A 72,089-nucleotide genomic window follows, 5' to 3' on the forward strand; every position below is an offset into this window, starting at 1 on the left:
CCCATTGGGGTAAGTGTACCCAGAGTCGAGATCCAACGGGTCTCGGTCTGTGCTAGGCGTTTTTTCAGGTTTCCTCCTCTGATCCCTCCATGTATCACGTCTATACCAAGAATCTTTAGGGATCTAGGACTTGATTGATGTACGGCTCTAAAATGTCTTGGTAAGGTTTTTAATGTTGAAACATCCGTGACTGTCTTTGATCCACATATGTCCCTCACGTGTTCGCGTGTGCGGACACGTAGCTCCCGCGTGGTCAGCCCAATATAGATCAAGGAACATTCACATGTCGCATAATAAACGACATGGGTCGTGTGGCATGATATATATTCCTTGATCTGAAAGACCTGTGAGCCATCAGCGGAGGAGAAAGTATTCCCCCTCCTAATGTTAATACACGCAACACAGTGACCACATGGGGTGCACCCCCTCCTAGGTGTAGTAACTCCAAAGAAGTTCGAGGGTGGTGGGACATAATGGCTACGTACCAACAGATCACGGAGGTTTCTAGATCTCCTAGATGTCATGGAAGGGACGTCGGGAAGGTAATCCTTAAGCGCTGGTTCAGCCTGTAGAATGGGCCAGTGTTTCAGCAGAATATCACGCATCCTCCCCCATTGTTGATTATAAGTGGAAATGAATCTAATAGTGTTGTCTGTCTTTCTGGGTTTGGATGGGAGCAAAAGCTGTCCCCTGGTGTTTTGAATGGCACGATTGTAGCCATTCTTGATGGCCCTCCCACTGTATCCCCGGTCGCGAAATCTCTCTTTTAAATCATCCGCCTGGCGCCGAAAATTTGCCTCCGTCGAACATATCCGCCTCATCCTGAGGAATTGACCAATAGGTATTGCTTTGATGGTTGAGTAATTATGTGCCGATGATGCATGTAATAATGAATTAACTGAGGTCGACTTTCTGAATACATCAGTCTGGACAGCCCTGTGTTGGTCTAACTCCAGACTGATGTCCAGGAAATCGACCCTACTATGATGAAATGAATAAGTGAGTTTGATATTGTATGGGTTATGATTTAGGTCCTTGATGAAATCCTCGAGCTCGTCGGCTGTGCCCTGCCACAAAAACAAAATATCATCAATATACCTCATCCAGCACAGCACATGGTCGGATGCCCGCACGCCCCCGTCGCCAAAAATTCCCCTCTCCCAGAAACCCAGGAAGAGGTTGGCGTACGAGGGCGCACAGGCCGCCCCCATGGCTGTGCCGCGGGTCTGTAGATAGAAAAAATCTTTAAAAACAAAAAAATTGTGCGTCAGGACAAAGCAGAGGAGCTCGAGGATCAATTCTAATAGATGCGAATCCAAATTGGTCATCCCCAGGAAGAAGCGGACAGCGGCGAGGCCATCATCATGTGAAATACAAGTGTACAAAGATTCGACGTCAGTCGTGACCAAGAGTACTCCAGGATCCACAAATATCCCATCGACCCTATTCAGGACGTCCGTAGTGTCACGGACATATGAGGGAAGAGTTTCCACCAAAGGTTTTAAATAGTGGTCCAAAAATTTACATATTGGGTTACTCAATCCCTCAATGCCGGACACTATGGGACGTCCAGGTGGGTCAAGGGGATCTTTGTGGATCTTGGGCAGGAGGTAAAAAGTCGGTATTTTCGGGGACACAGTGAGAAGGCCATCATAAATTTTTTTATTGATTATGCCCTCATCCAACGCTCGCTGTAGAATAATTGATAGTGCAGCCAAAAATCGGGGAAGCGGATTGAAATCCAATCTTTGGTAAGTTTCCCGATTTTTAAGTTGCCTATACGCCTCTTTCTCGTATTTGCTACAAGGCCAAATAACAATATTACCCCCCTTGTCCGATGGCTTAATTACCACATCAGAGAGTGATTGTAGTTGTTTAATTGCCAAGCGGTGGTTATGGCTCAAATTGTCACCCCGTCTCTGAGTGGTAATTTTTGTGAAGTCTTTAGTCACTACTTTGGTGAAAATATCCACCGCCGCACATAAGGACAAGGGGGGAAATCTTGATGACTTAGGATAGATATCCAATGGGAAGTTACCTTGAGTTTGAACATTCTGTTCCTCCAATAAGTCATTGAGTACTTGAAGGGCCTCCCTCTCAAGAGTGCTATCCAATCCGTCCCCCCCGTGATTTCGATGGTGTAGTTTCTTGAGGATCAGCTTTCTCGCGAAGAGATGCAGGTCCTTCACTGCAGTGAATAGGTTGAAACAATTAGTCGGAACAAAATTTAACCCCCTAGAAAGCACTTCAAGTTGGTATTGTGTTAATTTATGACTAGAGAGGTTAATTACCTCCAGGGCATTCGACTTTTTAGCTGGTTTCCCTTTTGTCTGGTTTTTTAGAGGGGGATTGAGTCGATTCCTACCCCTTGTATTGATGGTATAGGTCTCCGAAGTACCAGCCAAGTTAGCTGTTTCTCCTATAGATTCGATATCAGAAATTCCTGATTGCAGGGAGGTTGAACGGGAGCGGGATGCAGATCCAGACCTGAATGGAGGCCTGGATCTGCCGCCCGCTGACTTCCATCGGTACATCCTATTATTGTTAAAGTCGCCCAGGTCTCTCTGCAACTTTTTAAACTTCAAGTCCCTAACCTCCTTATCCCATTTTTCGACCAGCTGCTTCAACTCATCCTCAAGTGCAGAGAAGGACTCGTGAGGTAATTCGCGAGAAATTGAAGCCTGAAGTTCCTCCATCTCTTGTTCATACTCCTTTAAAGATTGAATGTTAGATTTGATTAGGAGTTTCATGTAGCCACGGGAGCACGTGCCGGACAGCAACTCCCATTCTTTTTTGAATTCCGGATCTTCTACCCCGTAGGAAGGGAAGACCTGGATTCTTAATCCCCTGGGGATGAGATCTTTTTCTAGATATTTCTCTAAAAATGATTTGTTCCACCACATGCGGGTCCTTTTCCTAAGAATACCCTTATATTTAAAAATCCTCTCTTTAATTCCATCATCCACACCCTCTGGAGTGGTATTACTCCCATCTTTAAATGCTCTGTCGAGTTCTAGGAGCCACGTCTGGTCACGTGTCCTAAAGTCCATGATGAACCACGGCCAAACTGTGAAAAACACACAGAAAATCAATATCCACACAAAGAGCCTCATGGTCATAGCTTAGGGTCTCATTGTGGGCAGCACCAGGCAGGGTATAGGATTAACCCTCTAGTGTGGCCCTGAGACAGCACACTCCAGGAGCAATATCAAAAAACAAGAGCACTAGGAGTTTTAGTGCAAAAGTAGAAATTTATTATAAATATCAATAGATAACAACAACTTGTATAAAGGACATAGCGAGCAAGACAGAGGGATTAAATACCTGGATCCCAAAAACCACACTGAAAATAACTTTTATAGAGTCAGGGTATCAGAGCTGAAGCAGGCCAGCCTGCAGGCAATCAGAATGAGTATAAAGTGCTGAATCACAGCGATTCCAATAGTCAGCAAAATTCAACAGATCCTGCAAACCGAGCCTGACTCGCAAAAAGCACTTGTACTGATGCATATACTGTTGCTGGATCAAGAATTGTATATACAATATTCATGGAGTCACAAGAACCATGGTGGAGGACCCATGTATACAAATTAGAACCCATACATCAGCCTTTGTATGTCCATAAAAGGAGGGTGGAGAGGTGCTTACCTAAGTACAGTGATGGTTAGGGGGATCCAGGCCAAGCCAGAGGGGACCTCCGACGGCCGTTTCGCGGCAAACACCGCTTCTTCCGGGAGGAGTAAGTGCAGTGAGAAGGAGACCGCGCCGTCCTTTTGAATATCCGCCACCCGGTCACGTGATATGAGTCACGCGACCGGAAGCCAGGGGAGTCAAGGACGCCAGCGCAGCCGCACAGCGCACTCCCGGACAGCGCACGAATGCGCATGCGCGGGACACGCTGAAGAGAGCGCGGCGTCACGGCTCCCAAGCAAAAGGGGGGACACGGAAGATGCGAAGCGCCAAACAGAACCAGGAAGCACCCGTACGGTACAGTGTGGTCCAATAGGCGTCACATACAAACCGCGACCCCCCTAATGGCGGACTGAGAAAGGCAAAGATGGGACACATCTTAATAAAGATTATGTTTCTCTCAAAATTTATCCTACCCCATTTATTCAATAATACGCCTGTGTGCTTAAAGGGGCATATGATCCTTATAGGTTCCCACAGGGGGCATACATCATCGAGTTCATTTGTCAACAAGCTCAGAGGGGGACGCGTCACCACCAATAAGCGTGACAGTCACTCAAAATGGAAAAATGGCATCTGTGGGAATCATAGTTTGGATCGCAAAAAAGTATCCCATCATTTGCCTCACCAGTTACAAAAGGAAGGCTAATACAAAAATGTAAAAAAGCTTATATTAGTTAGATTAAATACAAAGTGTAATCAACCAATACAATTATTATTACCATCAGGTCAAGAATGTACAAGATAAAAAAATGAAGTGGGGAATATCCACCATATTATTAAACGACATAAATTAGTACCAATAAAGGGAGAGTGGGGGGGGGGGGGAGGGAATTCATATAGTCACATGTGTCTATTTGTAGGAGAATGCCAAATCTATCTATTATGGAGAAAGAGGGGGGGGGGGGTTTGTGGGGAGGAGGGAAAGAGGAAAGGGAGGGCGAAGGGGGGGGGGGGGGCAAAAGGGGGGGAGGGAGGGAGGAGGGAAGGGGAGAGGGACAAGGAGAGGTTGGTCAATAAGGTACATTAATAAATCAGAGTCGCAACGATGGTGGAAAGTTCTCCATCAAAACGAATTCGCAATTCTTGGTCACTGAGTTGAATGATGTCCTGAACACCGCATAGATAGAAAGATGGAATGATGAGAATGAACCTAATAATGAAAAAGACAAAAATGACAATGTGTACAGCAGATAAAATATTTAAAAACAATACGTATATGAGAGAGGATAAAAGGGTCATAATTCATTTCTTAATCCCAGACATCAGACTCCGGACTCCTGATACGTATTCAATTCAAACGTAAGGGAGTTCAAGAGTCAAGGAGAATGAAGCCCAGAAGGGTCATATTTAGGATCCGCATGTGGATTACAGGAACGGGGCGTAGCTAATGGATTCATTTAAACCCATTGGGGTAAGTGTACCCAGAGTCGAGATCCAACGGGTCTCGGTCTGTGCTAGGCGTTTTTTCAGGTTTCCTCCTCTGATCCCTCCATGTATCACGTCTATACCAAGAATCTTTAGGGATCTAGGACTTGATTGATGTACGGCTCTAAAATGTCTTGGTAAGGTTTTTAATGTTGAAACATCCGTGACTGTCTTTGATCCACATATGTCCCTCACGTGTTCGCGTGTGCGGACACGTAGCTCCCGCGTGGTCAGCCCAATATAGATCAAGGAACATTCACATGTCGCATAATAAACGACATGGGTCGTGTGGCATGATATATATTCCTTGATCTGAAAGACCTGTGAGCCATCAGCGGAGGAGAAAGTATTCCCCCTCCTAATGTTAATACACGCAACACAGTGACCACATGGGGTGCACCCCCTCCTAGGTGTAGTAACTCCAAAGAAGTTCGAGGGTGGTGGGACATAATGGCTACGTACCAACAGATCACGGAGGTTTCTAGATCTCCTAGATGTCATGGAAGGGACGTCGGGAAGGTAATCCTTAAGCGCTGGTTCAGCCTGTAGAATGGGCCAGTGTTTCAGCAGAATATCACGCATCCTCCCCCATTGTTGATTATAAGTGGAAATGAATCTAATAGTGTTGTCTGTCTTTCTGGGTTTGGATGGGAGCAAAAGCTGTCCCCTGGTGTTTTGAATGGCACGATTGTAGCCATTCTTGATGGCCCTCCCACTGTATCCCCGGTCGCGAAATCTCTCTTTTAAATCATCCGCCTGGCGCCGAAAATTTGCCTCCGTCGAACATATCCGCCTCATCCTGAGGAATTGACCAATAGGTATTGCTTTGATGGTTGAGTAATTATGTGCCGATGATGCATGTAATAATGAATTAACTGAGGTCGACTTTCTGAATACATCAGTCTGGACAGCCCTGTGTTGGTCTAACTCCAGACTGATGTCCAGGAAATCGACCCTACTATGATGAAATGAATAAGTGAGTTTGATATTGTATGGGTTATGATTTAGGTCCTTGATGAAATCCTCGAGCTCGTCGGCTGTGCCCTGCCACAAAAACAAAATATCATCAATATGGAATAGGTCACAAATAGTATGGGAAAGAACAAGGAATGAGGAAAGAGGAATTATGTAACCAAAAATTACCACACAGAACCAGCCGAGGTAAGATTTATGCAATTGTAAAATTGAAGGAATGTTGTATACACCGGCATGTATATTGCACCAAAAAATTGATGTCTGAATGAAAAGCTCAGCCGTGGAAGACTTGTGGGGGGCACATATCATTAGAAATGCATGTGCACCAAAGTTTAAACATATAAAGTCGGGTCTTATGTGGGAAAGGTCCTAAAGTCCAGTCCTCAATCAGTTGTTTCTGGGCCTCGTACTGGGTCTGAGTACCCCTCCTGGTGCTCCGGTTTTCAATCGGTTATCGGTTCCCGGTTCGGTACCGGCGGGTCACCGCCGTCCCCGGTCCCTATGGTTCCAACGGCTGTAATCCCAGCTCCTGCAGACGGCCACCACCATCTGCCTCCTTGCCAGAGGTGACTGGGCTCCAACCCAGACACCTGTGTAGACTTAGGCAGGCCTGGGCACAGGTCTGCCCTTGAACTTGACTCACTTCACTCCTCTGTCAAAGCTCAACTCTAACTCTCTGTTTTCCCGCCTCCGGGCCTGTGAACTCATCGGTGGGCGGAGACCACCACCTGGCTCCGCCCCCCTGGTGTGAACATCAAACCCGGAGGGAGGTGACAAGGGGTTTTGGTAGTTTGGCTGCTGTCACCTTACTAAGGGGAAGGGGGCGTGTGTGTGTGTGGGAATACCTGGGATGACCTGGCTAGTCCAGGGCGTCACACACACACCGGCACTACTGCCCCCATCATCACCGCACACACCCAGGCACTACCGCCCCCATCATCACCGCACACACCGGCACTATCGCACTCATCATCACCGCACACACCCAGGCACTACCGCACCCATCATCACCGCACACACACAGGCACTACCTCACCCATCATCACCGCCCCCACCCCGGCACTACCGCCCCCACCATCACCTCACACATGCAGGCACTACTGCCCCCATCATCACCGCACACACCCCGGCACTACCGCCCCCATCATCACCGCACACAACCAGGCACTACCGCCCCCATCATCACCGCACACACGCAGGTACTACTGTCCCCATCATCACCGCACACACCGGCACTACCGCCCCCATCATCACTGCACACACACCGGCACTACCTGAGTGACATCATCGCTGACAGCACGACTCACTTCAGTTGCTCTGTGGAGTTCACAGCGAGTGTTCTACGGCCGCTCCTGTCAGCTTCCGATGTAGCAGAGCTGAAAGCATTGTGGGACCTCGTGTGGATTATGCCGGACCTGGAGGGGTATTTGAGGATTAATAAAGTGGTGAAAGAGGGTGTTTTTTTGTCTTTTATTTCAAATAAAGGATTTTTCGGTGATTGTGTTTATTTTCTTTAATTTACAGGTTAATCATGGAGGGGTGTCTCATAGACGCCTGGCATGATTAACCTAGGACTTAGGGCCGCTTTACACGCTATGACATTGCGCTAAAGCGATGTCATTGGGGTCACGGAATTTGTGATGCACATCCGGCCGCCTTAGTGATGTCGTTGCGTGTGACACCTATGAGCGATTTTGAATCATTGCAAAAACGTTCAAAATCGCTAATCGGTGACATGGGGGTCCATTCCCAATTATCGTTGCAGCTGCAGGTACGATGTTGTTTGTCGTTCCTCCAGCAGCACACATAGCTATGTGTGACACGGAAGGAACGAGGAACCTCACTTTACCTGCGTCCGCCGGCAATGAGGAAAGAAGGAGGTGGGCGGGATGTTACGTCCCGCTCATCTCTGCCCCTCCGCTTCTATTGGCCGGCCGCTTAGTGACGTCGCGGTGACGTCACGGTGATGCAGAACGCACCTCCCCCTTGAGGGAGGGATTGTTCGGCAGTCACAGCGACGTCGCTGAATAGGTATGTACGTGTGACGCTGCTGTAGCGATAATGTTTGCTACGGCAGCAATCACCATATATCGGCCATACGACGGGGGCGGGTGCTATCGCGCTCGACATCGCCAGCAAATGCTAGCGATGTCGCAGCATGTAAAGCGGCCCTTAGTGGCAGCTATGGGCTGTCATTCATTAACTCCTTATTACCCCGATTGCCACCGCAACAGGGCAATTCAGGATGAGCTGGGTAGAGTCCCAGGACTGTCACATCTAATGGATGCGGCAATTCCGGGCAGCTGCTGGCTGATATTTTTAGGCTGGGGGGCTCCCCATAATGTGGGGCTCCCCATCCTGAGAATACTAGCCAACAGCCGTGTGGCTTTACCTTGGCTGGTATCAAAATTGAGGGGACCGCACGCCATTTTTTTAAATGATTTATTTACTTATTTTACTGGAAGATATAGACCCACCCACCGGCGGCTGTGATTGGTTGCAGTGAGACAACTTTCACTCAGCATGGGGGCGTGTCTGACTGCAACCAATCAGAGGCACCGGTGGGCAGGGGAAGCAGGGAATACGAGATGGAATAATGAGCGGCCGGCATTTTCAAAAGCTTGAGAAGCCTCCAGAGCAGTGTGACAGCTGTGCAGCGCTGACCCGGTGATCGGTGAGTATGAAGGAGGGAGAGACCGACCGAGAGAGAGAGAGACTGACCGACATCGAGAGCGAGAGACTGACTGTCAGAGAAAGAGACCGACTGACCGACAGAGGGAGAGAGACCGACAGAGAGAGAGAGAGAATCTGGGCATGCCCAGAAACAAAAACCGGATCCATCTTTGGATTCCGTCATATGCTGGATGACGACGGATCCTGTACCCATAGGCTTCCATTATACAACATGCCGGACGGTGCCGGATCTGGTGTCGTCCTTTTTTTGCCGGAGACAAAAAACGCTGCATGCTACGTCCTTTTCGGCAGCCGGACGAAGAATTCTCGCTGGATCCGGCGGATGCCGCATGCAATGCAAGACCATCCGGCACAATCTGGCACTAATACAAGCGAATGGGGAATAAAACGGATCCGGCGCTGGATCCGTGTTATCCGCATTTTGCTGGATTTTGCCTGTTGGCAAAAACTGGATATGTGAAGCCAGCCTCACTGATGGTGACAGTGACAGTTAGTGATAAGAGTAATACCATGTATATAATACTGTGGTTGTATTTCGTATATCCGTGTTGCTGATTTATCCTATATGAACTACTCTCATTTACCAGTTTTACTTGTGTCATATATTTTTCTCTCATAATTCTTATTTTGTATAAGGTTAATAAAACGGTTGTTGGTTCAGTTATCACTTACTCTTTATTCGCTGTTCAGTTGCATCTTATTGCCTGTGTGATGCCTTGGCAAAACCAGGGTGTCACAGAGCCTGCAGAAATCCAGCAAAGTGCAGGCCATTCTCCTCCTTGGTAACCATCTGATCCCACACCAGTGCAGCAGGACAGACACACCCCTCAGTGTAAGAGCTAAACAGAGCAGCGGGGGAGGGGCTGGAGCACAGTGAGTGAGGAGAGTGAAGAGAGCAGACCAGGGGAGGATAGCTCCTGGCTGCTGTAAGGAAAGGGAAGTGTGAGAAAGGGGCCTGAGGTGACCGGGGCAGGTTAGCGGCCCGCCGGCATCAAGGGAAGACCCGGATCACTGCAGGGGGAGTGGGCTCCCCGTTCCCGACTGAGGAGAGAGAGTGGAGAACAAGGCAGGAGAAAGAGTCATCTGGCTGCAGGGCAAGAACAGGGGTCTGCTGTACCGTGTGTGGGATCCCAAAAACACCCTCAGTACCGAAGGCTGCGGACACCGGCAGTTCCTAGTTTACCAGTGACTCTGTGTGGTTTAATCGTGAGTACAACAGTGCCATCCAGCACCGCGCTGCGCTGCACCGCAACCCTGCACCCGGTCAAGACCCATCCTACGGAATCCTCCTCCCTCCAATCGGGCCCCGGGACCACCAGCCCCTACCCACGGAGGGGTCAACACCTAGCTGCTCACCGCCATCGCTCCCGGGAACCCCGTCACCAGCAGCGGTGGTGCCCACCATCACCACAACCTGTGGGTGGCGTCACGAACTCTCCACATCCCGAAAGAAACCCAATTCCCCCTTTCACTCGAGGGCGGGGAGCGCTGCTCGAGCCCCGGGTCCGGCCCACTCGAGCCACCGAGGAGGAGGCACCGGATCCGAGCGCGATCTCCCCGAGCAGCCCCCCGCGACGGGGAAGCTGGCCCCCGCGCCCGACACCTGCTTATAAAATATGACGTAAGTATGATGTAATATATACTGACCAGGGAATTTAGATATAATTTGATTGTTTGGTCATCAAGATTGTTAGGGGCTCTTTGCACACTACACCTGCACCTGCGATGTCGGTGGGGAAAATCGAAAGTGACGCACTTCCGGCGTCGCTCTCGACATCGTAGTGTGTATATCGTTTTAACTACAATTACCGAGCGTAAAAGCGTCGGTATCGTATGATCGGTGTAGTGTCGGTCATTTTCATTATTTTGGCTGTAGCGACAGTAAGATGTTGTTCCTCGTTCCTGTGGCAGCACACATCACTGTGTATGAAGTCGCAGGAGCGAGGAACATTTCCTACCTGCGCCCCGTCTGCAATGCGGAAGGAAAGAGGTGGGTGGGATGTTTACGTCCCGCTCATCTCCGCCCCTCCGCTTCTATTGGCCGCCTGCCGTGTGACGATGCTGTGACGCCATACGACCCACCCCCTTTGGAAGGAGGCGGGTCGCCGGCCAGAGCGACGTCGCAGGGCAGGTGAGTGTGAAGCTGCCGTAGCGATAATATTCGCTACGGCTGCTATCACAAGATATCGCAGCTGCGACGGGGGCGGGGACTATCGCGCTCGGCATCGCAGCATCGGCTTGCGATGTCGTAGTGTGCAAAGGGCCCCTTAGTCCTTTAGCGTTACCCAGGGTGCACCATGTGGAGGCTGACTAACATTACCTGCTTTACACATGGGCGTAATGATCTTGGTCACAGAGGTTGTCCGCCAATCTAGCGCCTATTTCATCTGGTTGTGTGTCTAAGGACACACATCCAGCAGGAATGCATTGTGGCACAGCACCCAATAATCAAAAACGAGTTTGAATTTGACCTGTTGTATGTTTCTTATTTGATGGTATTGTGACGTCCTGGCCTATCAGGTTGTCACAGGTATAGTGCAATCTGACCTTCTGTGCAATATCCACCTCCTCCTTGGTTACGGATCCCTAAAAATTGGTGTTGCCAAGACCAGCTAATCAAAATCCTAGGAACACTCTGCACCACACCCACTAGACACACCAGTGGACGGCCTGAGTGGAAAAGGGTCGCCCATTTGGGGGGTTGGTTAAGGGGAGGTCAGGAGTGTCAGGAGTCAGTCAGTGAGCAGGAGTCAGAGGAAGGAAAGTGTAGAGTTGGTGGTGAAAGTGAGAGGAGGTCAGGAGCTGGGCTCCTTGGAACTACTGTGATGCCCTGGCCTATCAGGTCGTCACAAGGTATTGTGCAATCTGCCCTTCTGCACAGTATCCACTCCTCTTTGGTTACGGATCCCGGTCCTTTGGTGTTGCTAACAGCTTAGCCAGTAAAAATCCTAGAAACACTTTGCACCGAACCCACCAGACATACCATTGGGGGGCCTGAAGGGAATAGGGCCGCCCATATGGGGGTTGGTAGGGGAAAGTGAAAAAGTGAAAGGGAGTTGTGTGGTGACTCTCAAGAGGAGAGGTCACCGGTTAGGAGCTGGGCTCCTGGAGTCTACTAGGTGGCAGACGTTGGTCTGGGCCTGGTAGGAGCTGGAACCCTAGTCGCAGGGGATCGCGTCAAGGGGCACGATCTGCCGAGGAGGGCAGCCGGCAGACTTGAGCCATCACCGGGCAGGGGCCACGACGGGGTACGTGGACCCTAGGTCGGGAAGTAGCTTCACGCATCCTGGTAATTTACCTGACAGGGGTGAAGACTTCAAGATTCATCCCAACCCGCTCCAAAATCGGGGTACTAGCGCACCGATGGGATAGGACTTTCCCAAACACAGTCCAAAAAAATCCTACGCGTGAACCCTGAGTGCAAGCTCACTCCGTTAGCCATACGGGTGAGCGGGACCAGTAAAGTTTCAAGCTTGAGGGTCCAACTAGTGAGAAGGTGCCACGGAAAAGGCCACAGGCTAACAGCAACACCAAGGGCACGGATCCCAGCGTGCTCCCTCTAGGCTGCAGTGGTGCTCAGAACTCTGGTTTACAAGCTGTCGGTGTTATTATTCCTGGACTGAGTGAGTACACTGAAAAGCCCCTTTTCCTCTACCCAACGGCACCCCAACCACCAACATCCCAACGGGCCCCGGGGGAAAAAAAACCCCTACCCACGGAGGGGTTAAACATCCAGCTGCTACACCATCGCCACCGGGCTCCCCCCCCAACAGCAGCGGTGGTCTCCTACATTACCACACACCGTGGGTGGCGTCATGAACTTCCTAAAACCCCTGTACATACTTCCCCTCCCTCTTCCTTTTTAATTCGAGTGTCTGCGCGGACCCCCGGATCCGGAGACCCCTCGAGCCACCGCGGCTCCGGATCCGAGCGGCTCGGCTGCTGGCACGGGGGCGGTACACTACTAGGTAGCAGACGTTGGTCTGGGCCTGGTAGGAGTTGGACCCCCAGTCGCAGGGGATCGTGACAAGGGGCACGGCATTGTCGTGGAGGACAGCCGGTGGCCTTGTACCATCACCAGGCTGGGACCAGAGCACGACGGGGTACGTGGACCCTAGGTCAGGGAGTAGCTTCAGGCAACCTGACAATTCGCCCAATGAGAACGGAGCCTTCAAGATTCGATCTCCACCCGCTTCAAAATCGGGGTACTAGCGCAATGAGAGGGATAGGACTTTACACAAATACGGTCCAAGAAATCCCAAGCGTGAACCCTGAGAGTAAGCTCCCTCAGTTAGCCATACTGGGGAGCGAGACCCGACTAGTTTCAAGCTACAGGGACAAACTAGAAGGAAACAAGGTGCCACGGGAAAAGGTCACAGATCAACAGGCAACACCAACAGAAAACGGAACCCAAACGTGCACCCCCTCAGCGACAGCGGTGTCCAGAGCTTTGGTTTACTAAAGTTGACGGTGTTAGCGTTATTGGACCGAGTGAGTACGCAAGTGACCCTTACTTCCCCAACGGCACATCCCTGTCACCATCACCGAATCCCGGGGCATCCACCCTACCCGTGGAGGGGTTAAATACCTGGCTGCGCACTCCATCGCCACCGGGTACTCCCAGCCGCAGCGGTGGTACTCTATCTTACAACACACCACGGGTGGCGTCACGAACTCTCAATATACCATATCCCCTGTAACTACCCCGTTCATTCAAGTGATCGCAAGACCCCTGGGTCCGGACGCCCCAAGAGCCACCACGGATCCGGATCCGAGCAGCCCGGCTGCTGAAACGGGGGCGATACACCTCAAAAAAAACCTGGCGTCACAAACAGGATACAAGCAGGACCCACTTACCTGGGTGACGTGCACCTTGCAGACCGAAATCCGCGAGTCAAGATCCCGTTCCCGCCAATTCCGCCATCTTCCGCCATGTTTTCGCACCAAAAATGCCATCTTCCCCGCAAAAGCGTGCAAAGCAGAAGCCCCGCCCTTCGTCCTGCGTGTGAGGCCGGGAACCGGAAGTTCCCAGAGGGCAACAGCATCGAGAGAAGTGCTGAGTGAAAACCGAGGGGGCATGCCGGAATGTAACTACAGCGGAAGAGAAGCAGGGACTCCAGGACTCTTCCATAACGTTCCTGGACAGCGCAGAGGAAAGATGGCGGAACGGAGCTGGTCACCGGGACGTACTGTTCACGGGACTGCGACCTGGAACGAGGAGGAGACAGAGCAGCTGTGCAGGAGAATGCGGACACAGTTCCTGTTCATCTTGGATCACTGGAGGGAAGAGATGAGGAGCCTGGTGATGGCGGTGCGAGCTCGAGAGATGGAAATCTCACGAGAAGAGAGGGTAAGCGGTTACCCAGTCCCTATTGATTACCCTAATCCGGCCAATGCGGCTGTGGGATCCGGACCACCCCCGCTGCCGGTGAGCACTCCACCGCCACCAACCCCGTCCTCGGCGGACGCCGAGCTGCCCACTTCTTCCCCGGCAGTGGAACTTACGGTGCTTTTGTGTGAAGTCCCAGCTGCGGAAACCCCGGTTCCGTCCCTCGACCCGGTCATGACAGCGGTCACCCCGACACCGGCCAGACCAGACCCGGCCGCATCACCGGGCCCAACCTCAGAGGCGGAGCACCCTGACTCTGCAACCCCGGCTGCGGAGCAGTCTGTCCTTTTGTTACCCAAGGCGGAAGTAGAGCCTGGAGAGCTGCCGGTTCCACCGCCACACGGCATCCCAACGACTGTTGGGGCCGCAAGAGTGCACCTGAAGCCAGAGCCAGCTAGGGAGCTGAGGCCGGACGCCGACGCCCCCCTACTGGGAACGACAACACCCAAGATTGAAGACAAAGATGACGACTCCAGGCCAAAATCAACGGGAAGCAGTTGCCCGTGCACAAGGGAGAAGGAACACCTGAAGAGGGACACTTTCTGTGTCAGGGGGCCATGGCGCAGGGGCCTTGTCAGGCGGTTCAACCCCAAAAAAGGGTGGGTTTCCTATGGGAAGCGGATCTCTCCGAGGAGGTGTTCGTTGCACGACGAGATATCGAGCAGCATCTCCCAAGAGACCACCTAGGCCGTAATCTGGAGTCGGGAGAGGTAGTTGGATACACTCGGCATTGGAGTGAACGGGGCTGGTATGCCCTTGATGTGAAGCGGCTTGCTATGGTGGACGAGCAGGTTGTGTCCGCCATCACTGTCAATTATCAGCCTCCCAGTGAGCGGGTACCAGTAGCTTAATGTTTTAAATAGAAACTGTTAGATATCTGCACTTTCATTTATTGTTTTTCTAAGGTTATTATTTTTCACACAGAAAATAAGCATTTAATTAATAGGGTTTAAATGAACGAAAGAAGTTTCCTGATTTGCAAAGAGATTCTTTATAGAGTGTACACTCGGTACTTGGACTTTGTTAATTATATATAGTAAAAATTAACCACGGTCACAGGACTGGTTGTGACCAAGACGATCTTGTGTTTTTGTAAATAGTTGCACCTCCTGTGCCCACCAGAGTCGTCTATCACAACGCCCGAGACCTTAACCTGGTCACAGACCCACAATAGGTTTGCAGGGGGCCAGGTTGTTTGGGTGGCGGGTTAATGGGATCCGGGACATTGGGACTGGACTGTAGCAGGAAGGGGCTGCAATGGAGCAGGTTGAGTCTCCACTACTACTGAAGCCGGTAGCGTTCCACCGTTGGAGAGATGAACTTTAAAGTGTTAAGTAACGTTTAAGTAACAAATCTCCCTATTGTGGGATGAATCTGTGTAAATAAAAATGTTCCTTTTCTTCTACTTTTCCACAGTTTAAAAAAAAAATAAAATAAACCTCTAATGTCTTGTAGCTGTAGGGACGAGCTGCGTTTAACCAAGGGGGAATGTGACGCCCTGGCCTATCAGGTCGTCACAGGGTATTGTGCAATCTGCCCTTCTGTGCAATATCCACCTTACGGGTCCCTAACAATTGGTATTGCCAAGACCAGCTAATCAAAATCCTAGGAACACTCTGTATCACACCCACCAGACTCACCAGTTGATGACCTGAGTGGAATAGGGTTGCCCACTTGGGGGGTTGGTTAAGGGGAGGTCAGGAGTGTCAGGAGTAAGTCAGTGAGAGTCAGAGTCAGAGGAAGGAGAGTGTAGAGTTGGAGGTGAAAGTGAGAGGAGGTCAGGAGCTGGGCTCCTTGGAACTACTAGGTACCAGACGTTGGTCTGGCCTGGTAGGAGCTGGACCCCCCAGTCACAGGGGATCATGACAAGGGGCACGGCATTGTCGTGGAGGACAGCCGGTGGCCTTGTACCATCACCGGGCTGGGACCAGGGCACGACGGGGTACGTGGACCCTAGGTCAGGGAGTAGCTTCAGGCAACCTGACAATTCGCCCAACGAGAACGGAGCCTTCAAGATCCACTCTCCACCCACTACAAAATCGGCGTACTAGCGCAACGAGAGTGATAGGACTTTCCACAAATATGGTCCAAAAATCCCAAGCGTGAATCCTGAGAGCAAGCTCCCTCAGTTAGCCATACTGGGGAGCGGGACCCGTCTAGTTTCAAGCTACAGTGACCAACTAGAAGGAAACAAGGTGCCACGGGAAAAGGTCAAAGATGAACAGGCAACAGAAACGGGACCCAAATGTGCTCCTCCTCAGCAGCAGCGGTGTCGAGAGCTTTGGTTTACTAAAGTTGCCGGTGTTAGCGTTATTGGACTGAGTGAATACGCAAGTGACCCTTACTTCCCCAACGGCACATCCCTGTCACCATCACCGAGTCCCGGGGCATCCCCCCTACCCGTGGAGGGGTTAAACACCTGGCTGCCCACTCCATCGCCACCGGGTACTCCCAGCCACAGCGGTGGTACTCCATCTTACCACACACCACGGGTGGCGTCACGAACTCTCAATATACCATACCCCCTGTAAATACCCCCCTTCATTCGAATGGCCGCGAGATCCCTGGGTCCGGACGCCCCAAGAGCTACCGCGGATCCGGATCCAAGCAGCTCGGCTGCTGACACGGGGATGGTACAGTATTCTGTAAAGCCTATGCAGAAGGTAACTCATGAGTTCATAATAAAGCAAATCCATATGCGGTAGTATAAATATAACGTTCACAGTATAATTGATGAAAATTTCACATAAGCTGCATTGTATTAAAACACCCCATATATCCAGTTATTAACATATTCTCAATGAACATGAATAGTCAATGCAATTTTCACCAAATATTATCATAAAATACATTCAATAAAATGATACAGTGTGAATAATTATCGTGTTTTACGAATTATGTATATATTTAAAAAATCGTATTGCTGCGTATATACAGAATCTTGAAATTTGCGGAAAACAGTGAGATATACATCACTTTTCAATGCAGTTGCAAGGAACCCAAAGGTAATTTAGATACCGATCACCCTCGAGCTTCTAATAATATTTTTCAAGGGAATAATAGGCTTATGTATATCATGCTAGCAAGAAAACCCAAAATCGGATGATTGCTAATAAATTTTAACATGTAAAAATACAACTCTAGTTGTTATATTATGGCTATGAATCTATACCCAGGCATTGGCCGCATTATAGTTCATTATGTATCCAATGTGGAAAGCTTTGTGCCTACAGCGAGAAAATTACTGTCATAGAACTGAATGGCTAGGACTGTTACTATTAGAGCGAATGATGTGTAACAGAAATGATGGGATAAATGATACAGGTGTAAAAGTAGAATCAAGGTAGCTGCTTTTGTAATAATAAACATATGCCTACCGGAAACATATCATATGTATTATTTATATAGTAGGATCAAGTCCTTTCTGACATTGAGCCCTGTTGGCATACTTGTATTTAACTTAAATATTCAGTAAGATTCGCGGTTCAGAATTTTTTTTCTATAGTCCCCTACCCTGAGATCATTTTAGTCACCTTTTCAATGCCGCAGAGAAATAGTATGGACATGTCCCCATGATGACAGGTGTCTACAGTAGACACGACTGAACAATCGATTTAAGTCTACCTGCAGTAGAGTCCAATATGTGCCTTCTGATGCGTTTCTTGAGGGGTCCAAAGGCACATCCCACATATTTGAGTCCGCAGGGTTGTAATTCTGTGATATATATGACCCCCTGCGAATTGCAGTTCAGAAAATTGAGGTTATTAACCCTGATTTGTTTAATGATTCACTGATTAATGATTCACTCTATCAAACAATACTACCATGTATGATGAGTTAAAGCATTTTGGGAAGAGAAATATTTATTCTGAGAAATGAACCATGTTGTCGGCTATATACAATGGTTTGGACGGTACATAGACGACGTCCTGTTCATATGGAAAGGTGGTGCAGAAGAAGCAGGAATTTTCACAGAGTATTTCAATAAGAGTTCTTACAATTTAAGATTTACTTTTAGCGTATATTAACTTCAGCACTCCTCTAGGTATCACACTCCTTGGGAGTCGTAATTTGACCCTACAGAAAAGCGACACATATAAATGTGATGCCCTGGCCTATCAGGTCGTCACAGGGTAATGTGCAATCTGCCCTTCTGTGCAATATCCATCTCTTCCTCTGTTACGGGTCCCTAACCATTGGTGTTGCCAAAATCAGCTAATCAAAATCCTAGGAACACTCTGCACCACACCCATCAGACACACCAGTGGACGGCCTGAGTGGAATAGGGTCGCCCACGTAGGGGGTTGGTAAGGGCAGGTCAGGAGTGTCAGGAGTCAGTCAGAGAAAGGAGAGTGTAGTGTTGGAGGTGAAAGAGAGAGGAAGTCAGGAGCTGGGCTCCTTGGAAGTACTAGGTAGCAGACGTTGGTCTGGACCTGGTAGAAGCTGGACCCCCGGTCACAGGAGATCGTGACAAGGGGCACGGCATTGTCGTGGAGGACAGCCTTCAGCCTTGTACCATCACCGGGCTGAGACCAGGACACGACGGGGTACATGGACCCTAGGTCAGGAGTAGCTTCAGGCAACCTGACAATTCACCCGACGAGAACGGAGCCTTCAAGATCCGCTATCCACCCGCTCCAAAATCGGGGTACTAGCACAACGAGGGGGATAGGACTTGCCACACATACGGTCCAGGAAATCCCAAGCATGAACCCTGAGAGCAAGCTCCCTCAGTTAGCCACACTGGGGAGCGGGACCCGATTAGTTTCAAGCTACAGGGACCAACTAGAAGAGAACAAAGTGCCAAGGGAAAGGTCACAGGTCAAGAGGCAACACCAGTAGAAACGGCACCCAAACGTGCTCCCCCTCAGCGGCAGCGGTGTCCAGAACTTTGGTTTACTAAAGTTGTCGGTGTCAGCGTTATTGGACTGAGTGAGTACACAAGTGACCCTTACTTCCCCAACGGCACATCCCTGTACCCATCACTGAGTCCCGGGGCATTCCCCCCTACCCGTGGAGGAGTTAAACACCTGGCTGCCCACTCCATCTCCATCGGGTACTCCCACCTGCAGCGGTGGTACTCCACCTTACCACACACCACAGGTGGCGTCACGAACTCTCAATACACCATCCCCTGTAAATAACCCCCCTTTTTTTTCGAGTGGCCGCGCGACCCCCGGATCCGGACGCCACTTGAGCCACCGCGGATCCGGATCCTAGCAGCCCGGCAGCTGACGCGGGGGCGGCACATAAACACCATACTTAGAGCCCAAACATGCCATCCATCACATGCAGTTTACAACATCCTTACTGGTGAATTAATCTTAATCGGACAACTCATTGTTTCAGATTGAAGCAAATATGATATGTAGTAGATTAAGGGACAGGTTATGCTAATTGGAATTTACAAAAGCAATACATCTAGTTGCTACTATTGAAAGGATTGAGCTGCTTAAAACTAGCAATTCCAATCCATGTAATTATTAAACAAGTGCTGTCACTTTTACAACCCAACACACTTTTACAACTTTTAGCACCCAATAGGACAAAATTATTAATATTATTAAAATCTATCTGCCAATCCTCAAAAAGATCCCGAAATGAACAAGATATTAGACTCATTCTTCATCAAATTTGCAGCAATGAAAATATCTACAATTGGTTCAATAATGTCACCAAGTATGCTTATAAGCACTTGAGAAATCATTGCAGCACACATGCTTTGTGGTGTACTGAAAGTTTCTGCTTTATTGCATCATGTGACCAGTTTATATAGTATCCCAAACAAAGAAATAACTTCTCAGAACCAATCACCAATAAGAGCCACAGGGGTGTATGTAGAAATGTGAAACTTCCCCGCCCATCAGTGTTACCTGAGCCCTATAACATCATTCAGTTATAAGACAAGATGGTTTCTATAAGAACAAAATGGATTGTATTCTCTCACACAACTATTCATTTTATGAATTGCACTTCATTTGATAGAATGCCATCTCTGTGGACTTCAATATGTGGAATGTCACACCGGTCCCCTCAAGAAACGTATCAGAAGGCATATCAGACTCTGCAGGTAGAAGTAAAGGGTTATTCCCATCTCCAAGATCCTACCCTAATATGTAGTAGGTGTAATAATAATAATATTAGCAAGTATCTCCAATTAGAAATGTAGTATAGTCCTCCTGATTAGTTATGTCGCTTACTTCATGTTCAGGGCACTACAGGACCTTAGGTATGCATGGTTATGACCACACATATTGTAACAGTTAGTTTCTAGTGGTCATAACTATGGATACCTAAGGTCCTGCAATGCCCTGCACATGAGGTAAGCGACATAGTGAATCATGAGAACTGTACTGCATTTCTAATTGCAGATATTTGCTAATATTATTATTATTACATCTACTACTTAGTGTGATAGGATCTTGGAGATGGGAATAACCCTTTAAAATCAATTGTTCAGCGGTGTGTATGCACTTTTCTAGAAATCATCATGGGAGCACGTCCATACTATTCTTTTGTAGCATTTAAAAGATGACTAAACCGTTCTCAGGGTGGGGGACTATAGCAGAAAAATTCTGATCCGCGAATCTTACTGGATATTTAAGTTAAATACGAGTATGCCAACAGGGCTCAATGTCAGAAAGGACACGATCCTACAAAATAATTAATACATATGATATCTTTCTGGTAGGCATATGTTTACTGTTATGAAGGCAGCTACCTCGATTCTCCTTTTACACCTGTATCATTTATCCCCTCATTTCTGTTACACATCATTCGCTCTAATGTAACAGTTCCAGCCGTTCAGTTCCATGACAGTAATTTTCTCTCTGTAGGCACTAAGTTTCCCACATTGGATATATAATAAACTATAATGCCTAGGTATAGATTCAAAGCTATAATTTAATAACCAGTTGTATTTTTACATGTTCATATATGTGCCACCCCGTGCTCGGCTGCAACCGAGCCGCTCGGGTCCGGACCTTCAGTGGGTGGCTCGAGGGTCTCCGGACCCGGTGGTCCTGCGGTCACTCCGACCAAAAATGGGTTGGCGGTTTGGGGACGTAGGTGTACGGCCGGAGCCGTGTTTTAAGTTTGTGACGTCACCCACGGGATGTGGTGAAGGTGGACACCACCGCTGCAGTTACGGGGCACCCGGGGGAGATGGTATGCAGCAAGTCGTTAACCCCTCCGTGGGCAGGAATTGTGGCCCCGGGACCAGTTGGGGGTGTTTTGGTGGTGCAGGGAGATGGGCGGCCGGAGGGAACTGGTGTACTCACTATTAGATTGAAACACTCGAGTCTCTGGTAAACGAATATGATGGTGGTCGGTGCCCGCAGCCGACTGCAGTCGGGTTCACCCACCCGGTTGGTGGTCTCTGCCTTTCTCCTGCACCTGTTTGAGTTGTTGGACTACCTGTGCCTGCAGCGTCAGGAGTCCGCTCCCCGGCTTGTGGATGTTGGAAGAGCCCATTTGCCAGCAGACGCTGGCCCGTGGGATCTCTGAGCCTTGGCGGTGGCTTTCTATCCCCCTCGTTTGGCTGTTGTCTTCTATGAGGGACTTTGGGTGGGAAAGGACCTAAAGTCCAGACCGCAATCAGTTAATTAACTGAGTCCAGTAGTTTCTAGACCTTGTTTCAGGGTCTGAGTATCCCCTCTTGTGCTCCAGTTTCCGAGTCGGTTCCCCGGGTCTGTACCGGCGGGCCACTACCCTGTCCCGATCCACCACGGTTCCACTGAGCCGTCTTCCCGGCTCCTGCAGGCAGAGGCCTCCGTATGCCTCCTAGCCAGAGGTACCAGGGCTCCTACCCTGGCACCTGTCAGCCAGTTGCAGACCTGACACACAGGTCTGACCTCCTCTCAACTCTCACTGAACTCCACTCACTTTCAACAGACTGTGTTTTTCCTCCCTCATGCTCTCTGAACTCCTCGGTGGGCGTGGCCAACCGCCTGGCTTCGCCCCCTGGTGTGTTCATCCAGCCCTGAGCGAGGTGACTAGGGTGTTATGTGGTTGGCTGGTGTTACCTAGTGAGGGGACTGGTGTTGTGCGGGGCTCTATCTGTGACTACCTGGCTAGTCCAGGGCATCATACTCCCCCTTGGTTAACTACAGACCGTCCGCGGGCTGTCCGACCACCAGTTTATTTTGCTTTGAACTGTAAAAGATAAAAACAACATTACAAGTATAATAACATATTTACATTATATGAAAGCTTATGGTCTTTCCTTGCGGGAGGCAGTTGACTTAAACGTTGCAAACATTTTTATTAACCGGGAACGGGACGGGAACGGGTCCTTTCCATTTTGCCCACCTAAGCAAACCTAGCCCTGGTGCTGCCTCTAAAAACCAGGTCAGCACCCCTTTTCCCCAGTCCAGGAATCGGGTTCGGGTCCGGGTGTTCCTTACCCGGCAGTCTCTCAGAGGCCCCACGTCCAGGGGACCCCTGACCCGGAGGGTTGTCACCGGTCTGCATGGTGATGGGACTTCTGCCTTCAACATCCCGCAGGCCCTTCCTCCAACCAGCCTTTCCGGAGACTATAGGACAATGAAAAGGGTGGTCCAGGATTATTTTCCACGTCCAATAATGTTTTTGGGTGGCCTGAAAGTTCTCGGCCTTGTCTCTATGTAAAACTTTACAATGGGAACTTAACTTGGTCCCAACGGGGACAGGCAGTATGGTAGCCGGGAACCGCTACCTAACTTTCTTATAAACGCGGGCATGCACATCCGCTCTCCTGCTGAGGAGCCAGGCCCACTTGGGTGCCCCCGGTGCCGGCTATGACCGGCCTCTCATACCGCCGTGGGCCCCACCGATCAGTAGCCTGCTCTGCCTCTCTGCAGGTGTACACCAGCTGCTCCACAGCCGGAGTGGGGTACTTGGGAGCGGCCAGCACCATGGCCGGAGTAGGCTTCCGGTTGGGTGCTGCCTCCGTTGCGGTCGGGCGGGCTGCCGGAGGCGTCGTCATCACCATTGCGACCGGGCTCGGGGCCAGATGGGATGTCGTCAGCGGTGCTGGAGTGATGGTGACGGTAAGGCCTGAAGGCCAGGTAGCTGGGTCCTCCCCCGTAGATGGTAAGGGCTCCCCTGCCACAGACTGAGGCAGCGGGTCGGTCGGGGCGTTGGCTGCGGACACGGGCGACGAGGGAGACGGTGTGGTGGACAGGGGCTGGCCGGGTCCCTCAGCCCGGAACGGCCAGTACCTGGGGAACACAGGGGCGTGGGTCACTGTTTACCCGCTCCTCCGAGATCATCTCCACTTCGCGCGCCCGGACAGCTGCAGCCAGGCCCTTCATCCTCGACGTCCACTTCACCAGAATGAAGTGGGCTTGGGCCTGGATTTTCCGACACATCCTGCCACGTTGGTGTCCATGAACGGGTTTCTGCAGAGTCCTGGAGTCCCTGCACTCCGCAGCGCTAGTTACAAGCCGTCATTCTCGCCCGCTCCCTGTTGGTCTTTTCGCGGCCTTCCTCTCTCCAGCCAGCAAGTTTCGTTTTTCGACCTCCGGCTTTGCTTTATGACCGTGTTCCCAGGGGGCCTTCGCGGTCTTTTTGCGGGGAAGAAGACTATTGCAGGAATCTTCGCTCCAAAAAATGGCGGCAAGATGGCGGACTTCGAAACTTTTACAACGGATCACCGCTGACTGTCCATACAAGGCGCACTTCACTAGGTAAGTGAATGGGTAAGTATCCTGTTCGTGATGCCAGAAATTGGGGTGTGCCGCTCGGGTCCGGACCTTCAGTGGTTTGCTCGAGAGTCTCCGGACCCGGGGGTCCTGCGGTCACTCTGACCAAAAATGGGTTGGCGGTTTGGGGACGTAGGTGTACGGCCGGAGCCGTGTTTTAAGTTTGTGACGCCATCCACGGGATGTGGTGAAGGTGGACACTACCGCTGCAGTTACGGGGCACCCGGGGGAGATGGTATGCAGCAAGTTGTTAACCCCTCCGTGGCCAGGGATTGTGGCCCAGGGACCCGTTGGGGGTGTTTTGGCGGTGCAGGGAGATGGGCGGCTGGAGGGCACTGGTGTACTCATTAATAGAATGAAACACTCGAGTCTCTGGTAAACGAATATGATGGTGGTCGGTGCCCGCAGCCGGCTGCAGTCGGGTTCCCCAACACAGTTGGTGGTCTCTGCCTTTCTCCTGCACCTGTTTGAGTTGTTGGACTACCTGCGCCTGCAGCGTCAGGAGTCTGCTCCCCGGCTTGTGGATGTTGGAAGAGCCCATTTGCCCGCAGACGCTGGCCCGTAGGATCTCTGAGCCTTGGCGGTGGCTTTCTATCCCCCTCGTTGGGCTGTTGTCTTCTATGAGGGACTTTGGGTGGGAAAGGACTTAAAGTCCAGACCGCAATCAGTTAATTAACTCAGTCCAGTAGTTTCTAGACCTCGTTTCAGGGTCTGAGTACCCCCTCTTGTGCTCCGATTCCAAGTCGGTTCCCCTCAGGCTCTCTGAACTCCTCGGTGGGCGTGGCCAACTGCCTGGCTCCGCCCTCTGGTGTGTTCATCCAGCCCTGAGCGAGGTGACTAGGGTGTTATGTGGTTGGCTGGTGTTACCTAGTGAGGGGACTGGTGTTGTGCGGGGCTCTATCTGTGACTACCTGGCTAGTCCAGGGCGTCACAATATACCGTATATTACCAATCATCCGATTTGGGGTTTTCTTGCTAAAATGATATACATAAGTGTAGTATTCTCTTGAAAAATATTATTAGAAGCTCGAGGGTGATCAATATCTAAATTATCATTGGGTTTCTCGCAGCTGTATTGAAAATGCGATGTATATCTGTTTTCCGCAGATTTCAAAATTCTGTATATATGAAGTAATGCAAATATATATATATATATATATATATATATATATATATATCATAGAGCACGATAATTATTCACACTATATATATATTCAATGTATTTTATGTTCATTTTTGTGGAAATTCGCGCATATTTATTTGTTAATCGAAAACATGATATATCTAAATTATTGGTACAAATTGATGTATTTAAATGTATTCAAATTAGCTTCTTATTAATGAAAATATGTTAATAACTGTAAACATGGGGTCTTTTAATACAATGCATCTTATGAGACGTTTTCATCAATTACCGTGGTTTTCGGACTATAAGACGCACTTTTTTTCCACCAAATGTTGGGGGAAAGTGGGGGGGTGCGTCTTATAGTCTGAATGTAGGGCTGCGGGGAATGAGGCTGCTGCGATGGAGCGAGTCATCGGCGGCATGCGCAGGCTGTAGCAGCTCCTGCCGTGACCACGTGGGCCCGCTCATTTCATATGCATGCATCCTTCCACCCATCATCTCTCAGCGCTGAAGCTGGCGCTGACAGGTGGGCAGGATGATGGGCAACGGGATGCGCGCATAATTTACAGCTGGCCCGCGTCATGACCCCTGGCAACTACAGCCTGGAGTGATCATGTACGGCTGTATTCAGTGCCCCCTGCACATCATCATCAGTGCAGGGTGCAGTGAATCAGTATACTCACCCGTCACCATTGAATGCAGCATCGCAATGTCCTCCTGTCTGCAAGCCGCTGCTGTGTGTGGAGACTAGCGGTGTGCACAGCGATGATGTCATCCCTGTGAGCATCGCTCTCCACACACATCAGCAGGCCGGCAGACAGGAGGACATCGCAATACTGCAGAGAACGGTGACGGCTCCACACAGGTCAGCGACACTGCTGCTGACACAGACAGGAGGACGAGCAATGGTGCTGGAGTGAGGAAAGGTGAGTATAAACGCTTATTTTTTTGTGTGCCACAGGACGCAGGCCATATAGCAGGATGGCAGTATATACCAGGATGGGGGTATATAGCAGGATGGGGGTATATAGCAGGATGAGGGCATATACCAGAATGTCAGTATATAGCAGGATGGGAGTATATACCAGGATGGCAGTATATAGCAGGATGGGGGTATATACCAGAATGGCAGTATATACCAGGATGGGGGTATATAGCAGGATGAGGGAATATACCCGGATGGCGCTATGTAGCAGGATGGGGGCTATACCAGGATGGCGGTATATAGCAGGAAGGGGGCATATACAGTGCCTACAAGTAGTATTCAACCCCCTGCAGATTTAGCAGGTTTGATAAGATGCAAATAAGTTAGAGCCTGCAAACTTCAAACAAGAGCAGGATTTATTAACAGATGCATAAATCTTACAAACCAACAAGTTATGTTGCTCAGTTAAATTTTAATAAATTTTCAACATAAAAGTGTGGGTCAATTATTATTCAACCCCTAGGTTTAATATTTTGTGGAATAACCCTTGTTTGCAATTACAGCTAATAATCGTCTTTTATAAGACCTGATCAGGCCGGCACAGGTCTCTGGAGTTATCCTGGCCCACTCCTCCATGCAGATCTTCTCCAAGTTATCTAGGTTCTTTGGGTGTCTCATGTGGACTTTAATCTTGAGCTCCTTCCACAAGTTTTCAATTGGGTTAAGGTCAGGAGACTGACTAGGCCACTGCAATACCTTGATTTTTTCCCTCTTGAACCAGGCCTTGGTTTTCTTGGCTGTGTGCTTTGGGTCGTTGTCTTGTTGGAAGATGAAATGATGACCCATCTTAAGATCCTTGATGGAGGAGCGGAGGTTCTTGGCCAAAATCTCCAGGTAGGCCATGCTATCCATCTTCCCATGGATGCGGACCAGATGGCCAGGCCCCTTGGCTGAAAAACAGCCCCACAGCATGATGCTGCCACCACCATGCTTGACTGTAGGGATGGTATTCTTGGGGTCGTATGCAGTGCCATCCAGTCTCCAAACGTCACGTGTGTGGTTGGCACCAAAGATCTCGATCTTGGTCTCATCAGACCAGAGAACCTTGAACCAGTCTGTCTCAGAGTCCTCCAAGTGATCATGAGCAAACTGTAGACGAGCCTTGACATGACGCTTTGAAAGTAAAGGTACCTTATGGGCTCGTCTGGAACGGAGACCATTGCGGTGGGGTACGTTACTTATGGTATTGACTGAAATCAATGTCCCCACTGCCATGAGATCTTCCCGGAGCTCCTTCCTTGTTGTCCTTGGGTTAGCCTTGACTCTTTGGACAAGCCTGGCCTCGGCACGGGTGGAAACTTTCAAAGGCTGTCCAGGCCGTGGAAGGCTAACAGTAGTTCCATAAGCCTTCCACTTCCGGATGATGCTCCCAACAGTGGAGACAGGTAGGCCCAACTCCTTGGAAAGGGTTTTGTACCCCTTGCCAGCCTTCTGACCCTCCACGATCTTGTCTCTGATGGCCTTGGAATGCTCCTTTGTCTTTCCCATGTTGACCAAGTATGAGTGCTGTTCACAAGTTTGGGGAGGGTCTTAATTAGTCAGAAAAGGCTGGAAAAAGAGATAATTAATCCAAACATGTGAAGCTCATTGTTCTTTGTGCCTGAAATACTTCTTAATACTTTAGAGGAACCAAACAGAATTCTGGTGGTTTGAGGGGTTGAATAATAAATGACCCTCTGAATAAACTTTTCTCAATTTAAAAAAAAAAAAAAAAAAAAGAGAAATAACATTCTTTTTTGCTGCAGTGCATTTCACACTTCCAGGCTGATCTACAGTCCAAATGTCACAATGCCAAGTTAATTCCGAATGTGTAAACCTGATAAATCTGCAGGGGGTTGAATACTACTTGTAGGCACTGTATATACAAGGATGGGAATTATATGCAAGGCAGAAGGATCATTACCAAGATGGGGTACCTAAGTAGAGAATTTGGGGACATTACCCTCATAACAGTGTCAGCAGCAGATCCTCGCCCCATAACAGTGTGTCATGACCACATTTTTTGCTTAAAAGTTTATTTTCCTATTTTCCTTCTCTAAAACCAAGGTGCGTCTTATGGTCCGGTGCATCTTATAGTCCGAAAAATACGGTATACTGTGAACAGTAATGGCCAAAATTTTAGCATTTGTTTTAAAGTGTGATTTCTTCTGTCTGGTTGTTGTGATGCCATTTTCCTCGTGATTTTAGTAAACCAGAAGCAAATAGTTGTCAGCTCTAAGGATGCAAATTGTGCTTGACATTTTTTTTCACTTTATGTATTAGTGTTCCGCATTTGCTGGGCCAAATGTTTTGCATATTTTGTCATGGGTAGTCTATTTTTGCCAAAAATGTATTTTTTGTGTGTGTGTGTGTGTGTGTGTTTTTCGGATAGAACTTGGCAAAGAAAAAGCCAAATTTATCACCAGATGTCAGGAAGCTTATTGTTCTGAGAGTGAAGTCAAGAAAAAGCCAAAAAGAGGAGCTATGGAACTCATCTGTTCTCAGATTTAAGTGTCACATATGATAAAGAAAGAAAAAGAAGGATATGGAACAGCTGACAAACCTAGAAGTGGGTGATCATGGAAAACTTCCTCCAAAGTTGATCACATTATTAAAGGGGTGGTTCACCCATATTTATTATTTGCTATACCGATATTATGTTGAGAAACAATGTTTCTCTCAAATACCTTATGTTGGCAATAGTGCCTGTGAGAGGTGCTATAGCGGACCACTGTTCCCCTCGCCTGAACCCCGGGCTCCGTGACCTTGGGGATTCGGTGATGTCAAGTTCCTGTTGACCTGACATCACCGCGGCCGGCTGCAGTCTTCCTGACTCACTGGGCTGTGGGTAGTGTTTCCCCGCTTGTCACATCCCAGCATGTCTCCTGCTTGCAGCGCTCTGCAGTGAGGGAGGAGGGAGCAGGGAGCAGATGGGCTGTGATGAGCGATGAAACACCACCCACACCCCATCATTCATGGACACTGCAGCTGGCCGCGGTTTCCGTGAGTGATTGGCTGTGGGCGGTGTTTCACCGCTCATCACAGCCCAGTATGTCAGCCCATCAGCTCCCTGCACCCTAACAGCAGAGCGCTGCAAGCAGGAGACACACTGGGTTGTGACAAGCGGTGAAACTCCACCCACAGCCCAGTGACTCAGGAAGAGTGGGGTCGTCTGCGGTGATGTCAGGTCAACAGGAACTTGACGTGACATCACCGGATCCTCGAGGTCACAGAGCCCAGGGATCAGGCGAGGCGAACAGCAGTCCGCAATAACGCCTCTCACAGGCACTATTGCCAACATAAGGTATTTGAGAGAAACATTGTTTCTCAACATAATATCGATATAGCAAATCTAATATATAAAGCTGAATGTGTGTGTGTGTGTGTGTGTGTGTCCGGGATTGGCATCTGCACCGTCGCAGCTACAGCCACAAAATTTTGCACACTCACATGTCTGGACCCCGAGAGCGTCATAGGCTATGATGTGAGGCGGAATTTTAACCCCGCGCGTTCCAATTTACCAATCAATTTTTCCCCTATCTACATAATGCGGAAAAAGTGAAATGAAAAGTGTATCCGCACCGTTGCATTTACAATCACGAAATTTTGCACAGACACCTCATGTGACCTAGGGAACATTGTAGATTATGTTTTGACAGGAAAATTTAACCCCGCACTTTACAGTTACTCTCCAAAAAACATGCCTCCATTAAAGTTAATGGAGCCTGGAACTACAGGTTATTAGTAGGAGCTGTGATTGGTTGCTATAGGTACAAAAGACATTCATAGTATAAGAAGCTTATATGTGAGGTAATAAGATGTCAGTGGGGAGACGGATAGAGAGAGACAGACATAGACATACAGAGAGACAGACAGAGACAGACAGAGATACAGACAGGGAAAGAGACAGAGAGATAGAGACAGACGGTGAAAGAGACAGACAGAGACAGACAGTGAAAGAGACAGACAGATGGGGAAAGAGACAGACGGGGAAAGAGACAGACTGGGAAAGAGACAGATGGGGAAAGAGACAGACAGAGACAGATGGAGAAAGAGACAGACAGAGACAGATGGGGAAAGAGACAGACAGAGACAGACGGGGAAAGAGACAGACCTGGAAAGAGACAGACCTGGAAAGAGACAGATGGGGAAAGAGACAGACAGACATGCAGACAGGGACAGAGACAGGCAGACAGGGAAGGAAGAGACAGCCAGAGAGACAGACAAAGATAGATGGGGAAAGACACAGACATTGATAGAGACAGACGGGGAAAGAGACAGACAGAGACAGGCAGACAGGGAAAGAGACAGACAGGAAAAGATACAGACAAAGAGACGAGGAGGCAGACCGGGAAAGAGATAGACCTGGGAAAGAGACAGATTTAGAAAGAGACAGATGGGGAAAGAAACAGAGAGATAGAGACAGACAAAAAAAGAGACAGACAATGACAGGCAGACAGGGAAACAGACAGACGGGGAAAGAGACAGACGGTGAAAGAGACAGACCTGGAAAGAGACAGACCTGGAAAGAGACAGACCTGGAAAGAGACAGGCGGAGCACATTGCTTGGCCAATTTAGTTAAATCTGTGTGGAATATTTGTGGTGTTGAAATATATGTTGTGAAATGCTTCTATTAGCTTAGTTTTTGCCTTTTAATAATTACATTTCTATCTATTTGTTTTGTGTTTTTTGTGTGCAGAATACATTTTTGTTAACACATTCTATTTTGTTAACAACAGTTATTAACCCGGGCGAAGCCGGGTAGTACAGTTAGTAATAAATATGGGTGAACGACCCCTTTAAGAAAAAGTCTGTATCTGATGTCCATAAAAGGGCTGTACAGATTTTGCATAAAATTAAAGAAGATTATGGGGTCAAAGTGAGTCACCAAATTATTGTGCAACAGCTAAGAGCAGGAGGAAATGCACGAGTTCCAGTAAGGAAGCCTTTCATCTCTGCAAAGACCCGTAAGGTCCAACTTGAGTTTGCCAAAGAAGACAGCCAATAGAAAGACACAGATTGGTCTAAGTGTCACATCCTCACTAGAGTCCGCTCCTGCGACTTCTGCCTCAGTCACCAGGCGCCGCCGTATTTCCGCTGTGGACTGTGCTGGTGATGGGGGAGGAGTTGGTGCCAGTGGTTGGTGCAGGCTCCGCTCATCCACTAGGCTGGGTTTTCCTGACGCCTGCATTACCAATAGCTGCATGTAGATGTCGTGTGTCACCCAGCTGAGGTTGCCACCATTCAGCTACAGCCAATGGGAAGACACCACACCCTTTTTATTCCCCCTTCTATATGCTGGCCATTGCCAGATATAGATTGTATTCCTGCTAAACTCTGGTTCTCCCTACTCTGATTATTTGATTCCTGCCTGCTCTCTGACTACTCTCCTGCCTGCCGTATTTGTACCTCGCTGCCCGATCCGGATTTGACCTCTGCTTTGTTTTCTGATTATGTCCTTGCCTGCCTGATTCTGTCCCTGTTTTGCATTTCCCAGTTTGACCCTGCCTGGTTACTACTCTCATCGGACTGCAACCTTCCACAGGTAGTGATCTCCCGGGCCCTGTGTAATTCCAAATCCTTGTATAGGGGTTAAAGGGTTTCAGGTTCTTGGGGGTTCTGCTTTGTGAGCGGCTTTCCTCTAGCCTGTCCATCACAGCCAGCCTGAGTCTGTGGTTCCAGGCATGTGCTACACTAAGGTGTTGTGATTAGATGAATCCAAGTTTGATCTGTTTGGTAGTGATGGCGGCCCTATATACTGTACACCGCCCAATTGGAAAACATAATAATGTAAGGTGCCAAACACCTACAATGAAACATGGTGGTGGCAATGTCATGGTTTGAGGCGGCTTTTCTGCATCTGCCATTGGTCCTCTGCATAGAATTGATGGAAATATCGTTTGCAGATTTGTAAATAGAATGGAGCAAAACCCTAAAGATGTCTTGAATACCCTATTGGCTTTGATGCCCTGTCGGTGCGGTGCAGTAATTACAGCAACTAAATTATTACAAGGAATGGAAGGCCACCCATATGATGAGAGGTTGGAAAAGTTGGACTTGTTTAGCTTAGAAAAAAAAGTCTCAGAGGATATCTCATTTATATGTATAAACTAGCTGTACTACCCTGCTTCGCCCGGGTTAATAACTGTTGTTACCAAAATAGAATGTATTAACAAAAATTTATTCTGCACACAAAAATCACAAAACAAATAAGATAGAAATGTAATTATTAAAAGGCAAAAACTAAGCTAATAGAAGCATTTCACAACATATTTTTCAATACCCCAGATATTCCACACAGATTTAACTAAATTGGCCAAGTAATGTGCTCCGTCTGTCTCTTTCCAGGTCTGTCTCTTTCCAGGTCTGTCTCTTTCCCCGTCTGTCTCTTTCCCCGTCTGTCTCTTTCCCCATCTGCCTGTCTCTCTCTTTTTTTGTCTGTCTCTAGCTCTCTGCTTCTTTCTCCATCTGTCTCTTTCTAGTCTGTCTCTTTCCCAGGTCTGTCTCTTTCCCCGTCTGTTTCCCCGTCTCTTTGTCTGTGTCTTTTCCTGTCTGTCTCTTTCCCTGTCTGCCTGTCTCTGTCTGTCTCTTTCCTTGTCTGTCTCTATTTCTCTGTCTCTTTCCCCAGCTGTCTCTATCAAGCTCTGTGTCTTTCCCCATCTATCTTTGTCTGTCTCTCTGGCTGTCTCCTCCTTCCCTGTCTGCCCGTCTCTGTCCCTGTCTGCATGTCTGTCTGTCTCTTTTCCCATCTGTCTCTTTCCCCATCTGTCTCTTTCCCCATCTGTCTCTTTCCAGGTCTGTCTCTTTCCAGGTCTGTCTCTTTCCAGGTCTGTTTCTTTCCTGGTCTATCTCTGTCTGTCTCTTTCCAGGTCTGTCTCTTTCCAGGTCTGTCTCTGTCTGTCTCTTTCCCCGTCTGTCTCTGTCTGTCTCTTTCACCGTCTATCTCTGTCTGTCTCTTTCACCGTCTGTCTCTGTCTGTCTCTTTCACCGTTTGTCTTTGTCTGTCTCTTTCCCTGTCTGTCTCTATCTGTCTCTTTCCCTGTCTGTCTCTCTGTCTGTCTCTGTCTGTCTCTCTCTATCCGTCTCCCCACCGACATCTCATTACCTCACATATAAGCTTCTTATACTATGAATGTATTTTGTTCCTATAGCAACCAATCACAGCTCCTACTAATAACCTGTAGTTCAAGGCTCCATTTACTTTAATTGAGGCATGTTTTTTGGAGAGTAACTGTAAAGCGCGGGGTTAAATTTTCCTGTCAACACATAGTCTACGATGTTCCCTGGGTCATATGAGGTGTCTGTGCAAAATTTCGTGATTGTAAATGCGACGGTGTGGATACACTTTTCGTTTCACTTTTTCCTCATTATGTAGATAGGGGCAAAATTGATTGGTAAATTGGAACGCGCGGGGTTAAAATTTCGCCTCACAACATAGCCTATGATGCTCTTGGGGTCCAAACGTGTGAGTGTGCAAAAGTTTGTGGCTGTAGCTGCGACGGTGCAGATGCCAATCCCGGACATACATACATACACACACACATTCAGCTTTATATATTAGATACCTGTGTGGTCAATACAATACTAGCACATGACTTATTCCTTCCAAAGACAATACTTAGGGGTACTTTGCACGCTGCAACATCGCAAGCCGATGCTGCGATGCCGAGTGCGATAGTCCCCGCCCCCGTCGCAGCTGCGATATCCTTGTGATAGCTGCCGTAGCGAACATTATCGCTACGGCAGCTTCACATGGACTCGCCTGTCCTGGGACGTCGCTCTGGCCGGCGACCCGCCTCCTTATTAAGGGAGCGGGTCGTGCGGCGTCACAGCGACCAATAGGCGGCCAATAGGAGCGGAGGGGCGGAGATGAGCGGGATGTAAACATCCCGCCCACCTCCTTCCTTCCGCATATCCTACGGAAGCCGCGGTGACGCCGGTAGGAAATGTTCCTCGCTCCTGCGACTTCACACACAGCGATGTGTGCTGCCGCAGTAGCGAGGAACAACATCGGACCGTCGCGTCAGCGTAATTATGGATTACGCCGACGCTGCACCGATGATACGATTACGACGCTTTTGCGCTCGTTAAACGTATCATCGAACCTTTACACACTACGATGTCGCATGCGATGCCGGAAGTACGTCATTTTCAATTTGACCCCACCGACATCGCACCTTCGATGTTGTAGTGTGCAAAGCCCGCCTAAGGACCAGGGAGCACTCACTGAGCATGGAAGAAAGGCGATTTCGGCAGCTAAACAAGAAAGGGTTCTTTACAGTTAGATTAGGCAGTCACAATACAGTCACAAGGGCTGGATGATTTCCTCAGTATACATAACATTGTTGGTTATAGATGATTTAGTGACAAAAATGTATGATCGGTGGAGGAAGGTGGAACTTGATGGACCAAGGTCTTTTTTCAACCTATGTAAGTATGTAACTATGAACATATATTGCAGGATGGGGAACATATATACAAGGATGGGGAACATATATACCAGGATGGCAACATATATACCAGGATAGGGCCCAGGATGGGGACATATATACCAGTATGGGGGACATCTTTATCAGGAAGGGGGACATATATAACAGGATGGAGCTTAGGATGGGAGACATATATACCAGGATGGGGGACATATATACCAGGATGGGGAAAATATATACCAGGATGGGCCTAGGATGGGGGGACATTAGCACAGGATGGGGAACATTACTACATATTGATGGGGGGACTTGTATGTCTGTTAGGTCTTTACACCAGGGTGCCTACTGTCTCTCCATTGCCCAAGGCTCACTCTGTGGGCACAGTTCCACCTCGGCGCCATTTGCAACGTTTGGCTCAATCCTCCGCTGTGTTACTGGTGGCTGTTTGGCCGCCAGAGTCTAAGCGTGGAAAGCGGGTGAGTGCGCATCCGTGGGCCAAGTCTTTTTCTAAGTCTGACTCTTTGGCCAATGTGCATGCGAGCGACCTGGCATCTTCGGATTGGTCGTTGTACGTCAGCAACCCAAAGACGTGGCTTCTCTGGATTTGCCGTTGGACGTCAGCTACCTCGATGACGTCGCTTATCTGGATTGGCCGTTGGACGTCAGCCACGCTGATTGGACGTGAGCTGTGGCTAGGCGGTGCTTAGGTTATATAAGGACGCCACCGAGGCTGGACGGTGCTTGGTCTATTCTTGCTTTGTGGTATTAGAATATTTTAGGAAGGCCTCTCTACCTAATAATTATAGCGGTCTCTCTGCTTATCCGCTTCTGAATCATTGTAGCTGGTTCCTGCGCTAGAAAAGCGTACTGATTCCCGCAATCTCCTCCTAGTAACAGCGCTGGTTAAGCGAACTGGTAACTGGGAATTCCCCATGTACTGTGGGCTCTTAGCAGCTACATCCATCGATAGCATGGTGGAGCCCGGGTTACTTCCCATTCTCTAAGCCGCCAACCCTAAACATAACAATGTCTTTATAGAATGCTACAAAGGCTCATAGATCTGACTAACATGCGGGGGCAGGTCTAAATTTTGCATTGGGGCTCATCAGACTCTAGTTACGCCACTTGATGTGGGAGATATACTGCTTGAGCTAATCTGGACAAATAATGCATGCAGCTGTGGCACCCCTGACCTGGTCAGGCACCACTGAGTAGTGCACCCATGCTGGGGGCAGTACAATACAGGTAATCCAGGAGGCTGACCGATGTGTGACTACACAGGCGCATAGTAATCAGGTCTCACACATCTACCTTTGGGAGGACCCCTGGGGAATCCAGGAGGGGGCGTGGCCTACATGTCCACTCAAGGGGTGTGGTAGAGAGCCTGGTTGCTAGGTTGCGTAGGCAGACAGAGTAGGAAGGAGGGAGCTGAGTCTGAAGTGGAGCTCAGGGAGAGCAGACGCAAAGAGGAGACCTGAAGCTGCCACTAGTCAGACAAGGTACGCGCAGTGACTACCGACGGGGGAGATCGGTCACCTGGTAGTGCCACCTGAAATCCACCCTAGGCTAGAAAGAGCAAAGGGGTGGCAGGGTAAGGGGACTGCCAGGGAGGTGCCAGGCCCGCAAGGGTAACAGGTCCCAGTGCAGAGATTCATCCAATTTTCTCCTGCCAAACCTGCCGGTGGGGGCACTTCAGAGCCACACCATACCACCACAGAGTCCGCAGCCATGTAGCAACGAGAGTTCCCATAGCTCACAAGAGGCAAGCAGCCGGAGTGACCTGGTCCAGGCTACAAGCAAACAGGCCAAAAAGAGGGGAGAACAGGCAGCTGCAACTTCCCTGGGTGACCCCCGTAGGGACTTCAAGTCGGGGTCACCACAAAAACACACAGGGCTAGGAAGGCGAGTTGGTAGTCACCCTCATCAGCCAGCCAGAAGGATACCTGGTTCCAGCCTGGTTCATCCCAGCTACGCCCGGGTTACTCACCTGCCATCAACTGTGAGTAAAAACCCTGAAAGACTGTTTGGACTGTGCCTGAGTCATTCTGCAACCTGTGGTTCCACACACTTACACAGGGCCCTGGGGCTTGCCTCATTCTCGGGAGGCCACTACAACTGACTGCACCCGCCATCAGCCCCAGGCACCCCTTAATCTGCAGTTTCGGTCACCCTGACCGCAATACCGAGAGTGGCGTCACGAAAATCCTAAAGAGAAGGTTCCCTACCTGTGACCAGACTGTTCCTCCACGTGGAGTCCCTGAAGGTATTGCACCGACACAACACCTGTGGGGCTTCACATCTGGCGTCACGAACAGGATAAGGACTAGACCTGTTAAGACAGGTGACCATGTGCCTGGGCGGTCCGCTTGAAAAATTGGAAGTGTGACGCCCTGGGCAAGCCAGGGGTCACAGGTCATCACACCACTACACCCTACATCCCAGTCAGGAACACCAAAGCTAACCAGAAATCCTTGTTGCCTTCCTCCAGAGGCTGATGTTCACACCAGGGGGTGGGCCAGGCGGTTGGCTCCGCCCACCGAGGAGTTCGCAGCTCTGGAGGCGGGAAGAACCAGGCAGTCAGCTCAGGGGGAGCTTGAGTGAGGAGCTAAGTGGAGGAGTAAACAGGTAGTGAAGTGAAGGAAGTAAAGTGGTAAAGGAGGAAAGCAAGAGTGGTGACAGGAAAGAGAGAGAGTGGAAAGCCTGAAGTTGGTCCAGCTGTGTGCAGGACCGGGTCAGCAAGGTCAGCAACGACGGTGACTGTCCAGAGGGGTGACTGTTCGGGAGTTCCTGGAAGGACCGCGGACGGGTGGTGACCCGGCGGTCTGGAGCAGCGTGCAAAGGACAGTCAGCACCAGGGCAGGGGCCTCTCGGACCCCGGCAAGGCTAGGAGTCGCCATAATTTGCCGAATCCGTCAGTGAAGGGGACGTAGATCCCCCAACAACCAAGTCCCGATTGAAGGCAACAGTCCAACCATTAAGGAGGAACACCGCCACCGCCAGGGCACCAGTTCCTCAGGGCCAGCGTCTGCGGGCAAAGGAGAGCTCCTCCGGTCCAGCTTGAAGCCGGGGAGCGGGTTACCGGTGGGGACCCATCGCTACCAACACAGAAACACTAGGTGCAGGTCAAAGGGACATCACCGTTACCTACTGGGAGAGCAAGTGCAGCCGTCCGTGGGAACCGTCTTTCCAGCCGTGTGGTTTACCGTAAAACTGTGTCAACGTCTCAGGCTGAGTGAGTACCACAGTGCCGCAAGGCACAGCGCTGCCCCCGCGTCCCTGCGCCCACCAGGCCCTGCACCCTTCCACGCCATCACCGGGCCCCGGGATCACCAACCCCTACCCACGGAGGGGCAACACAACACCTGGCTGCTCCGCATCACCATCCCCGGGATCCCCATATAGAGCAGCGGTGGTGAAATCACCACAACCGTGGGTGGCGTCACGGACAATAAACTATCCCAACACCCAACACCCCCTTTCACTCACGGGCGAGGAGTGCCGCTCGAGAACCCCCGGGATCCGGCCCACAGCTCGAGCCACCACTGAGCAGAAACCGCCGGACCCGAGCAGAAGGGGTGAGCGTAGTGTGCTGACACCCTCCTCCCCGCCCGCGACAACTTGGCGTCACGAACAGGATCTTACCGCTCTGCCGTTTGGTAGAGGTGCGCCTTGTTACCGCCGGAGGTATCCGGCTGAAAATTTCCAGAAGTCGCCATCTTTGGCGCGAAAAGTTCCCGCTCGAGCGTCTTCTCGAGTAGCAGAGGCGCGAAGGCCAAAACTCCGCCCCAATAGGGGAGTGGCCGGAAAGAAGCTAAGGGGGACGCGATGGCGGCTGGCTGCATGTAGCTGCAGCTATAAAAGCAGGGACGCCAGGACTCTGCAGACATACCGTTCCTGGAAGAAGAAGTCACCATGTGGATGCCGTCCCGCGACACCGTAACCCCCGCGCCTGGAACCGCGGCGTGGGTGGAAATCCGGACCGCGCAGCTCTACCAACGGCTGCAGGTCAGGATGCAGCTCCTCATGGAGGAGTGGGAGACCGACATGGCGGACGTTATAGCCACCGTGCGGAGACGCGAGGAGGAAGCGGAGAAAGGGAGGGTGAGTGACCCACGCCCCGATGCCCTGGAAGGGTCGGTCATTGCGGCTGCGGGACCCGGTCCAAGCCCTCTCCCCCCGCTGCCTTCCTCGCCACCTGTCCCGGAGGCCGTGACCCCGCCATTAGGCCTGCTACCACCGCAACCGGTAGCAATACCCAGCGTCCCCGCCCAGGCGGGCCAACCTGTAGCCGGAGCCCGTAGTAGACCGGAGGTGTTGCCGTGGAAGATTCCGAAGGCTGAACCGGAGGCATCCCCTGAGAAGTCCCCCGAGCCGGAGCCGATGATCCGCTCCGAGCCGAAGGCCCAGCAGCGGAAAGCCCCTATGCCCATCCCCCACACCTCGGCTGAGGTAGCGCCGGGTTGTTGCTGTAAGGCAGCTCCCAAGGCCAAGACACCGCGGGACACGCCGCCCAGATTCCTGACAGTGGGCAACGTCCAGAATGTCCCGCGGGGCCCGACCCGTGCGCCGGAGCTCACAGCAGCGCCGTATTGGGATAGGGAGCCGGTACCGCTGGGCCTGGAGATCGGAGAGAGGGAGAGGAAGAAGGCCGAGCTGGTGGCCCGAGCTATCCGGGAGAAGGAGAATCTCCGCCAGGCCACGTTCCGTGTCCGGGGTCCACTGTACGAGGGGCAGGTGAGGCGGTTTGATGTCCGCCGGGGCTACGGGTTTATCTATGAACCGGGCCTGGAGGCCGAAGTGTTTGTAGCCCGGCGGGATGTGAATGCCCACCTGCCTGAGGAGCATCCCGGCCGCAACCTAATGCCGAGAGACATTGATCAGTACACCCGACACTGCGGAGAGAGGGGGTGGTTTGCCCTGGATGTGAAACTGCGGGGCAGCCAGGAGAGCAGAGTGAGTCCTGCACCCCCTCCCTCGGATGAAGCTGAAGGCCTGGAGTAGGGCAGCGGAGCGCCGTTGTCCAGTCCCCGTTGGGACCACCAGAGTGTTGTTTAAAAGTTTGTTTGAAAGTTCTGCTCATGATAAGATGATTACCGAACAGTAACCTGATTGTCTGCTTGATTTGCAACCGGCCGGAGCCGGCACCGTTGTCCCAGTGGGGACCGTTTAAAAAGTTTGCATGAGGAACTGCTCATGGACAAGCCCGTGAACTTGCAGGGCAACCACAAACGTTAAGTGGCTTGTAAATAAGTTGTTTACCGTTACCGTTTTCCGCAATGCCGCCTCTGGAGAGGCAGGTTGGAGGGAGGGCCCTCAGCAGAGCAGGCTGGGGTCCAGCCACCAAAGGAACCGGTGGCTACCCTCTGGAGGGAAAGGACAGATCCCACTCGGGTAACTTGTGCTGGACTGTGGGTCAAGGGGTGCTGCCTGGGCTTTAGGGGCAGCATCAGGGCCAGGTTGCTTGGGTGGGAGAGAGCGAAACCGTAACCGTAAACAGTTTGCAACGTTTAAGTAATGTGCCTCCCGTTATGGGAAGAATTATTAAAAATGTATATATGTTACCGTTTACAATGTTATATTTTGCAGAAAAATAAAACCGGTGTTGGACGGGCAGCCCGCGGACGGTCTGCATTTTGCTAAGGGGGAATGTGACGCCCTGGGCAAGCCAGGGGTCACAGGTCATCACACCACCACACCCTACATCCCAGTCAGGAACACCAAAGCTAACCAGAAATCCTTGTTGCCTTCCTCCAGAGGCTGATGTTCACACCAGGGGGTGGGCCAGGCGGTTGGCTCCGCCCACCGAGGAGTTCGCAGCTCTGGAGGCGGGAAGAACCAGGCAGTCAGCTCAGGGGGAGCTTGAGTGAGGAGCTAAGTGGAGGAGTAAACAGGTAGTGAAGTGAAGGAAGTAAAGTGGTAAAGGAGGAAAGCAAGAGTGGTGACAGGAAAGAGAGAGAGTGGAAAGCCTGAAGTTGGTCCAGCTGTGTGCAGGACCGGGTCAGCAAGGTCAGCAACGACGGTGACTGTCCAGAGGGGTGACTGTTCGGGAGTTCCTGGAAGGACCGCGGACGGGTGGTCACCCGGCGGTCTGGAGCAGCGTGCAAAGGACAGTCAGCACAAGGGCAGGGGCCTCTCGGACCCCGGCAAGGCTAGGAGTCGCCATAATTTGCCGAATCCGTCAGTGAAGGGGACGTAGATCCCCCAACAACCAAGTGCCGATTGAAGGCAACAGTCCAACCATTAAGGAGGAACACCGCCACCGCCAGGGCACCAGTTCCTCAGGGCCAGCGTCTGCGGGCAAAGGAGAGCTCCTCCGGTCCAGCTTGAAGCCGGGGAGCGGGTTACCGGTGGGGACCCATCGCTAACAACACAGAAACACTAGGTGCAGGTCAAAGGGACATCACCGTTACCTACTGGGAGAGCAAGTGCAGCCGTCCGTGGGAACCGTCTTTCCAGCCGTGTGGTTTACCGTAAAACTGTGTCAACGTCTCAGGCTGAGTGAGTACCACAGTGCCGCAAGGCACAGCGCTGCCCCCGCGTCCCTGCGCCCACCAGGCCCTGCACCCTTCCACACCATCACCGGGCCCCGGGATCACCAACCCCTACCCACGGAGGGGCAACACAACACCTGGCTGCTCCGCATCACCATCCCCGGGATCCCCATATAGAGCAGCGGTGGTGAAATCACCACAACCGTGGGTGGCGTCGCGGACAATAAACTATCCCCACACCCAACACCCCCTTTCACTCACGGGCGAGGAGTGCCGCTCGAGAACCCCCGGGATCTGGCCCACAGCTCGAGCCACCAAGGTGGAAGGTCGTGCAGAAGCACCGCTGAGAGCACAGATAATGGCGTCCACACGCAGCGATCCAGAGCTAGGCTCCGCTGCCTGGTGGGACTGGGAGCTGGACCAGTGGTGTGAAGGCTGGAGGCGAAGGTGAAGCAGCAGATCCGGGAAGGACGCGCAGAGCTCAGAGAGATGGCTAGAATCGCCTGGGCCCATGAGAAGTGGACGGCGAGGCAAGCGACGCTTGGAGCAGCGACTGCCCGGACACTGGAGATGACACCGAGGGGTGAGTCAGCTGATGCCCCTGCCTGCGCGGGTGCCCCGATCCCCGCAGCCACGCCAGGTGCGGCCAACCAAGCCCAGGTCGCCGCCATGCCAGGCCCGGCCCGCCAAGGTCCCGCTGCACCAGCGACGCTCATCCACGCCGCAGGAGTGACGCTGGCCCGCAAGACACAGTGCCGCAGCAGAACAAAGTTTTCCCCTGCACAGCAGTCTCCAGATAGGAAGGACGAAGTAACAACCAGAGAATTGGAGGAGAAGCAGTCTTTAAGGAGAGCTAAATCCTAGGTCAGAGGTCCTCTTTGCCATGGAGTTGTGGAGGAGTTCAATTTGAAAAGTGGATACGGCTTTATTGTAGCACCCGGCATGAAGAAAGGGATATTTGTAAGCAGGAGAGTTGTCCGTTCCCATTTGCCCAGAGGACACCCTGGCAGAAACTTACAGATGGGAGATCTGGTCGAGTTCACAAAGCACCAAGGTGAACGCGGCTGGTATGCACTGGATGTGGTGCCATGCCCTAGGAATCTTACCAGCAATCCTACTGTTCCAATTCAGTCTCCAAAGTTAACAGAAAAGAAAAGAACAGAGCAAGACACAGAAATAGAAGGTAAAGACAAAGAACCAATTGATGACACTACTACCGAAGACGACGACAGAAATGTGGAGAATGACAGGTGCCACAGCCCTACAGGCCAAAGCCCTGGTACAGAGGAGGAATCCATGTAAAGAAAAGTAAAGTACAACAAGTTACAGTTTGCAACGTTGAAAAGTTCAAGAAATGCGCCCACATAGACTAATGTGAGAAACCCCTTTTTGCACTTTGAAAAATACGGACCATTAGGCTATGAACTGGCTATAGCCACAAACTCTCGCAGTGTTAATAGTTACATTGAATGGTACCACCAGCAGAGCCAGCCTGTTTAGGGGCCTGGCTCGCTTGTGACCAGGGAGCACGCCTGTTTATGGGACCTGGCTCTCAACCACAAAGAGGGTACCTGGTCAGCACCAACTATGGAGGCCGTCTCTACATCCTGCCAGAAGAGGCTGAAGGCGTGGCTCCACCAGGCCAGGCATACCCTGAAACCACCAGACCAAGAAAGCCGCCTCTACATCCTGCCAGAAATGGCTGAAGGCGCGGCTCGACGGGAGAGGAAGATTGGAGGAAAGGTCTGGGGAAGCGTATGGCCCAGATCTGGTTGCTAAAAGGACCGGTGACCTGCCTCCTGAGAAGGTTTTGGGTGGGTTAACAAACTTGAGGGTGGAGGGTGGTGATGTATGGTACCTGGTGGTTTTAAAATGTTTTAAATGTTTTACCTGTTTTATGCATTTTAAAATGTTGTCTTGCAGCCCGCGGACATGCTCGTGATAACTAAGGGGGAATGTGGTGCCCCTGACCTGGTCAGGCACCACTGAGTACTGCACCCATGCTGGGGGCAGTACAATACAAGTAATCCAGAAGGCTAACCAAGGTGTGACTACACCGACACATAGTAATCAGGTCTCACACATCTACTTTTGAGAGGACCCCTGGGGAATCCAGGAGGGGGCATGGCCTCCATGTCCACTCAAGGGGTGTGGTAGAGAGCCTGGTTGCTAGGTTGCATAGGCAGACAGAGTAGGAAGGAGGGAGCTGAGTCTGAAGTGGAGCTCAGGGAGAGCAGACGCAAAGAGGAGACCTGAAGCTGCCACTAGTCAGACAACGTACGCGCAGTGACTACCGACGGGGGAGATCGTTCACCTGGTAGTGCCACCTGAAATCCACCCTAGGCTAGAGAGAGCAAAGGGGTGGCAGAGTAAGGGGACTGCCAGGGAGGTACCAGGCCCGCAAGGGTAACAGGTCCCAGTGAAGAGATTCATCCAATTTTCTCCTGCCAAACCTGATGGTGGGGGCACTTCAGAGCCACACCATACCACCACAGAGTCCGCAGCCATGTAGCAACGAGTGGGCCTATAGCTCACAAGAGGCAAGCAGCCGGAGTGACCTGGTCCAGGCTACAAGCAAACAGGCCAAAAAGAGGGGAGAACAGGCAGCTGCAACTTCCCTGGGTGACCCCCGTAGGGACTTCAAGTCGGGGTCACCACAAAAACACACAGGGCTAGGAAGGCAAGTTGGTAGTCACCCTCATCAGCCAGTCAGAAGGATACCTGGTTCCAGCCTGGTTCCTCACAGCTACGCCCGGGTTACTCACCTGCCATCAACTGTGAGTAAAAACCCTGAAAGACTGTGTGGCGCCCTGGACTAGCCAGGTCATCACAGGTAACACACAAACACCCCCCCACCCCCACTAGACAGTAACACTAGCCAAACACAAAACCCTTGTTGCCTCCCTCCAGGGTCTGATGTCCACACCAGGTGGGGCGGAGCCAAGTGGTTGGCCCCACCCACCGAGGAGTTCACAGGCCTGGAGGCGGGAAAAGTGGGAGATTGAGTTTGAAGTTTGAAGTGAGAGGAGTAAGCACTTGGGTGTGTGGGTTTGTGGCCCAGGCACTGACAACAAGGTTGGCAGACGGTGGTGGCCGTCTGCAGGAGTGGTGAATCGACGCGGAACCGTAGGACCGGGGTCGGGCGTTGGCCCTCCGGTACCAACCGGGGAGCGAAGTGAAGCCAGCACACACAGGCAGGGCCATCTGACCCCGACCAGGCTTGGAGCCGCCGACAATAGTCAAATCCGAGTGTGACCGGAACCCCAGGGGTTTCCTAACAGCCAAAGACCCGTTAGAAGACAACCGCCCACACCGTGAGGGTATACAGCTACCGCCTAAGGCTAGAGACCCAAGGGCCAGCGCCTGCGGGCAAATAGGCTCCTCCGGCATCCATACACCGGGGAGCGGACCACCATTGGGGATCCATCGTAGTCAAACAAGTACACAAAGGTGCAGGGAAAGACAGCCGCCATCACCTGTCCGGGGAAAGACACTGCAGCCGGCTGCGGGACCCGTCCATCCAGCCGTTTGGTTTACCGAGGACTTTGTGCATCTCTTACAGAGTGAGTACACCTGTGCCATCCGGCACCGCGCCACGCTGTCCCTGCAACCCTACACCTCACCAACCCTGCCTCCCCGTCACACCACCGGGCCCCGGGACCACCGACCCCAGCAGCCGCAGCAGCGCCGGACCCGAGCGTTAGCGAGCGCGCGGCAGCGGCGTCCTCCCCGCCCGCGACAACTGTTTGGACGGTGCCTAAGTCATTCTGCGACCTGTGGTTCCACACACTTACACAGGGCCCTGTGGGGCTTGCCTCACTCTCAGGAGGCCACTACATCTGACTGCACCCGCCATCAGCCCCAGGCACCCCTTAATCTACAGTGGCGGTTACCCTGACCGCAATACCGAGAGTGGCGTCACGAAAATCCTAAAGAGAAGGTTCCCTACCTGTGACCAGACTGTTACTCCACGTGGAGTCCCTGTGGGGCTTCACACAGCTCTACATGTGACTGGAGTATAAGATATGAAAATAAGTAAAGCAGTGTAGTGGTGAGAAGTGAAGGCAGCCAAGATGCGAAATACAGCTTTGTCTGCAACTTTAAGGAGCTTCGTTTTACTTTGGCTCTGGTAGGATCCTTCTGCTTGTCAGCTCGCCATATTAAATACCCAGTTGACTGTTTAATGGTTTTCATTATGATACTGCTGATCCAGGATATTGATCACTAACGCGCTGTATTGCAAAATCTACATTAATTGATAGACCTTTGGGACCCTGTAATAACACAGACCTGCTGCAATTAAAATCTATGGCTAAATAGGAGGAAATCACACCTTGACACCCCAAATCTATATAGCGGGACTTCCAATAAAGCAGCTCTCCGCTATGCTGTGATGTGTGTTAGCTATAATCTATTGTTCTCTGTTATCCATCGCATTAACAGAAATCAGATTCTCATCAGCCTAAACCAGCTGATAACAGGGAACAATAGAAATCATTCAACTATAACTGATGCAGGAGTGGCTGCACCTTACAGTTTGTTCTGCCCTGATCCAGAACCAGTAGGGGGCATTAGAAAAATGTGAGAATTGACCACATGATGAGACATGCTATTGGTGGTGGAGGGGGACCCCAGATGAGATCCCCACTGATTGCAAAGAGAAACAGGCTGTAAATCTCCTCCAAGTGTTTCCCTTCACCCATATCTGAGAATTCTCAGTAGGTCTCCCATAATGACTGCACCCTGCTGCACCCATAGTATAGATAGATGTAAAGGTCCCATCTCAGAAGGCATTCTACAGTATGTCTGCCCTGCACTGACACTGGGGTAGCAGAAAGCCAGCTCAAACCCAACAAAATTCTGAATGCAGCTTTTAGTGTGACTGGAGAGTAAAATATCCTATTCATTTCAACAGTATATCACAAAAATGAGTACACCCCTCACATTTTTTATAAATATTTCATTATATCTTTTCATGGGACAACACTGAAGATATGACACTTTGGTTCAATATAGTCAGTGTACAGCTTGTATAACAGTGTAAAATATCTTTATAAGAAAAAAGACAAATAGCAAGTGACACTCACCATCCCAAAAAGCAAGTGGTACTCACCAACCCTAAAAGCAAGTGGCACTCACCATCCCCAAAAGCAAGTGGTACTTACCAACCCTAAAAGCAAGTGACACTCACCATCCCAAAAAGCAAGTGGTACTCACCAACCCTAAAAGCAAGTGGCACTCACCATCCCTAAAAGCAAGTGGCACTCACCATCCATGAAAAAGATCCATTATTGTGTCACATGAAAAAGTCCATGTGAGGCAGGAGAGCAGGAACAGAGTGTGGCTTGCACGCTTCAACAGGTCAACACCAACCAGCTTTTAGGGATAGTGAGTGCCACTTGCTTTTAGGGATACTGAGTGCCCCTTGCTTTTTGGGATGGTGAGTGTCACTTGCTTTTTGCCTTTTTTCTTCTGAAAATTTTGTAACTTATTCCACATTTGCAGCACCTCTCTTGTTATTCCACTCTGCCTCGGGGCTCACAGACTGCACTATGATAGTGTTAGGGTAATTGCTGTTGTCGCGCCCAGGGAAGGGAGTACTCAGTCCCGGGCGGTTGTAAATGAGAATGTCACTCTGGTGGCCGTTGCCCGGTCCCATGCCCCAGGGCTTCTTTTGAAAAAAGGGGGTATTTACAGTAGGGATGAAAGTTAGTGTCCGTGACGCCACCTGCGGGTTGCAGTTAAAGGTGTAGAACCGCCGCTGCTGAGTGTGGGTACTCCCAGAGCTGAATGTGCTAGCAGCAATGATGTTAGGCCCTCCGCAGGTAGGGCTGTGCCTGGGAGTTGTGAGGGGCAATAACGGAGACCACACCAGATTGTCTTGAACAGTCTCTACTCACTCAGGCCCTTGGATTACTGGTTCAGGTCCCTTGGAGTATCAGTGCCAATGTAGTGACTTAGGTTGCTCTGTCCCTGGCACTCTCTGTTGGTTGGGTCTCCGTAGCGTAGAGCGTTTGGGGCCCAACTGTCCCTTTTGGGGGTTACAGTCTCCTTCTCTGTACTGCGGGCAGTGCGGACCCTGTGGGTAGGTAAGTGTCCGAACCCCGATCCTAGTTTAGTGCTGATGCCCCCGGATTATTTGGTTTGGTGAAGTCCATGAAGGTATCATCACCATGCAGGTGATTATCAAGCCGTGTAGAACTGGCTCCTGATCTAGGACCCTGTGCCCCGTGCTTTCTCCAGTCCCAGTGGTATATATCTGTACCTGCCCTGGCGACCTCTCTCCTGTGCCCCCGGGTCACTGTTGCACAGACCCAGCTCAGACACATCCGCACACCTCACTGTGTGCCACTGTTCTGCTTGTCCCCCTCCCACCAGGCTGGCTAATCCCAGGACTCGTTCCTACCTCTAGGCGACCATCCCCTTTCATAACTAGGGTTTTGGTTATGCTTTGGTGGTATCGGCACTGGTACTCCAGGTCCTAGGGGGTAGGTGCTGCATCCCCAAGAGGATGCAGTTCCTTGTAGTGCCCTGAGTGGCTCAGGGGCGCTACACCGTAATTTTTCTGTTTACGAGACTGTATAAGAGAGTAAATTTGGTGTCCCCCCTAAATAACTCAACAGCCATTAATGTCTAAACCGCTGGCAACATAAGTGAGTACATCCCTAAGTGAAAATGGCCAAACTGTACCCAATTAGCTATTTTCCTTCCCTGGTGTCATGTGACTCATTACAAGGTCTCAGGTGTGAATGGGGAGCAGGTGTGTTAAATTCGGTGTTATCGCTCATGTGCTGTTTCTATTTGTCTTAGTTAAAACTGTTATTTAATGTTTTTCATGCCTGTCTCTGCTGCCATCTACTGGTCAGACCTTTCGGCTCCTCTGTTTCTTTTGCCCAGCCCATGGGAGTGTCTGATGACCCTCTTGCATCACTTCCTGGCTTGTTCATTCCAGCCAGAGTTTTTGTGAGAGCAACATCCCTTATTGGAGCTACTAGGAGCAAAGTCTTCTGACCACGTAGTAGCTTCAGAGGCAAGCATCGCTGGAGAATTACAATGCCAAGTACTTGGATTACTGCACTCTGCATGTCCTAACCTTTGGAGAAAATAAACCACCATTGTTTCATCTCAGCATGTGCATGTTTCACTCTGGAGTGCTCTGGTCCTGTCTGCCCCACCTATAGGAAAAACGAAGGTAAGACTCTCACAACCTCTCACAACTACGCGCCTTCAATCGCCTTTAAGTGGGGACAGAACAGTCAGAAGACTGCTTAAGAGCTCAATACCCTGGCTACAGATCCCTAAGAACCCTGTAACTTCCCATGTAATCTGCCTAGCAACAAGCCTTGTGCACTAGTCTGCCTGCACAGTGCATGCCTGGACAAGCCTAAGGGGAAGCTCTCCCATCTGCCACGTCCTGTGTCACCTCTGCTTGCATTGTAAAGGGACAGTTTATGCACCTGCTGTTTCTCTCTTGCTATACTCCTTCTATAGACTTGCAGTACATTATACCTCATTACTGCACATTGCTGGACTGCGAACCCCAAGTTTTCCTAAAGACACCTTGGGAATCTCATCAGGGAGTCCTTGCAGAGCTGCACAACGATTTTTGGACCCCTATTCAAAAGTCAAGTTTCTTAAAGAGACAGTACACCTTAAATCAAAATGGCCGAAAAAGACCTTGGACAGTCCCCCACTGCTGAAACAGAGCAAATACAACCTGATACTGTCCATTATGAAGCCCAGGAGGCAGAGCCCACACTTTCAGCAGACCAAGTTGTCTGACCGAAGCGCTCTTCCAAACCCACGATAAAAGTCACTGAAAACTATCAGACTATGAAAGATGAGTCATGTGAACACCTGGAAGAACAGTGGGAACGAGTCACCTATTACATGTCAAGACTTGAATCCTCATCAGGTGATGCCACATGCTTACAAGCCACTCTGGAACGGCTGAACACAGCTCATGAAAGATACAAGAGACTGTCAACAAGGTACATTACCTTTCTAAAAGACTCTAAAATTGATGAAGCTCTTTCAGACCTGAGCAAGGCAGAAGAGGTAGACAAGGAAAGAGATGCCAAGGTGCAAGATGCCATAGACAAGGCCGAACACCGTATCTCTCACCAGCAAGAAACCAGATCACACCGATCAACCTCATCTAGACGTTCCTCTCGGTCATCTGGGTCATCATCCTCAAGAAGCTCAGCCCTGAGCGACAGGATACTAGAGGCCCGCATAAGAGCAGAGGAATCCAAGGTGAGACGTTCCTTCACAGAAAGAGAAGTAGAGGAAGAAGCCAAAAGGGCAGAAGCAGAAGCCAAAAGGACAGAAGCAGAAGCCCTTGCAAAAGCAGAAGCCGCTAAAGCAGAAGCCACAAGGGCAGAAGCGGAGGCTCGGATAAAGATTCTTCGGTCACAGATGGAAGAGGAAGTTGCGCTAGCTAAAGTGAGACTACTTGAGCAAGCATTGATCCAAGGTCCTGATCCAGCTGACTCGCCACCACTGGAAGCAGACAATCCAGTTGATCGCACAAGAGACTATGTACTGAATCAGTTACATGTAGCAACTTACCGAAACCTCCAACTTACCTCTACCAGTGCCAGTGCCACCTAAAGCACCCGAGCAAATTAATAACAGTCACCAAGAGGTGCCCTCTCAAACACAGTCACCACGGCAAGATGGCAACCAAGTGTTTCCTGACCCACTTCCACAGCTCAAGCAGCGGTCATCAGAATCTACAGAGGCTAAACCACAGCTCAACCCTGCAGCAACGTCATTTTACCCGAGAACATCTCATCCATTCACGCCAGGCAGACCATACGCCCCAGGGGCATCACGAGTCGTCGTGGCAACAAGTGGTGAGAAATCAGATATGTCTGAGTTTGCCAGGTTCATGGTGAGCAGAGAGCTAATCAACACTAGTCTCACGAAATTTGATGATCGTGCAGAGAGCTACAGGGCCTGGAAAGCAACTTTCAAGGCAGCCATCGCCAATCTCAACTTCACTGCAGAACAGGAGCTCGACCTCCTGATCAAGTGGTTGGGCCCAGGCTCTACAAACCGTATCAAGAGCCTCAGAACCGTCTTTGTGGGACAAGCAGAAGCAGGTCTCGCTGCTGCATGGCAGAGACTGGAACGCACCTTTGGCAGCGCAGAAGCAATAGAGAAAGCCCTATTCAAGAGACTGCAGGACATCCCAAAGATCAACCTTAAAGAAGTCCACAAGCTTCATGACCTAAGTGATCTGCTCATGGAGCTGGAGCTCGCCAAAAGAAATCCTCGTCTGTCTGGGCTGTGCTACCTGGATACAGCCCATGGAGTGAACCCAATCGTGGTGAAGCTGCCATACAGTCTGCAGGAGAAATGGGCAACATCAGTCTCAAGGTACAAAAGAATGCATGACGTCACCTTTGCCCCATTTATTCAGTTCTGCAAGTTCATCGACGAGCAGGCCCAGATGAGGAACGACCCCGGCCTCGACTTCCTAGAGTTCAACACTTCGGCAGCTGCAACATCATCATCAAGGTATAAAGGTGCCATACACAAACGCAGAGACATTAAGAACACTGTGAGTGTTAGGAAGACTGAGCTACCACCACCTGCAGCACGCACAGATAAACAGAACACCATCTCATCACGAGATAAGTCTTTCAATCAAGAATGTCCCATCCATAAAAAACCGCATTCACTGAACAAGTGCAGAAGGTTTAGATCCAAAACCCTACAGGAGCGCAAGAAAGTCCTCACAGAGCTTGGGATTTGTTTCAAATGCTGCGCATTACTTGAGCACATGGCCAAGGACTGTAAATCCATCGTCAAGTGTGAGGAGTGTCATAGTGAAAAACACGTTTCAGCCATGCACCCAACCCAGCTAGCTAGAGACACACCGGCTGCAGTCACCACCACTCCCACTCCAAGTCATGGTGGGGAGCCCAAGAATCAGACTGACACCACCACAGCCGTCTCCTGCTCATGCTCAGAGGTATGTGGAGAGGGCCAAACACAGAATTGTTGTGCCCGAATATGCCTCATCAAGGTTTATCCCGAGGGACATCCAGAAAAGGCAATGAAGGTGTATGCCATCATAGACGACCAAAGCAACCGGTCCCTAGCAGGAACCAAATTCTTTGAAGCCTTCGGAATTAATGGACCATCAGAACCCTACACCTTGAACACCTGCTCGGGTCGCGTAGAGACTAGCGGCAGAAGAGCCCAGGGATTCATTGCTTCTCCTATCAATGGGAAGACTGAAATACCACTACCAACGCTCGTTGAATGTGACCAAATACCCAGCCACAGGAATGAAATTCCTACCCCAGAAGCTGCATTTCATCAACCACACCTAAGACACCTCGCTAGTGTTATCCCACCTCTGGACAATAACGCAGAGATTCTACTCCTGCTCGGCAGAGACAATCTAAGGGTATACAAGGTGCGACAGCAGTGTAATGGGCCTGACTATGCACCATACGCCCAGAGACTGGACTTGGGATGGGTAGTCATAGGAAATGTGTGCGTTGATCGATCAGAAATTGATTCCTTCAAGACTTATGTGCATGGAGATGGGCGCACAACCTGCCTAAAGCCATGTCCTCATCACTATGGAGTGAAAGAGAAGTCTCCAGACACAATACAGCTACCTGACATCGCTTCTTCTCTGCATATCGACAACTTGGGAAGATCAGTCTTTCACACAACCAAGGACGATGATAAAGTAGCCTTGTCAGTAGAGGACAGAGAATTCATCGGAATAATGGACTGTGAGTTTTCTAAAGACAAAACCAACCACTGGGTCTCTCCATTACCCTTCCGATCTACCAGGGTAAGACCCCCAAACAACCGAGATCAAGCTCAGACTAGGTGTAACTCTCTTCAGCGTTCCATGAACAGCAAGCCTGAAATGAGAGAACACAGCGTCGCCTTTATGGACAAGGAAGTCTCCAACAACCTAGCAGAACCTGTACCAACTGAACTGAATACAGCAGATCACGCAACTAGACCTATGTCTATAAGTTGTTTTGCTAACTCTTCTTGGCTTACAGGTCCAGAGTTCCTGCTGAGACAGTCAGAAGAAGGTGTCCAGGAAGCCTTCAGCATCCTAGATCCAGACAACGATCCAGATGTCCGAGCTGAAGTCAATACCCTGGCCACCAGTGCAGAAAAAACTTCCAACCTCGGTTGCCAACGTTTTGAACGTTTCTCCAGCTGGATGAGGCTCGTCAGGACTGTCGCTAGGTTAGTGCACATCGCCAGATGCTGTCGTACTGACCTTAAAAACAAAGACTGTCATCGCTGGCATGTCTGCCACAAAGCCCTTTCTGCTGATGACATCTCCCATAGCGAGTCCCTCATAACGCCACCTCCAACAGAGTGAATTCGCCATAGAATGGAAGTGTTTATACAACAAACAGCAGATTCCATTAAGAAGTCCTCTCGCCAATTTAAACCCAGTCATCGACAGTTTCGGCTTACTGAGAGTTGGCAGTCGTTTGAACCAGGCTCATCTTGGAGTTGCAGAACAAAATCCTCTCATCATTCCCAACAAACACCATGTTACAGTCTTGCTGATCCGACACCACCATGAAAAGACTGAACACCAAGGCAGGCAAATTACAGAAGGTGCTTTACGGTCTGCAGGCCTCTGGATTGTTGGAATGAAGAGACGTGTAGCACAAATACTACATGATTGTGTGCACTGTCGTAAAGCGAGAGGAAAACAACTGTACCAGCAAATGGCTGACTTGCCTACAGACAGACTTTCTACAGAGCCACCTTTCACCTACGTGGGCCTAGACGTTTTCGGACCATGGATGGTGTCCACACGCAGAACTCGCAGGGGCCAAGCAAACAGCAAGCGGTGGGCTGTGTTATTCACCTGCATGAGTGTTCGAGCCGTTCACATTGAGGTGTTAGAGTCCATGGATACCTCCAGCCTAATCAACGCCTTGAGAAGGTTCCTTGCCATCAGAGGACCAGTGAAACAGCTGAGGTCTGACCGTGGAAGCAACTTCGTCGGTGCATGTAGAGAACTGAACATCGACACCAAACCTATCCAAGATCAGCTGGCAGAGAAAGGTTGCACCTGGATCTTCAATCCCCCTCACAGTTCTCACATGGGAGGCTCCTGGGAGAGGATGATCGGGATTTCACGCAACATCTTGAACTCCATGCTAATGGACGTCAATTCCTCCAGACTCACACATGAGACTCTAGTCACTCTTTTAGCTGAAGTCTCAGTGATTATCAATTCAAGACCCCTTGTGCCGGTGACCATGGATCCAGAAACACCAACCATATTGACTCCTACTATTTTTATTACCCAAAAAACTGACAACGCGGTAATGCCCAGCGGAGAGTTCACCCACGCGAACACTTATCAAAAACACTGGAAACGGGTTCAATACTTGGCTGACTACTTCTGGAACCGATGGAGGAAGGAATACCTCACCATTCTTCAAGGAAGAAAGAAGTGGTGACATCCCAAGCCGAACCTCAAGGAAGGAGACCTAGTCCTCATGAAATATCAGACCACAGAAAGGACTGACTGGCCTATGGGACTAATTACTAGGATACTGCCTAGTCAGGGCAGCAATGTTCGGAAGGTGGAGCTAAAGGTCATCAGGAAAGGTGAGACGAAGACCTTTGCAAGGCCAATCCACGAACTTGTTCTGCTTTTGCCCATAGAGAGCGTCCCTACAGGATGAACGCTACCGGACCTGAACTTTGAGCCATCCTTCTTGTTTTGGACTCAATTGAGCTTGTTTTTGCATTTAACATGCCTTTCCTTTCAGGTTGTATTATGGACTCAATAGTGAAATCCCCAAAGTGAATTTCAGACGGGGAGTGTGCTGTTTCTATTTGTCTTAGTTAAAACTGTTATTTAATGTTTTTCATGCTTGTCTCTGCTGCCATCTACTGGTCAGACCTTTTGGCTCCTCTGTTTCTTTTGCCCAGCCCATGGGAGTGTCTGATGATCCTCTTGCATCACTTCCTGGCTTGTTCATTCCAGCCAGAGTTTTTGTGAGAGCAACATCCCTTATTGGAGCTACTAGGAGCAAAGTCTTCTGACCACGTAGTAGCTTCAGAGGCAAGCATCGCAGGAGAATTACAATGCCAAGTACTTGGATTACTGCACTCTGCATGTCCTAACCTTTGGAGAAAATAAACCACCATTGTTTCATCTCAGCATGTGCATGTTTCCCTCTGGAGCGCTCTGGTCCTGTCTGCCCTACCTATAGGAAAAACGAAGGTAAGACTCTCACAACCTCTCACAACTATGCACCTTCCATCGCCTTTAAGTGGGGACAGAACAGCTCACACACTCTCTCATACCAGTCACTGGAAGTTCAACATGCAACCTTATGGCAAATAATTCTTTGAAGATCGAAAAACAAATAATTCTTGCTCAACATAAAGATGGCCTAGGCTATAAGGGGATTTCCAACACCCTGACACCGTGCTGCAGCACCTTGGCCAAGACCCAGGGGCGTAAATACCGCGGTTGCAGCGGTCGCGATTGCGACCGGGCCCGGGAGGTTAGGGGCCCGCGGCCGCCCGGCAGATCAGCAGTCAACTCCTTTCTGTGAGAGAAGCTGCGCTGTTCTGCTGCAGATCACGCGGCGCGGCTGCCGCTATATGACCCGGTCGCCGCCGCTGACACCGGGCCCCCCTGCCTGGTGTCAATGGTGGCGTCACCGCGCTCCCGTCACTCACCGCGCTCCCGTCACCATGCTCCCTTCACCGCGCTCCCGTCACTCACCACGCTCCCTCACCATGCTCCCGTCACCGCGCTCCCGTCACTTACCGCGCTCCCGTCACCGCGCACTGCTTTGATATTGCATAGAGCAGCAGGCGCCCTTCTATGCATCATCAGTCTTCCCCCGTGCCTGTGCGGTGACGTCACTCCTGTGCGACTGCTGTGTGTGGTGAGAGCACAAAGCACAGGAGGACGCCGACTGGAGCCATGGGGGAACGAGGACAGAAGTGAGGACGGGCAGCGGTGAAGCAAGTAGAGGTGAGGACAGAGCAGCGGTGGAAGGAGAAGACAGGTGAGTACTTGTTTTTTTATTTTTTTTTATAAATCAGTGAGTACACGGGGAGGCTGGCTGCAGGACACATGGAGTCCTTGGAGGGGGGCTGGCTGCAGGACACATTGAGTCCTTGGAGGCGGCCCTGGCTGCATGACACATGGAGGCCGTGAGGGGCTGGCTGCATGACACATGGAGGCCCTGAGGGGGCCTGGCTGCAGGACACATGGAGTCTTTGGGGGGGCCCTGGCTGCAGGACACATGGAGTCCTTGGAGGGGGCCTGGCTGCAGGACACATGGAGTCCTTGGGAGGGCCCTGGCTGTAGGACACATGGAGTCCTTGGGGGGGGCCTGGCTGCGGGACACATGGAGGCCATGGGGGGGGGGGCTGGCTGCAGGACACATGGAGTCCTTGGGGGGGCCTGGCTGCAGAACACACAGAGTCGTTGGGGGGGGCCTGGCTGCAGGACACATGGAGGCCCTGGGGGGGGCTAGCTGCAGGACACATGGAGTCCTTGGGAGGGCCCTGGCTGCCGGACACATGGAGTCCTTGGGGGGGAGCCTGCAGTCCAAGGACTCCATGTGTCCTGCAGCCAGCCCCCCCAGGGCCTCCATGTGTCCTGCAGCCAGGACCCCCCCAAGGACTCCATGTGTCCTGCAGCCAGGTCCCATGGAGGCCCTGGGGGGGCTGGCTGCATGACACATGGAGGCCCTGGGGGGGCTGGCTGCATGACACATGGAGGCCCTGGGGGGGCTGGCTGTATGACACATGGAGGCCCTGGGGGGGCTGGCTGCATGAAACATGGAGGTCTATGGGGCTGCATAATAAACATGAAGGACACCTTATACATGGACTATATGGGTGCATTATACATGGAGAAGTATGGGGCTGCATAATACAATATGAAGGTTTATGGGGCTGCATTGTAATACATATAGGACTATGGGGGCTACATTATAATATGTGGAGGACTATGGAGGCTACTTTATACATGGCGGACTATGGGGGTGCGTTATAAAACATGGAGGACTGTGGTGCAGTATAATATATGGAGAACTATGGGTGAATTATAATACATGGAGGACTATGGGAAATGCATTATAATACATGGAGGACTATGGAGGTGCATTCTAATATATGAAGGGTTATGTGGGACCCTTTATACTATATGGAAGGCTATGTAGGGGCTATTATAGTATTTGGAGAACTATATACGAGGGGGGACAAAGATACAAGCATGGGATGGGAATGTTTTGTGCTGAGGGAAAAAGGTTCTTTCCCTCAGCACCCAGCTTTCCCATGCTCTGCTGTACATCTCTCAGCACCGAGCTTTCCCATGCTCTGATATGGGAAAGCTGGGTGCTGAGGGAATGATATATAGCAGAGCATGGGAAAGCTGGGTGCCGAGGACAGGATGGATATCAGAACATGGGAAAGATGTGTTCTGATAGAGGGATTTCAGATCATGGGAAACCTGGGTGCTGAGGGTAAGAGCCCAAGTGTCAGCATCATTATCCTGTACCCCGAGTGTCAGTGTCATTATCTGTACCCTAAGTGTCGGTGTATGTTGAGGGGGGCCCCGGTCCAAATTTTGCACCAGGGCCCATCAAACTCTAGTTACGCCACTGCCAAGACCATACACCGATTTAACAAGACAGGCTCTGAACAGGCCTTGCAATGGTCATCCAAAAAAGTTGAGTGCACGTGCTCAGCGTCATATCCAGAGGTTACCTTTTCAAGATAGATGGATGAGTGCTGCCAGCATTACTGCAGAGGTTACATGGGTGTGGAGTCAGCCTGTCAGTACTCAGACCACACACTGCCCACTGAATCAAATTGGTCTGCATGGCTGTCATCCCAGAAGGAAGTGTGGCACCCTTGGGCTTCAGGCGACACCGGGCATTACACCACTTTTCAGGGTAATATCTATCCCAGGTCAGGAGGGGGTTACCCTGCCGGTGCCTTCACAAAACACACACAAACAGCAGATGCTTACTCACAGGGGGTTGGACTAGGCCAGACAGGGGAGCTAGCCATCATGAATCATGGGACTTCCCCAGTCAAAAGGACAACCACTGGGGGCGGGCACCAAATGGGGTAGAAGTAGGCGCAACCAACACACTTTAGACAGAACCTTCCTGGGCACAGCTTGGGATAACAGCAGGAGGCTCGGCCTGGGTTCCGGATAGCAACCGAGGGACACTTCACTAACAGACTTTCACGGGCACTGGCGGTGACCGCCGATGGATCGGGATCGGCTGGAGCCCATTGTGTCAGAGGACAGTACTCTGGGGCAGCGCTTGAACAACCTGTGAGTAAAAGAACCGCAGCCCCTGCCTCTGCCATTCCTTTAACCAGCACCGACGCCCAGCACTGCGGCGCCAACGGGGATTACTACCACCCCCGTACTCTGCCATCCTCCCCGGGGTAATCACGCTCCGCTTGTAGGGAGGAACACCATCCTGGCTGCACTTAACGTCTGCCCCGGTGAAAGAACTTGCAGCGGCGGCCCCCATCCCTGGCCGCGTACCACAGGTGGCGTCATGATCACCTTAAAAGATTTTCCTAAACCTCCAACTACCACCTTCATCCTCACTGCCACCCTCCTATCTTCCTTCCTGTACGCCTCGGGGCAACGGAACTGGGCCAGGCCACCCCGTGATGACGCAGAGGATCTGCACCCCCGCCCCGGCAACTAGTAGGTAAAAACACCTGCCCTGTGGGGCGCTACAGAAGCCTCTTCTAAAGATGATGCACAAGAAAGCCCACAAACAGTTTTCTGAAGACAAGCAGACTAAGGACATGGATTACTGGAACCATCTCCTGTGGACTGATGAAAGTAAGAAAAAACTTATTTGATTCAGATGGTATCAAGTATGTGGGGGGGGCAACCAGATGAGGAGGACAAAGACAAGTGTGGGAGTGCCTTGATTTGGGACTCCATGAGTGCTACTGGCTGTGGGGAGCTACAGTTCATTGAGGGAACCATGAGTGCCAACATGTACTGTGACACAATGAAGGAAAGCATAATCCCCTCACTTCGTATTCCAACATGATAATGACCCCAAACACACCTCCAAGAAAGCCACTGCCTTACTAAAGAAACTAAGGTAAAAGTGCTGAAATGGCCACACATGTCTCCAGACCTAAACCCTATTGAGCATCTATGGGGCCTCCTCAAACAGTGGAGGAGTGCAAGGTCTCTAACACCCACCAGTTCCGTGATATCATAATAGAGGATGGAAGAGGATCCAGTGAAGCTCTAGTGAACTCCATGCTCAAGAGAGTTAACGCAGTGCTTGAAAATAATGGTGGTCACACAAAATATTGCAACTTTGGTCATTTTCACTTAGGGGTGTACTCACTTTTGCTGCTTGTGATTTACAAATTAATGGCTGCGTGTTGAGTTGTTTAGAAGATACACCAAATTTACACTGTTATACAAGCTGTACATGGATTACTGTACATTGTATAAAAGTGTTATATCTTCAGTGTTGTCCCATGAAAATATATAATAAAATATTTTCAAAAATGTGAGGGGTGTACTCACTTTTGTGATATACTGAAATAATGGCAAATCTAAGTGTCAATGTATTCTATGTGTACTGCTCTTTTTAGCTTCTAATAGATGACTTTCTTTTATAGTGACCCTATTTATGTGCAGCGCTCACCTTCCCGCTTTCTGTCACCGCGTTCTGCCTTTTCATACACCGCGCTTGTTATGCCGTGTCCATTCATAAACAAGGTTAAACACATTGAACTCCTATATACATTCCTTACCTGCTGTGCATTATTTGATCTTTGTTTAAAGATACGTGTTTCTGAACATGCAAGGGACATTATAGTGGCCATTATAAGTGACACCACCCCTGTGATGCCAAACTCATAAAAGTGCCAAATATTGATCACATCCTTGCAGGCATATAGGATCACCCAACGTCTTAGCCAGTGTGAATCCATTTGAATTTGAATATTGAATACTTTATATCCACATAGCCTTAATGAGACCTTGAGTTTCGCCCCGTTCCTTTGACCATGAATCTCCACCTATATCTCGTGGCCTTATATTGTCTGATTTTATTCCTGGTTTTTACCTCACACTTTATTATCAAGTAGATAATTTTTTTCTTTTCATTTTTATATCCCATCATGTACTTTTGATTCATTTTTGAAAGTCTATGTCATCTTGTGTCCACCACATTATTTGTAGGACATTTCTAGTGTCATCATAGCACTATCATCTATGTATGTACATATGAACACACTTATTGTATACAATTACACATGTATGTTTGCACAGATCATATGTGTACACATTTGTATTGTGAAAAACAAGGAGAACAAACAGAGTGTGATGCAAAATAGCATTATTTATAGGGACAAAGGACTGGCACAGAAGGAGATAAGCGGCAACATCAGAGGCATGTGTGTGACAATAAGTGTATGAAAACCATGTAACATACACATACAAAGTCAATTAGCAACCATAAGATGGTAATATAAACATAAGGTGCTATGAAGAAGGCAAAAAATGAGGCAGGTATATATATGTAGTAACAGCCAGATACAAAAAATAAAAGTAATGGTATGAGCACAAATTAAGTGCCCCACACTAATTATGTATCAGACGTAACCTACAAGCCATCAACACAACACACATGGTAAAATAGCAATTGTGAGATGGTAAAACATGAGTGCTATGAAGAAATCATGATGAGGCAGATATATAATAACTGCCAATACGCAAAATTAGGCAGGAGTCATAACCTGTACAAAAGAATACAATTGTCCCATACTGCGTATACATCAAACATGACCCATACACATAGCACGGATCGTGATAAACAATAATGTACATGTAAATAGCAATTGCATTATATATACCAGGTTGCAAATACACTGACCATCAGGTCAGACATAAAGTAAAAAGCAATGGGCGCAAAACCTAGAGTAGGAAAGGCATACCCATAATCCACACACAGCCTGTGAGTAGCAGCAAAGAGGTCCCCCTGGAGACCCCGACGCATACGTTTCACGATCCTATATTAGTGTGATCATTTCATCAGGGGGATAACCACGCTGTAAGCAGGTCATGCTTTTAAACATGGCGCCAAACCTCCCTGGTCACTCCCTTACCGACGTCAGCACAGACCGCACCACAGATGTCCCGGGCTCCGGAATCCCCAGCAGTCAACGCCCATCAAAACAGTATGCGCATGCGCGGGAATGGGGACGCGTCACCCACACCCAGCGCATGCGCAGGGGCGATTAAAGATGCCGAGGAGACCGGAAAGTATACCCGGAGGTGCAGCTGTCAGACGCAGGGAGGGAGGGACGAGGGAGGGAGCATAACACAAAGGTAAAGTTGATCACGTGGACAAAGGAGGATGTACAATGCAGATGATCTTAAGTCTTGAATGTGAGTCCTGATCCGTGATCACAGTCATGAAGTGAATGAGTGAATGCCATGCAGAAGTATTCAGCGTTCCTAAGGAAGTGCCAGGAGGAATTTATGACTAAAATTAAAAACAAAATGTATATAATTAAAAACGAGGCACTTAAAACCAGGAAGACATGAGAAAGACAGCGATTATCACAAAAATGGTGCAAAGCTGAGATGTTCATTTAACCCCCTAGGGGACAGTGTTCCCAAGGTGTAAATCCAGCGGGTTTCACGTTGGGCTAAAATTTTCCGTACGTTCCCTCCCCTTGCGCCCCCATGAATAACATCAATACCCCTAACAAGTAGGGATCTTGGATCACAATCATGGAAGGCACGAAAATGATGTGGAAGGGTCTTAAGGCTAGAAGTATCGACCACCGTCCGGGCCGCAGCAATGTCCCTCACATGTTCCCTCACACGTTTACGTAGTTCTCTGCTGGTTAGACCTACATATATCATGCGGCACCCGCACGTGGCATAGTAAATCACATTGCTGGTTCCGCATGATATATAATGCCGAATGTCATAACTACGGGCACCATCAGCAGAAGTGAAGGACGAAGTGCGAAGGACATTGCTGCAGGCCAGACAGTGACCGCAAGGGAAACAGCCCTTAAGGGGGCTACCAAGGTCCAGAAAAGTGCCGGGCTGACGTGGAATGTAATGACTCCGGACAAGAATGTCACGTAGATTACGTGACCTACGAGGTGTCAAAAGGGGGCGATTAGACAATAAATTCCGAAGGGTTGAATCAGACTGGAGGACCCCCCAGTGCCTGTTCAAAATGGATCGCATGCTATTCCATTCATGGTTAAATGTGGAAATGAACCGAATTGGACCAGAATCAGAGGAGCTGCCAGACTTAGCCGCCCCACCATAAAGCAAGGTAGAACGAGGGGTATGTTTTGCCCGTAAATAAGCTCTTTTAATGCTCCTATTACTATAGCCCCGCTGTTGAAACCGAATCGTAAGGTCCGCCGCTTGCTCCTCAAACTTAAGGTCAGAGGAGCAAATGCGCTTCATGCGCAAAAATTGACCCGTCGGAATGGCTCGAATAGTAGACTGATCATGGGACGACGAGGCATGCAGCAAGGAGTTAACCGAAGTTATTTTGCGGAAAACATCCGTTTGGATAACCCAATTGTCATCAATTTCACGTCATTCCACGTCATTTTCGTGCCTTCCATGATTGTGATCCAAGATCCCTACTTGTTAGGGGTATTGATGTTATTCATGGGGGCGCAAGGGGAGGGAACGTACGGAAAATTTTAGCCCAACGTGAAACCCGCTGGATTTACACCTTGGGAACACTGTCCCCTAGGGGGTTAAATGAACATCTCAGCTTTGCACCATTTTTGTGATAATCGCTGTCTTTCTCATGTCTTCCTGGTTTTAAGTGCCTCGTTTTTAATTATATACATTTTGTTTTTAATTTTAGTCATAAATTCCTCCTGGCACTTCCTTAGGAACGCTGAATACTTCTGCATGGCATTCACTCATTCACTTCATGACTGTGATCACGGATCAGGACTCACATTCAAGACTTAAGATCATCTGCATTGTACATCCTCCTTTGTCCGCGTGATCAACTTTACCTTTGTGTTATGCTCCCTCCCTCGTCCCTCCCTCCCTGCGTCTGACAGCTGCACCTCCGGGTATACTTTCCGGTCTCCTCGGCATCTTTAATCGCCCCTGCGCATGCGCTGGGTGTGGGTGACGCGTCCCCATTCCCGCGCATGCGCATACTGTTTTGATGGGCGTTGACTGCTGGGGATTCCGGAGCCCGGGACATCTGTGGTGCGGTCTGTGCTGACGTCGGTAAGGGAGTGACCAGGGAGGTTTGGCGCCATGTTTAAAAGCATGACCTGCTTACAGCGTGGTTATCCCCCCTGATGAAATGATCACACTAATATAGGATCGTGAAACGTATGCGTCGGGGTCTCCAGGGGGACCTCTTTGCTGCTACTCACAGGCTGTGTGTGGATTATGGGTATGCCTTTCCTACTCTAGGTTTTGCGCCCATTGCTTTTTACTTTATGTCTGACCTGATGGTCAGTGTATTTGCAACCTGGTATATATAATGCAATTGCTATTTACATGTACATTATTGTTTATCACCATCCGTGCTATGTGTATGGGTCATGTTTGATGTATACGCAGTATGGGACAATTGTATTCTTTTGTACAGGTTATGACTCCTGCCTAATTTTGCGTATTGGCAGTTATTATATATCTGCCTCAACATGATTTCTTCATAGCACTCATGTTTTACCATCTCACAATTGCTATTTTACCATGTGTGTTGTGTTGATGGCTTATAGGTTACGTCTGATACATAATTAGTGTGGGGCACTTAATTTGTGCTCATACCATTACTTTTATTTTTTGTATCTGGCTGTTACTACATATATATACCTGCCTCATTTTTTGCCTTCTTCATAGCACCTCATGTTTATATTACCATCTTATGGTTGCTAATTGACTTTGTATGTGTATGTTACATGGTTTTCATACACTTATTGTCACACACATGCCTCTGATGTTGCCGCTTATCTCCTTCTGTGCCAGTCCTTTGTCCCTATAAATAATGTTATTTTGCATCACACTCTGTTTGTTCTCCTTGTTTTTCATATGCTTCGAGTGTGCCATGTAGGAAGGTGTACCATGTTCCCCTTTTCCTACCCCTATATTGTGGCCTTCTGCCTTCTAATACATTTGTATTGTGTATGTACTGTATATATACATATATACACACACACATGTATATAGTACAGTATATGTATAGTATATTATATATAGTAGAGTACATATGTACTGTATATGTTCAAATCATTCATTTTTCATTGCCCAAACGCATTAATCCTCTCTGCTTTCATTAATTGCTGTTTTGAGCTCCTTGTTCACCAGTATTTGTATATGATGTTGCATCACTAATACTTTATATACACCACTGAAGATTAAAATTAGAGAACAACATGCAATTTTATAAATGTTAAGGTCATTGTGTAGTCCTATGTGATTATATCCTAACATGAGTAAATTAGCAGTTTTTAAGCTTATTTCATAAATTGAATTTATTATAAAGCACATAATAAAAATATAAATGATATAAATGAAATAGAACACTGATCAAAATTAGAGAACACTTTCAGATAACTGCATATTATTGGTGTTAATCTGGTGCTAATTTCCTTAATTATCTGACAAACCCTATGTAACTGGCAGCCTAACTTTCCAGTTTGCACTGACTTTTCAAAAATGGTGTGCTGTTCTAAAGTGACTGAAACCCTCCAGCAGCAGGATGTCCAGATGAAGGCCAAAGGGGTGACCCTATCCGCCATAGCAAGAGAAGTTGGTAGTTCCAAGTCTGTGATATCGAGAATATTGCATCTTTAAAACATCACAAACTCTTTCAAGTCCCCCAAGAAGGCTGGTCGCCCTTAAAAGACAAATGCAAGAGAGGACAGGATAATGCGGAGAATCTCCATGGGTAATAGTTTCAATACCGCAGTTGGAATTGCTCGCCAGTTCATTACTGAACAGGGTAAGGATCTGTCTCATCATACAGTGTCACAATGTTTTAGAGAATTTGGACTGAAAGCCTACTCTGCAGTGACCAAAACTCTCATTAGCAGAAAAAAATAAAAGGAACATGTTGTGTGGACAGAGGAGAAGTGATCCACAGTTCATTTTAATGATGAAAGCAAGTTTAATTTATTTGGGCCTGATGAGAAACATGTTTGTCTACAAATTGGGGAAAGACTGAACCCAAAGTATGTTAAGAAGTCAGTGAAAGGTGGTTTAAGGAAGTGTCATGGATTGGGGAATGTTTTCTGCAGCAGGAGTTGGACCTCTCATACAGCTACATGGCAGAGTAAATGCAAGTGTGTATCAGAACCTTCTTCACAACAGGTGGTTCCTTACTTGCGTTCATCATTCAGTCAACCAGTAATTTTCATGCAGGACAATGCCCCCTGTCACACAGCAAAACAGGTAAAGCAGTTCATTGAAACAGAAAACATTGAAACAATGAAATGGCCAGCCCAGAGTCCTGATCTAAACCCAATAGAAAACCTCTGGAAAAATCCTTGGTGACAAAGTTACTGCATGCCCAAGAAACCCACAACAGTCAAAGAACTGTGGAAGAGACTAGAAGAGTGGACCAAAATCACAGCAGAGCAATGTGAGAGACTAGTGATGTCCTGTGGCCACAGATGTGCTGAAGTCATTCATAGTAAAGACCTGTACATTTCCTACTGATTGGTGACTATTTTTACCTCCACAAAGTTTTGTTATAATCTTTCTGTGTGCTACAGTCATTGTTGTTCTCTAATTATGATTTTGGTAAAAGAAAGGTTTTATGTTGATAAACTTTGGATCTTTTGTAAAACACTGTTCTAGTGGCATGGTGTACCCCTTACAAAAAACCTTCAAATGTTGATTAATGTAGATTACATTATTTCTGAAAAAAAGCAAGTCATCATACCTTGTTCTCTAATTTTGATCTCCAGTGTATATCTTTTACTACTTAAAACCTGTTGTACATAACATATACACTGTATATATACATATATGTGTGTGTGTGTGTGTGTGTGTGTGTGTGTGTGTGTGTGTGTGTGTGTGTTGGCTCAATATAATTTGGCTCCTTGCAGCATCAGTATTGTTGTTCCAATGTACAGTATTTGTATTTTTTATCTTCTATTAGTTGTGTTTCCTTTATTTTTTTCCTTTCAATTTGTAAAAGTTTCGCTTTTTCACATATCTTTTTATTTTTATTTTTCACACCACTCATATTTAGATTGCAATTGTTCACTTTTTCCTAATTGTGCATTTTTTTCATGTATTAAACATCTCAGGCAATATCCTTATAAACACACATGTTTGCCCATTTATTGTTATTCCCTATGTTCTTCCTAAGGCATTCATTACTTCACATATTTTTTGGCCTCATTTATAGTCTGCTGAATCTTTCCTTTTAATTATTTATACAGTGCCATCATATTCCGCAGCTCCTTAAAGACATTTTTCCTCACTGATCCCATTGGGGCTCACAGTCTAAATCCCTATCAGTATGTTCTTGAAGTGTGGGGGGAAACCAGAGAACGCAGAGGAAACCCACGCAAACACGGGCAAAACAAACTAACTCCTTGTTCTTGGTGGGATTTGAACCCAAGACCCCAGTACTGAAAAACACCAGTGTTAACCACTAAGCCACTTATCTTCTCATCCTACAGTAGAGCGCATGGATGGAATGAAGGACTTATTACGTAGTGTCAAAATGGAAAACTAAAACATGGGACTCCTACTCAATAGAAAGAAGACAAAGATATTGACTACTGTCAGGTATAACCGGGACATATTTGAGATGGATGGCGACAAATTGGAAGTTGGAAAGGACTTCAAGCTACTCGGATCAATGATCACTCGAGATGCAGCGACTACACCGGAAGTCAGTAACAGAAAAGCTATGGGCAAATCCACAATGGTCACTGGACAAGGTCATCAAATCAAAGTATATTTCACCGGTGACCAAGACACGGCTCGTATATAGTCTGCTTTTTGCTGTAGTCACATACGGATGCAAAACCTGGACAATAAAGAAACAAGACATTAGACAAATCAAAATGTGGTGCTAGAGAAGGATATTACCAATACATGGATGGCAAGAAGAACAAACAAATCAATTTTGGAACAAATCAAGCCGGACATGTCACTCAATGCAAAGATCATCAAGCTATGATTTGCCTACTCTGAACACATCATACTAAGAGAGAGCAATCACTGGAGAAGGACATCATGGTCAGTATAAAAGAAAGCAGAAGGCAAAGAGGAAGACCAGCAACCAGATGGCTTGATACAATCAAGATAACGGCGGAGAAGACCCTGGTGGACCTATCTAGACTGCACAAGATCGATCTTCCTACAGAGCGTTCATCCATCAAGTTGCCCCTGCTCGAGATCCAATTTTACCTAGATTACTCATGATTCTGATATCCATTCTCACATTGTTTTACATACAGATGAAGCTATGTTGCCCAGGGAATGGGGTACTCAGTCTCGGGCAGTGTATCACTGGGGAATGTCACTTTGGTGGCCGTTGCCTGGTCCCGTGCCCTGGGTGCTTTTTAATGGGGAGTATTTACAGGGGAGATTAAAGTCATTTGTGTGACGCCACCTGTGGGTTGCAGTTAAGATTGTGGAACCACCGCTGCTGAGTTGATTATCCCCCAGGGCTGGTGGTAATGGCAGCTGTGGTGGTAGGCCCTCCGCAGGTAGGGCTGAGCCTGGGAGATGTATGATGGAGCAATAAGGGAGGCCACACCGTGGGTTGTAGTTAACAGTCTCTACTCACTCTTGACCCTCGGACGGCTGGTTCAGGTCCCTGTAGTTCCAGTGCCAGTTGATGACTCGGTTGCTCTGTCCCCGGCACTCTCAGTGTGGTTGGGTCCCCGTAGCATGGAGCATTTGGGGCCCGACTGTCCCTTTGTGGTGGCAGTCTCCTTGTTTGTACAGCGGGCAGTGTGGTCCATGTAGGGCTGGTCTGTGTCCTGAACCCTGATCCTTGCTTTACTACTGATGCCCCCGGATCTGTGGCTCATTGAGGTCTGTGAAAGTCCCCTCACTGTGCAGGTATTTGCCAGGCCATCTGAAACTGTCGCCTGACCTAGGGCCCTGTGCCCCGTGCGTGCTCTGGTCCCAGCGGTACTCGGGTGTAGCTGCTCTGGCGAACACTCTCCTGTGCCCCTGGGCCACCATTACACGACCCAGCTCTAGGAACGACATTCCACTTTAACTTCCTACTACTCAACTGACTGCTCTCCCCTCCCACCAGGTTGTCTAGTTCCTCCGGTCTGGCTCCGCCTTCTAGGTGGCCATCTCCTTGTGTCCGACTAGCCAAATGCCCCTGGTGTGGAGTGGTAACTAGGATTTTGGTGTGTCTAGGTGTTACTGGCACTGGTGTTCCTGGTCCTAGGGGCTAGGTCTTGCATGCCCGTGAGTATGCAGTTCCCTGTAGTGCCCTGAGTGTCTCAGGGGCGCTACATTCTCCCTTGGTGAAACACAGCACATCCTTGGGCTGTAAAGAGAACAAAGGGTATTATTAAACATTGAAAACATAACTTTCTTCCCGCATAGGGGAGGCTTTACTTTAACGTTACATGAGCATCCCCTCATCCACCCACCACCCAAAGGTCCTGGTCCCAGAACACACTAAGGAGGCAGGTCACCGGTCTCTGTGGTGACCAGGTCTGGGCCATCTTTGTCCCCATCCTTTCCTCCAATCTTGCTCTCCTTGGTGGCGGTATCAATGTCCTGATGCTTTGCTCTGGAAGGCACACTTGGTGCAACATATTTACACTGCGAGAGGTATCAAATCAAGACTGGTAAACTTTTTCAGCATTTTCAACATTATCTGGAACAGTCAACAACTTTCAACGTTCAGCAAAACATTCTGGTAGCTACCTGATTTGAGCTACCATGGTTGCACCTGGGAACCGGTTCCAGCTCCCCAGCTGGCTTGGCGCAGGCTCTGTTTCTCGTACAGATCACGGGTTTCACCTGCTTTCTCCTGGTTGCCCGCTGCTCCCGGGCCAGTTACTGGATGGTAGCTTGGCAGGCTTCCTCGACCTCCTCATACACGACAGCTCACTGTACTGCAGTAGCCATGCTACACTCCAGCTCGAACCTCAGGCTCTCGAACCCGAACAGTCCGCATCACACCATTAGTGGGTCTCTGCTTGGCCTGGTCACCGGCGACTCCTCTGTCGGTCGTCGGGTCTTCCAGGGCTCCATCCTGCAGCACGGCCTGGTCTGGTCTCATCGGAGACGGAGGCATTACAGCCTGGTCTGGTCTGGCCGTGGAAGGAGGCGTTGTGGCCTGGTCTAGTCTGACAGTAGTCAGAGGATCCGGGGATACCGGCGGGTCAGCGGTCAGGGTTGATACAGGTTCCGCTGCCATGGGGACTAGAGGGGCTAAGGAGGTTCCCACTCTTACCGGCTCCTGGTGCCGCTCCTCGTGCAGAGGCCCCGCATCCTGGGCTCGCACAGCTACCACCATCCCCAGCATCTCCGAGTGCCAGTTCTCAATCTGCTGGATCAATTGCAGCCGCATCGGGAGGCACAGCCGTCCCAGCTCTTCTTCCAGTCAGGGTACGGTTCCGTCGGCTGGAGGGTCAGACATTCTCTCCTCTGCAGGTTTTCTGGCCTTGTGCTGCAGAGCTGCGGTTGCTCCAGCATACCTGGGTGCATTCTGCCAGCACCCCTTCCGGCTTCAAATGGTTAGTTTCACTTTTGCATGCTGTACACTCCCAGGGGGCGGAGTCGGCTTTTTGCGCGCTTCAGGCACCGTGTTGGCGCAGCCAGTTTTTCACAGGAATAAAGATGGCGGTAGTTTTTGCACAAAACAGTCCATAAGGTGCACGTCACACGGGTTAATGGGCCTAGTCCATATCCTGTTTGTGACGCCAAGAAAAAGCTGTGTCGCCCAGGGAATAGGGTACTCGGTCCCGGGCAGTGTATCACTGGGGAATGTCACTTTGGTGGCCGTTGCCTGGTCCTGTGCCCTGGGTGCTTTTTAATGGGGCGTATTTACAGGGGAGATTAAAGTCATTTGTGTGACGCCACCTGTGGGTTGCGGTTAAGATTGTGGAACCACCGCTGCTGAGTTGATTATCCCCCAGGGCTTGTGGTAATGGCAGCTGTGGCGGTAGGCCCTCCGCAGGTAGGGCTGAGCCTGGGAGATGTATGATGGAGTAGTAAGGGAGGCCACACCGTGGGTTGTAGTTAACAGTCTCTACTCACTCTGGACCCTTGGACGGCTGGTTCAGGTCCCTGTATTTCCAGTGCCAGTTGATGACTCAGCTGCTCTGTCCCCGTCACACTCAGTGTGGTTGGGTCCCCGTAGCGTGGATTGTTTGGGGCCCAACTGTCCCTTTGTGGTGGCAGTCTCCTTGTCCGTACGGCAGGCAGTGTGGACCCTGTAGGGCTGGTCTGTGTCCCGAACCCTGATCCTTGCTTTACTGCTGATGCCCCCGGATCTGTGGGTCAGTTAGGTCTGCGAAGGTCCCCTCACTGTGCAGGTATTTGCCAGGCCATCTGAAACTGTCGCCTGACCTAGGGCCCTGTGCCCCATGGGTGCTCTGGTCGCAGTGGTACTCGGGTGTACCTGCCCTGGCGACCACTCTCCTGTGCCCCGGGCTATCGTTACACGACCCAGCTCTAGGCACGTCTTTCCACTTTCACTTCCTACTACTCAACTGACTGCTCTCCCCTCCCACCAGGTTGTCTAGTTCCTCTGGTCTGGCTCCGCCCTCTAGATGGCCATCCACTTGTGTCCGACTAGCTAATTGCCCCTGGTGTGGAGTGGTAACTAGGATTTTGGTGTGTCTAGGTGTTACTGGCATTGGTGTTCCAGGTCCCGGGGGTAAGTCCTGCATCCCCGTGAGGATGCAGTTCCCTGTAGTGTCCTGAGTGTCTCAGGGGAGCTACACATCTCAATAAATTAGAATACCATCAAAAAGTTAATTTATTTCAGTAATTCAATACAAAAAGAAAAACGCATATATTATATACAGTAGATCCAAATGTAAGAATGAAGCAGCAACTCACCCTGGTAAGTGGCAAACTTTTTAATCTGTGATTACAGACGAAAACATGAACGGGGAGGGAGAGTGGTGCGAGGGCGGAAGACGGACGACAACCGTTTCACGCTGTGGCTAGTGCTTTGACGAGATTAAAAAGTTTGCCACTTACCAGGGGAGTTGCCGCTTCATTCTTACATTTGGATCATCTTGAACTTGACCAGGCTGCCAGCAGAGCACCACCTGGAGTGGCCACACAAAAGTCCTGGAACAGCTGATCGCTTGATTCCGTGAGTACGGCACCGCCACACAGCTTTGTGCTGCAGTGCCCAACATTCTAATGTTATTTTGTGAGCAAATATTATATAGATTCATTACACGCAGAGCGATCTATTCCAAGTGTTCATTTCTGTTGAAAACCCAAAAATCATTATCTCAGAAAATTAGAATATTATATAGGACCAACTGAAAAAATGATTTTAAACTCAGAAATGTTAGTGCCTACTGAAAAGTATGTACAGTAAATACAGTCAATGCAATGCGACCAGCCTGTGGTAGTGCTGAGGTGTTATGGAAGCCAAGTTTGCTTTGATAACAACCTTCTGCTCGTCTGCATTGTTGGGTCTGGTGTCTCTCATCTTCCTCTTAACAATACTCCATAGATTCTCTATGGGGTTTAGGTCAGGCGAGTTTGCTGGCCAATAAAGTACAGTGATACCTGTGTTAAACCAGGTATTGGTACTTTAGGCAGTGTGGACAGGTACCAAGTCCTGCTGGAAGATGAAATTTCCATCTCCAAAAAGCTTGTCGGCAGAGGAAAGCATGAAGTGCACTAAAATTTCCTGGTAGACGGCTGCGCTGACTTTGGTCTTAATAAAACACAGTGGACCTACACCAGCGGATGACATGGCTCCCCAAACCATCACTGATTGTATAAACTTCAAATTAGACCTCAAGCAGCATGGATTGTGGCCTCTCCACTCTTCCTACAGACTCTGGGACCTTGATTTCCAAATGAAATGCAAAATTTACTTTCATCTGAAAACAACACCTTGGACCACTGAGCAACAGTCCAGTTCTTTTTCTCCTTGGCCCAGGTAAGACACTTCTGGCGTTGTATATTGGTCATGAGTGGCTTGACACAAAGAATGTGACAGTTGTAGCCCATGTCCAAGATACGTCTATGTGTGGTGGCTCTTGAAGCCTTGACTCCAGCAGCAATCCACTCCTTGTGAATCTCCCCCAAATTTTTGAATAGCCTTTTCTTAACAATCCTATCAAAGCTGCGGTTATCCCGGTTGCTTGTGAACCTTTTTTCCTACCACACAATTTCCTGCCACTCAACTTTCCATTAATATGCTTGGATACAGCACTCTGTGAACAGCCAGCTTCTCTAGCAATGACCTTTTGTGGCTTACCCTCCTTGTGGAGTGTTTCAATGACTGCCTTCTGGACATCTGTCAAATCAGTAGTCTTTCCCATGATTGTGTAGCCTACTGAACCAGACTAAGGGAACATTTTAAATACTTAGGAAGCCTTTGCAGGTGTTTTGTAGTAATTTTTCTAATTTTCTGGGATAATGACTTTTGAGTTTTCATTGGCTGTAAGCCACCATCAACATTAACAGAAATAAACACTTGAAATAAATCACTCTGTGTGTAATGACTCTATATAATATATGCGTTTCTCTTTTTGTATTGAATTACTGAAATAAACTAATTTTTTGATGATATTCTAATTTATTGAGATGCACCTGTATATAGTGTCTCTTTACTGCAGACCTTTTCTTTTCATTTAATTAATTCCATACCACTAAAGTACCCCATACATATTAGACTATGGTTAGCTGAACCTATCCATAATGATGGATTTTGCCTATAGTTTAATGTGTATGGGTTCACCAGCCGACTGACAGGTAGGAGAGATGTTGAGCAAACAGGTCCAATTTTGGATGCCGACTGCATTGTTCTCCCTGAGGTAATCCGCCAGCCATCGTGTCAGTTGGCAGCTTTCTTGTAGAGGATATAGGAGCACTAAACTGAGTGAGCTCTCCCGTGTATGGGAGAGTGGGCTGGGATGGCTGTCGGCAAAACGATAGGCCATTGTTTGGCCGACAACCAGCTAATGTGTGTAGCCAGCCTAATCAGATTCTCACCAGTCTAAACCAGCT

Source organism: Anomaloglossus baeobatrachus, chromosome 5 (assembly GCF_048569485.1).
Source record: "Anomaloglossus baeobatrachus isolate aAnoBae1 chromosome 5, aAnoBae1.hap1, whole genome shotgun sequence".
NCBI classification, from domain to species: domain Eukaryota; kingdom Metazoa; phylum Chordata; class Amphibia; order Anura; family Aromobatidae; genus Anomaloglossus; species Anomaloglossus baeobatrachus.